The sequence below is a fragment of the Papaver somniferum genome, unplaced genomic scaffold (genome assembly GCF_003573695.1).
Source record: "Papaver somniferum cultivar HN1 unplaced genomic scaffold, ASM357369v1 unplaced-scaffold_107, whole genome shotgun sequence".
In the NCBI taxonomy this organism is placed as follows: Eukaryota; Viridiplantae; Streptophyta; class Magnoliopsida; order Ranunculales; family Papaveraceae; genus Papaver; species Papaver somniferum.
The window spans coordinates 8,077,115-8,149,203 of record NW_020619603.1 but is presented as its reverse complement, the minus strand read 5'-3'; the positions used below and the strand labels follow the sequence as shown (position 1 = coordinate 8,149,203).

The following is a 72,089-nucleotide window of genomic DNA, read 5'->3' as shown; positions in this document are numbered from 1 at the left end:
TTCTCGTTGTAGTCTCCTTTGGTAGTTCTCCATTTTTTGTAACGCCATCTCCCTTGTTTCCTCCAAATCATCGAGCTTGGCCAATATTAGATCTGCCGATATGTTTCGCCTCTAGGCTTCGGTTCTTGTGGTGGGTATCATCGCTTTAGTTGGTAGTATCGCTTCAGTTCCATAGGCCAGTATGAAAGGTGATAGCCCAGTTGCTTCCCTTCGAGTAGTTCGATAGGCCCATAAGACGTTGTAGAGTTCTTCGCACCAATCACCATATTCCCCATCCAATTTTTTCTTCATATTGTCGGCGATGGTTTTGTTTGTGATCTCGGCCTTCCCATTGCTTTGAGGATATATGGGGGTATCTTTGCTTTTTCTGATGTTGTAGGTGTTAAATAGTACATCGATGTTCTCCCCCTGGAGTTATTTTCCATTATCCGAGACGATGGCCGCTGGTACTCCGAAACAACATATGATGTGCTCCCAAATGAACTTGAAGACGTCCTTATCACGGATATGCCTTAATGGTATCGCCTCCACCCATTTATTGAAGTAATCCATTGCTACGATCAAGTATTTTCTATGCCCCGATCCCGCATGTAGTGGTCCCACGATATCGATCTCCCACTTGGCGAAGGGCCAAGGGATTACCACCGAGTTTAGAGTTACTGATGGCGCATGTATCTTCTTACCAAACTGTTGGCATTCTTCACAATCTTGCGCCATTTGTTTTGCATCACCATTCATATACGGCCAGAAGTATCCCTTTGTTTTTGCTCTTGCTGACAGACTTCGTCCCGAGCTGTGATTTCCGGTTGCTCCATAGTGTAGTTCATTCAAGTTTTTCTGGCCTTCCTCCTTGCTTAAGCATCTTAAGAGTGGTCCCAGGTACGATTTCCTGTATAGAATACCACCCCTCAGTTCATAAGCGTCCGATTTGCCTTTGATCTTGTTGATCTCGGGTCGTCCTTTGGGTAACTCTCCTGTCTCTAAGTACGAATGAATCGGCTTTCTCCAATCTCCGTCTGGATACCTATCATCCGTGTTGATATCCACGTTGATGTGTACCTCGGGAGTCTCTGGTACGGATGGGGTGAGGAGTCTCATGACACGAATACCCTCCACACTTGGGTCCGTGAGCTGGGATGCAATGTATGACAATGCGTCCGAGTGTCGATCTTCTTTTCTGCATATGTGGCGAAATTTAATGCTGGGGATCTGGTCGATGTAGAATTGGGCGAGCTCCCAGTACTTTTGCAAAATCGGGTCGTGGATGGCGTATTTTCCCGTAATTTGTCGGATCACCAACTGCGAGTCACTAATCTTACATCTTGTAGGCCCATCTCGACGATTAGCCTCAGGGAGTGAACCGCTGCTTCATACTCGGTGAGGTTGTTTGTTGACTTGAATTCCAATCTGAACAAATGGACTATTTTTCGTCCCTTCGGCGTGGTAAATACTATTCCAAGTCCCGATCCATCTTTGTTCGACGCTCCATTGACGAATACTTCCCAACGTGTTGGTCTACTTGCTTCAAGTAAGTCGACCGGATCTTCCCGATCTTCCTCCATTCCGGGTATATCCTTGACCTCATCTTCTTCGCTTAATGGAAAATCCGCCAAGAAATCTGCCACTACTTGTGACTTCGCTGATGTCCTCATTTTGTAGAAAACATCGAACTGTTTAATTTGCGCCCCCCATTTGGAGATCCTTCCAGATCGTCCTGCATTGTCCAGTACCGCCTCAATATGTGATTTTGTGAGTACGCGGATCCGATGGGCTTGGAAATACGTCCTTAGCTTCAGGTGGCGAAAGCTAGCGCTAGAATCATATGTTACATCCTTGTATAATTTTTCTTGGTCGGACTTAATGTTTTGCTGATGAAGTAAACAGACTTTTCCTCGGTCCCTTCATTTCGAACTAAGACTGCACTGATAGCATATGAAGTTTCTCCAAGGTATAACGTGAGGACCTCCGATGGCTCGGGTCTTTGTAATACTAGAAGACTTGCAAGATGTAGCTTAATATTCTGAAACGCCTCCTCACAAGCGTCCGTCCATTTGAATTTCTCTCCCTTTTTAAGAGTGTTATAGAAATCCTTGTATTTGTCGGACGACCGAGATATGAATCGCCCCAATGCTGCTATACTTCCATTCAGCTTTTGTACGTCTTTTATTGTGGATGGTGAAGGCATCTCAAGGATGGCTCTGAATTTCTCGGGATCTTCTTATATCCCCTTTGGAGTGATGATATATCCCAAAAATTTTCCCGATGTGACCCAAAAATCGCATTTGGTCGGGTTAACTTTCATTTTATATTCTCTCATCGTCCGGAAAATTTCCCGCAGGTCTCGGATGTGATTCTTGGCTATGCGACTTTTTACTAGCATATTGTCGACATAGACCTCGATGGTGTTGTGGATCTGGTCTTCAAACATGTCTCCCACTAACCTTTGATATGTGGCGCCTGTATTCTTCAGCCCAAACGGCATCTTGGTGTAGCAGTATAGGCCCCTTGGTGTGAAGAAGGAGGTGTGTTCTTGATCCTCGGTGGCCAGCGGGATCTGGTTATACCCCGCGTATCCGTCCATCAACGTTAGTGCCTCGTACCCCACTATAGATTCCACCAGTTGATCGATGCTTGGGAGAGGGAAACTGTCCTTCAGACAAGTTTTGTTCAGGTCGCTGAAGTCGATGCAGATTTTGACTCCTCCATTTCTTTTTGGTACCACGACCATGTTAGATATCAACTGTGGGTAGTGTGATTTCCTAATTATTCCCGATTCATGTAACTTCTTTAACTCCTTCTCGAAGGTCGTCTGTAATTCTGGCGTGACTCGCCTCATCTTTTGTTGGACCGGTTTGAAGCTTGGGTCGATCTTTAAATGGTGACAGCATACCTCCGGGTCTATGCCCTCCATATCGTGCACGCTCCATTCGAATGCGTCCATGTTCTCCTTTAGCACCGCCACGAGCTTGTTTATTTGCTCTTTTGATAGTAACGACCCGATCTTCACTATCCTTGGTTCTTCTACAGTTCCCAAATTAATCTCCCGCGTAGGTTCTACGACCGAGATGTTTGGTTTTGGTTCCTTCATCGGTGCCGTCTCCTTTAATTGTTATGAAGGTTCGCTTCCTTGTGTTTCGTATGCCATGACCGCCTGCGAAATAACTTTTTCCAAGTCCTCTGCCACTTTGGCTTCTTTAGCCTTGTTTTTCACTCTCCTTTGTCGTGCTCGCCGCTCCTCATTTATTTGGGCATCGACCTGCATGCACTGTCGGGTTGCCTGTGAATCGCCTACGACCTCGGCTATTCCCTTGTACGTTGGAAATCGCAGCCTTTGATGATAGGCTTAGGCCACTCCTTTGATTCCAGCGATCCACGGTCTCCTGATAATATATTCATAGGGCGAGGCGACATCGACCACACATAATGTAGTCAATGTGTCTAGGTAACCACCTCCGTCCGATACTCGTAGGGTTACTTCTCCCTTTGGGATGGTTACGGTCCCATTAAAGTCGTAGATACGATATGTTGATGGGGCGAGTATATCATCTGATAGCTCCATCCTCTTGAACATATCGTAGAAGAGTACTTCGACTGAGCTCCCACTATCTACCAGTATCCTTATTACTCCCCGTTCCTCAATCAGAAGGGTGATGACCAAGGGATCACTGTGAGCCTGGCCGTTCATTGGGACATCCTGAGACGAGAAAATGATAGGTTGCACCATCCAAGGTTCCATCGTAAAAGTCTTTGCTACACTGAAATTTTCTTACCCGTTATGGTACCTTTTGTGGATTCTAGACATGATCCCATGGTTCAGATTGTACTCTTGAGTGGCTGAATGTGAAATCATATTGACAAACTGAGTGGATCTGTCGATTCAGACCTGATGGACATGTGCATCGGGCGTAGCGGTTTCCTGGGCTGGGTGTCGGACGAATTGTCTCAGGTAACCATGTCGAATAAGGTGTTGCATGATGTCTTTTACTTCTCGGCAATTATTTGTAGAGTGACCTCGATACTGATGATAATGGAAATACTCTGGGTGATCCTTGGTCTCCTCGAACTGTATCCCTCTTGATGCTGGGTATATGATTTCCTTTTTTTGACCTACTTGAAGATTTCTTCTAGTGGAGCATTCAAAGGATTGTGTGTTTTCGCCTCGTGCCTCGGCCTCTTTCCTTTGGCTACCCATTCATTCTTCCCATTTCCTCGTGTAGGTGGGCTCGGTCTCTTCTCGGGTTGTCTTTGAACGTCGTCAGATGTCGACTTGGGTGATGTGCTAGCCTCTTGCACTCCCTTATCCCTTGATTCCTCCTGAATTTCTTCTAGGGCGATGAAATGCTCTTGCATTTTCCTCATTTCTTTCAATGTCTGTGGTTTTTCAGTGAACATATCTATCCAGATGGGGTCCGACCTCCCTAATGCGTTTTCAAACCCAAATATCTGTTGGTCGACTAGTACTTTCCCAATTTTTGTGCACAAATTTCTCCATCGATCGTTCAACGACCTGAGTGGTTCTCTAAACCGTCGGTCCAAGGTGAATAACCTGTTGACCCTGGGCCAAGGTCTGTTGTTGTGCATGTAAGTTTCGAGGAAGGCTTCGACTAGAGTCTCATAACTTTCGACTGTTCCTGGTGGGAGATTGTATAACCACTTCCTTGCCTCGCGCCTCCAGGCTTGCCGGGAAGAATTTACACATTACCACCTCATGGTTCTTCCATTGGATTAGGGACATAGTGTACATCTTCAAATGCTCGACTGCGTCTCCCGTACCGTCGAACCTACATGGAAATGTGGGGAGCGTGCACTTGGGTGGGAAGGCCCTTAGTTCTAGCTCTTGGGTGAAAGGGGTCCTCTCGGCCTCGCTTATGACCTCGGATAGCTTATCTTCTTCGCCGCTTCCTGACAGCTTCCTTATCTTTTCTTCTAACTCCCTTAGCTGGCTTCGGTTGCATTGTCGGCCCTTGTGTATCTCTGTTGATGATTCCTCTCGCGCCCTTTGTCTTCTATTGATGAATCCTCGGGTGGACCGTACCTTCGTATAGGTGGTGTCGAGGGTTGTCCTGATCGGCCGGAATTGCTCGGTCTTGTCGTTGGTGGTACTCGCCCGGCTCGGCTGGAAGACCCTCTCGACCTCGACCTAAAGTTCCGTAACTGATAGTTCTCAAACTCTAAAGCTATGTTCCTCTGCTGAAGATCCCTTAAATCTGCCTCTTGCCTTCTTTGAATTTCTAGAATTTCTAGTAGCGTTGGATCCGTACTCTCATGGCTAGAGTGACCATTTGGATGGCCTAAATGAGCAGGGGGTGGCGCCATCATCATTGGTAGGGGAGGTCGTACTATAGGGGTTATCTGGGTCGATGCCGCTGGATCGACTCCGATAGTTGTTTCTCGTCCTAACTGTACTCGCCTAAGTCGTTCTTTCTCTCGTTTGAGTGCTTCTTGATACTCAACTTGTCGTCTGGTGTTTCATCTCTGGGCATGCAGGATTAGCGCCTGCTCATCATCTTCTGTGTCTGATGCGGTGAGTCCATCTATTTGATCATCCCTCCTCTGAGTTGAGAAGATTCTCTCCAAAGGCGAGGGGTCATCATCTCGTCCCAGATCGATTTCCTCATCCACAGTCGGCATACCCCTTACAGCTGCTCGTGATTCCTCAGGTGGTGGATGCCCCTCACTTCCCTGCCTCGGCCCCGTTACTCCTCCTTGCATGCTACTGCCGGTGATCATGTGGTTCCTCAGAGTTCTTCCCATCCCTGACGTGCTATCCATCAGACACAGTATGTTGTAAGTCCGAGAGTCGTCCCTACCTACGTCAGCAGAAACAGACAACACCTTACTTTGACCTGTTTTTGAAAAGTTTCTCTAGTACGTGCGGTTTTAAAGGAAAAAGGTGACTGACACCAAAACTAAGTTTCAAAAGTACGATTCCCTATATTATATCATGCTGACCTCGCCAGTATGCCCTGTTTTGACTCTAAGTGTTTCTTTTAGACGGGTATCATGCTACGCCGCTTTCAAGGTTGCACGGCGTCGCTTTCAGTACCACGACTCTGCATTAAATAAAATTTGTCCTACATTCCCTAGACTCCAAATCATTAACTCCTACTCCTTTGCGAGTAAAAGATCCAAATTCGTACTTTTTATGAGGTCAGCAGACCACGTCAAAATTTGGATCAAAACTTATGAACTTCCTTGGAACTACACAGGGATGTCTTCCCTGAATTCCTTGGGTTCTTTCGCCGGCGACTGATAATCTCGTCGTGCTATTGTTTTGGCATTTTCACAAGCCAACATGGAACCTCAAGCAACTTCAACCACACATCGAAGATGTTATTTGGGAGTTTTAGAGGTACTCCGTTGTTGAACTCGTATGGCGAAAACTAAGATTGAAATACGGAGATAAGTGCGAAAACTAATACGAAAACGAAGATTGAAACATGAAAAAAGACTCGCCTCCGAGCATGGCTAGTCGATCTGTTATCAGGATCCTTCCCTGGCCTCGACCAAACGCTAACAGCGTTATTTAGGAGCTCTTGAAGGATTCCCTATCAACTCCACTGCTCGGAATTGACCCAACTGAAAATACTTGCTAACGACACGACTTCAACAATGAAAACTCATCCATATCAACAAACTTCAAAACTAAACAAACATAAACAGACCTCACCAAACAGAGTTCATCCCATAACATCAACTAACATACAAGGTGTTCTTAGGAGCTTTTGGATCGTCTCTGTTGACACACGCAGCCAAGGTATCCGGAAAACTTAGACGTTCCCCTTAGTCGGCGCCAGAATGTAGTGGCATAAAACCACACACTACATCCAATGGTGTAGAATATGAATTAAAACTAAGTAAAGATGCACAAACAAACATATACACAAAGATATACGTGGTTCGGTATGATTACCTACGTCCACGGGGTGAAAGGATGAATGTTATTATTTCTTTTCTTTGATTACAAGGTGTTCTCTCCTTCTCAAATGGTGTAACTCTCAAACTCTCAAATGTAGTGTCTTGTTTCTCTCTCTTTCAACCTGCCTCTCTCTCTCGACCAGCCCTTGTATTTATAGGCCAAGGTCGAAATACAACAAAATTACAGTGTTGGTCACATTACATCAGTTTAGTTGTTCCCTAGCGGGCCTGTGGTGGCGCTCGCCCATCTTTCTGGTATGGCCGATAGAGTCTTGGTCTTTGATAGTTCTTCACCCGAGGACGAGTCCTGATCGTCTGGTTGACACGATGTCTCCCTTCTTTCTTATCGTCCCATTGTTTGACCAGCTTCCTTTGTATGACCGAGTGATTTCTGATCGTCCATCCGACTTGTCAGAGGATAAGGGTCACGTCCCATCCGACAACTGTAGGGCCATCCCGTCCGGCCCACGTGATACCTCGATCTTTGCGCTATTTGGTTCTTATCATGTGCTTCGCCGCTCTTTCCTCTTCGGTGTATCATAGCTTAGGATCTTGCCACCTAGCCCTGTGGATTATTTACACCTACACCTATTATAGGGGTTCCTAAGATATGGTTTTAAGGACTCATAAAATGACAAAATAAGATCATTAAATAGAAATCAACAAAACCCCTTATCCTAGTAAATTGCTAATGGCTAGGATGCCCTAATAAAAAAATCATATATTTGGTGTTTGAAAATTATAAAACCAAGAAAGTTCGATGAAGAGAAAAGTTCGATTGATCTTCACTCATTTTTTAACGAAGCATAAACAGAGACGTCAAGTCAAATTTTAAGGAAGTGTTAACTCTTTATGGATTTTATAATCAGCTAATGCTCTTGCGTCTTCAAGTTTTTTTGAGGGAAAACTGATCATTGTTGATACGATGGGATTCTTTCTTCGCCCTGTATCTAACGATTCAACTTCTAGGTTTTTTTTTTCTTTTTCCTTTTTCTTTTTTATAACTGTTACATCACGATGAATCAGATGATGGGAGAGTACACGGGTATAATCTAACTTTAGATCTAGTTAAGAGTTTATGATCGAATCACACTTTGATTTTGGTTTTCAAATCAAAAAGGGTTTGATTTTTTTTTCTCGAAAATTAAACATACGGTGGGGTTTCCTAACCATAAATAGGATATACGGTTGGAAGTTCATATTTTCCCGACCGTAGTTAAAATCAGGATGACTTATGGTTGGGTTTCCTAATCGTAAATATTTTAATCGGTTGGGAGTTTATATTTTTCCAATCGTAATATATTGCTACGTAGGTAATTCAGAAACTAATTTTCAAAACCCCGATTAGATCAAATTTTATCTATTCATTCGATAAAAAACATCAAAAAAGGGTGGGTTTTTCGTTTCTTACTACATTCGAGCCATTATTAGCTGATATTTGACTATTAATCGTCCTTGAAGAAAAAAAGAGGAAGAACAGCCGGTGGAGGAGAAGAAGAAGAGATGAACAAAAGGAAATGGCGAAACACAATTTGTAATTTTGTATTTGGTTTAGTTTTTGACTTTTAATTAGGTTTAAGTTGGTTACTAAAGTGAAATTAGGTTAATCATCAAAGGACATTTCGGTACTTTTATTATAAATTAGGTTCCCCCAATACAAATTTGGGACATTTAAATCCACGGGAGCACTCAAAACCAAATTCATGGAGCCCTTAGAGCCTCTGCAATGGAATGTGTGTGAAGAAAAAAGTCCTAATTCACTTAGGATCCACAACAATATTTATAAAAAAATCATCTCCAACCCATTGATGTGAAGATGATGTGGCAAAAAAAAAGTTAGACATCCTCTAGGTAAACCTCTAGTTTTAGATATTCACTAAGAGGATTTCTTCCCATCTTAGTCGCACTTTTATTAATAGTAGTCAATAAAAAATAAAAATGGAAATGATTTTAATCAATTGTATGCGTACAAATAAGTAAACAAATAATAGAAAACTTTATGGGTCGGGATAAAATTTTACTTTTCCTAATATTTAGGATTTTATGCTTAAATAATGTCTTAGAAGTGATGCCACATATGAAATATTCACATTCACTAGAGAAGCTATTATAATAGGTTTCTAATAGGGAAAATTAGGCGCAGACCCAAAAAAATAATATTCTCATTGTCAGGCCCACAATTAATTTTAGGTACCATGACACCCATAATTATTTCCGTGACACCCATAATTATATGAAATTATTAAAAATTTCTGCATGACGGATTATGCATCCTCATGACGGGTTATGCATCAGGGGTATAATTGGCAACGCAACTTGGATATAACATATCTAAAAATCCGCGCCTTGGAATTTTACAAATTTGATATCGTTGGAAATATTTTTAAGAGAGCTACGCAACGAGTACAAACAACAATATCAAATATATTTTTTTCACGAAAAAATAGGAGGTGATCATCATTTTAGGCAAAATTTCGAAAACTGACTACACAACCATTATGCAACCACCAAAAAAGATGCATAACACATTCTGCAGACGCATAACAAATTATGCAACCATTTTCTCGACTGCATAACAAATTATGCATCTGCATAACAAAGTTATGCATCTATAACAAGTTATGTAACCATTGTTTTGGTTGATTTTTAGTGTGTACATAAAAAATTGATGCATAATGCAGTATGCAACAATATTTTCTGATGCATATCAAGTTATGCATTCATTTCTTTGGATGCATAAAAGATTATGCATCAATTTTTTTTTATTTCAATGTACAAAAAAGTGATTACATAATGCTTTATACATCCATTTCACGAATGCATAACATCTTATGCAGATATTATTGTAGATGCATGACAAGATCTGAAGTTCTTTTTTTTGTTGTTTTCAATACTAACAAGAAAGTTGCTGCATAACGTGTTATGCAACCATTTATTGGACTGCATAACAAGTTATGCAACAACTTTTGTAGATGCATAATATGTTATGCAACCATTTTCGTAGCTGCATAACAAAATTATTCAACCATTATGACCAACACCATTGTGATATTCGTTGTGCAATCCTAATATTGGCATTATACATGTAGAAGCCTTGGATTGGTGCATACATTAGGATTCGCCAAAAGTGATGTAGTGCAAGATATGGCAGAATCTTATTTGAAAGGAAGAGATCAGCGAAAGAATATTCGTTAACCATGCAAGAATATCTGCATGTTTGTTATTTTTGTTAAGAAATAAAAGATATCTTGCATGATATCGTATTTGGGTAGATTTCCTTTTATTTGCATTAATCTTAGAAGATATTATCTTTAAGCCTAATAAGGCCTATTTATGTCCTCGTCTAAAAGAAAAGAAGACGGACTTTGAATAATGATATTCTTCCTTTGAGAAGTTTTATACATTGTGTGATTCCTAGTACTAACGTTCTACACCATTTGGTATTCAGAATCTGGGTATCGATCGTTCCAACATGGTTCGTGGTAGAGGTCAGGGTGGTCCTCGCGAAGCTCTAGTTGATGAGGTGATGGAGAGAACTAGATACGATGAATTATCACGCACGGTTGAGCATCTCGCCGGTCAAGTAGCAACATTGTTACAACGACATGAGCGTCGTCGTCCTCCTACGGATGAATCCAATTCGGATGGAACAGATGACGATACTGATACTGAAAACCCCTTTGTTGGGCGTGAGCGTGCTTCTAGGAGTTGGGAATCGTCATTCCGCATAGAGATTCCTGAGTTTCATGGTAGCGGTTTATCACCGAAAGATTGTATAGACTAGTTCTCTACCGTGGAGGAAGTTCTGGAATTTAAGAGGGTTCTTGATGATCGAGTGGTTCCGCTTGTGGCTACGCGCTTTCGCGGAAGGGCTGCTGTTTGGTGGCGTCAGTTGAAAGCATCTAGAATTCAGAAAGGTAAACCTCCTATTTCTTCCTGGGCAAGGCTTGAAAAGTGTATGCGTTCAGCCTTTTTGCCATTTAACGATACCAGAGAACTGTATATTCGTTTACAAAATCTTCGTCAGGGTTTTCGATCCATTGATGAATATACGAAAGAGTTCTATGATTTGGTCACTCGGTCAGGTATTACAGACACCGATGATCAGCTTGTATCCCGCTATATAGGTTGTCTGCGTGAGACTTTACAGAACACACTAAATATGTTTGATTATTTTTCTGTGTCTGAGGTTCACCAACGAGCTCTGCGTTTGGAAAAGCAATTATACCGTAAGTCAATTAGAGCAGCTGTTGGTCGTACTACTATTGCTCCTTCACAGATTGCTTCCGCTCAACAGAATGTTAGTACGTCTCAGAGGCCTGGTCCTAAATGCTACCTATGTGGTGATCCTGGTCACTTGGCAAACGATTGTCGTAAGGCTGGTCGACCTGGCAAAGCTTTACTCGTAGAGACTACTGTTGTTGATGATGTCTTTGCTGATGCGGAGGAGACATCAACTGAGTTCGATGAAGTATTTCTGCCAGGGGACCAAGGTGACTGCTTGATGATTTCTCGACCATCATTCCTGACGCCGAAGGTCGATGCTGACGAGTCATGGCTCAGAAAGAACATCTTCCAGACAACGTGCACCATAGAAGGCAAAGTCTGTCGAATGATCATTGACTCAGGAAGCTGTGAGAACGTGGTGTCTGAAGAAGCTGTGAGAAAGCTCAAGTTATCAACAGAGAAAAATCCTAGTCCGTACTCTCTTCACTGGCTGAGTAAAGGTTCGGAGGTAACTATTTCCAAACGTTGTCTTGTGAAGTTTTCCATTGGTTCTATATACGAAGATGCTTTGTGGTGTGATGTCGTGGTTATGGATGCTTGTCATCTTCTATTGGGACGACCTTGGCAATACGACAGGGAGGTAATGCACGATGGTAAACTAAACACATATTCATTCTGGTTCAAATCGACTCGCATCACGTTAGTCCCTGCCAAGGAGGCTGTGCACAAACCACTCTCTAACCTGGCTTCCAATTTTCTGTCTTGGCGTACGTTTGAGACCGAGATGATTGATGAGGGTATTGTGTTCATCTTGTGTGGTCTTTCTCCCACATCTGCGACGGCTGTGGAGGTTCCGTCATGTATCCATGGAGTATTATCGGACTTTGCAGACATTTTTCCTGTTGACCTTCCGGAGGGGTTGCCTCCATCTCGTGCTATTCAGCACCGGATAGACTTAGTACCAGGATCGGTTCTTCCTAATCGATCTCATTACCGTATGAGCCCAAGAGAACACGAGGAACTACAGCGTCAGGTAGGGGAGTTATTAGCCAAGGGTCTCATCAGGGAGAGTCTTAGTCCTTGTGCAGTTCCGGCGTTGCTCATTCCTAAGAAGGACGGTTCATGGCGCATGTGTGTGGACAGTCGTGCTATTAATAAGATTACGGTGAAATATCGTTTTCCCATCCCTCGTCTGGATGATATCCTGGACCAGCTTCATGGTGCGACGATTTTTAGCAAATTGGATTTGCGTAGTGGCTACCATCAGATTCGTATACGTCCTGGAGATGAGTGGAAGACCGCTTTTAAAACTAGGGAAGGACTTTATGAATGGTTGGTGATGCCGTTTGGCCTCTCCAATGCTCCAAGTACGTTTATGCGTGTCATGAATGAAGGATTAAAACCATTTTTGGGTAAGTTTGTGGTCGTTTATTTCGATGACATTTTGGTTTATAGTACTAACTTGGATATGCACTTGCGTCATCTTCGTGAGGTCTTAGTAGTCTTACGCCAGCAAAATTTCTTTGCCGCTACAAAGAAGTGTGTCTTCGGTACAGATCGCATTTTGTTTCTTGGATACGTCATATCCAAGGATGGTATTTCCGTGGATGAATCGAAGGTTGATGCTGTGCGTACTTGGCCTTGTCCGCAAACAATCCATGAGGCCAGGAGCTTTCATGGGTTCGCATCCTTTTATAGAAGGTTTATTCCCCACTTTAGCACTATTGCAGCAGCAATCACCGATTGCATGAAGGATGGAAAGTTTGCTTGGACATACGCAGCTACAGCAAGCTTCATCTTGCTGAAGGAGAAGCTTTGTTCTGCCCCTATATTGTCTTTACCAAATTTTTCTTTACCATTTGAGGTTCATACAGACGCCTCTAAGGTGGGTATTGGTGCCGTCTTAAGCCAAACAGGTAAGCCGGTCGCCTTTTTTAGTGAAAAGTTGAATGGAGCCAAACGTAATTATAGCACGTACGAATTGGAATTTTATGCCATCATACAGACTCTCAAGCACTGGCGTCATTATTTGATTCATTCCGACTTTGATTTGTTTACTGACCACGACGCTCTCAAGCACATAGGTAATCAAGACAAGATGAATGCACGCCAGGTTAAGTGGGCTAGCTATCTGCAGGATTTCACGTTCGTCCTCAAACACAAGGCTGGTACTCAAAACCGTGTGGCTGATGGTCTGAGTCGTCGTCGGAGCCTCTTAACATCCCTGCGGACTGAAGTATTGGGGTTTGACTCGTTTGCGACATTATACTAATCAGACCCATATTTTTCTGTCATATTGGAAGTTGTACGTGCTGGCAATAATACACAATTCTCCTTGCTGGACGGATTTATCTTCAAAGGTACTCGACTGTGCATCCCGTCCTGTAGATTGAGGTTGAAGATCATCCAGGAGATACATAACGAAGGTCACTTTGGTCGTGACAAAACATTCCAACTGATCTCTTTCTCCTATTTTTGGCCGCGTCTGTTTAAGGAGGTCCAACGATTTGTCTCCCGTTGTCACGTCTGTCAGATCTCTAAAGGGTCAGCTACGAATGCGGGTCTTTATATGCCGTTACCAATTCCTTCGAAGCCATGGACTGATATTAGTATGGACTTTGTCGTCGGTTTTCCGCGCACTCAACAGGGAATGGATTCTTTTTTTGTTATAGTTGACAGATTTTCCAAGATGTCACATTTTGTAGCATGCAAGAAGACTACGGACGCGGTTAATGTGGCGCTATTATTTTTCAGAAATGTGTACCGTCTGCATGGTCTTCCGGAATCCATCGTTTCTGACCGTGATTCTAAATTTCTTAGTCATTTTTGGAGATGTCTTTGGAAATTGTTACGTACGGAGCTAAAATTCAGCAGCGCTTATCACCCACAAACGGATGGGCAGACAGAGGTAGTGAACCGATCTCTTGGGAATTTACTTCGTAGTTTGGTTGGGTCTCACACTAAGCAATGGGATCAACATCTGTTTCAAGCTGAATTTGCTTTCAATAGAGCAATTCATAGAAGCACAGGGTTTAGTCCTTTTCAAGTGGTCTGTGGGTTTAACCCTCGTTCCTCACTCGACCTAGCACCGGTTCCAGACCTACACCGGGTGCATACCACTGCGGATGCGTTAGTGGAGAATCTTCACCACATTAATGAGATTGATGCTCAAAATTTGGTAGCTTCTTCTACCAAATATAAAACGGCCGCTGATAAGCATCGTCGTCATGTTGAATTTGAGGTAGGTGATTTCGTTTGGGCTGTGCTTATTAAGGAACGTTTTTCTGCGGGTACATACAACAAGTTGGGTCCTCGCAAGATTGGTCCATTTGAAATAATTGAAAAACTCAACCCAAATGCTTACCGTCTGAAGCTTCCCAGTCATATTCATACGGCTGATGTGTTCAATGTGCGTCATCTAATTCCCTACCACGGCGACTCGTCCGATGATGATCTTCCTAACCTGCCTAATTCGAGGGCGAATTTCCACTTTCCCGGGGAGAATGATGTAGTGCAAGATATGGCAGAATCTTATTTGAAAGGAAGAGATCAGCGAAAGAATATTCGTTAACCATGCAAGAATATCTGCATGTTTGTTATTTTTGTTAAGAAATAAAAGATATCTTGCATGATATCGTATTTGGGTAGATTTCCTTTTATTTGCATTAATCTTAGAAGATATTGTCTTTAAGCCTAATAAGGCCTATTTATGTCCTCGTCTAAAAGAAAAGAAGACGGACTTTGAATAATGATATTCTTCCTTTGAGAAGTTTTATACATTGTGTGATTCCTAGTACTAACGTTCTACACCAAAAAGCCATGATGCCTTGTCGTGCATCCTACGAATACCCGCATTCGTAAGCCTTAGATTTTGGTTATTTTTCGATTCCCACCTGAACAATAGTAGTAAGCAAATTAAAGACGTTAGTAGCTTCCAAAATGTTCAATGATGTGTTGTTTTATTTCTACTCTTTAACTAAAGCACTTATCACTTGATATTTCTATTAATTGAAGCATTTTGTCTAAGGGTGTACAGTGAGAGGAAACAAGGCTCTTTGAACAAGAGGGTTTCTCTAGAGCTGTTTAACCAAAACGTGAGAAAAAATCCACAAACTTTTCGACCCTAATTTGCTCAATCATACAGATTAATTGAATTTTCTTTTAAAAGAGGAAGCTAATTAGCAAGAAAATATCGGGGGTTAAAAAATGAAGGATGGCGTCATAGAGACGAACTTACTTAGGAATTGTTTTTTAGGGAGTGAATTAGAGAAGGATGAACGGGAGGAGGAGTTGAAGACCACTGGTTTTCAAATCCAGACTCTTTCCTCCACAGCTCAATCTCATCCACCAGCTGCAGTCTCTTTTTCCCAACCATCTAACCACCAACCACATAGCTCGTCTCACCTTTGGCTGCACAGAATCCATCTCCCTACTCCAGTTACGCCTTCCCCAACACTTCCATAATTCCAACCATACTAGGAACCCTCTTTTCATTCCATTGTCCAACTTCCATCAGGTCCTGGAACTTGATTCTAGCTTCACGCCTGCATAGCATCTCAACCAACTCTTCTTAACTCACTGACTCTCATCCTCCACCAGTACAAACGGCTCAACCTCGTTTCTTACATGGAAATTGTTTCACAGTTGAGAATTACGAGCTGCTAATGAAAGTCAGTTTCAGACCACCCATTCATTATGACAGGCTCATTCCGGCCACACAAACATCACCACTGCAATCAGCTTTGTCGCAGCTGCCACTCATTTCTGAATTGAAGTGCCAAGAGTTTCACATACAACACTTACTGAAATTGGAGACCCACACTACTCGCAGAACAACCAATCATCTTCTGTTGTACATTTCTTCATGGAAAACTCCATCTTCATATTATATTTCAGCACACACAGGCGACTTTGAAACTCATGGAAACATCCCGTCTTCACCTCATATTCACATTGATTTTTCAGATGAACTTCTATTGTTGTTCTTGCCGTAGGACATCGAAAATGCACCACGGTTTTAATTGAATCAGATGAGAACCCTCGAAATGCCTTCTTGACCTTTTAAACAGATCCCAACTCCATTTCCTTATTGATTTCTTCCATGAAAACACTTTACTTATACTTAAATCTCAGACCGTTTGAGACCCCCAAACTGCATTGACGCATAGATGCTAGAGTAAAACACTACTGCTTTCCCTGATTCGACTGCCTGCTGCAATTGCAAATCATAATTTCCAGATTTAAAATGAGTTTTATCAAATTGAAAAAAACAAACATGTCCGCAATCAAATCATCAAACTCTGAAGCTACAAAAGAAAGACTGAATTGAATTTTAGGTCATGTCTTCTAGGGTTTTGATTGATTAGATAGAAAGATATCTAACGAAAGATGTTGTCAATGGTGTTCTCGTCCTTATTTCTCTTGTTTATAGGAGAGATCTCAAAGAAAAAAAACCATAAAATATTAAAAATATGGGTGTGTGCATAATTTTATCACCTGGAATGGGTGCGACTGTAAAGTTTTTTTGCCCTGGGTTTTATAGTGGAGAAATCTGCCAAAATGGGTCTTACAGTAGTTTTCACTTTCTAATATTAAAGTTATACAAAACTTTTAAATCCAGTTAATAGTGTCCTAATAGTACGGACCTAGATACTTCCAAGTAAAATCAGGCGGATGTAAACCGTGGTGTACCCTGCTTAAGCCTAGGTATAAGGCCCAAAATCGCATCTTTTTTACTACCCATTTTTATGGGCCTAGATTTGGGATACTATGTTTTAGGTAGGTGTGAGTATGGGTCGGTATGGACCGGTTTTCACCTCATCCACATCCAATCCAATACATTATGGATTTCAAATTTGGCATCCGCATCCAATCCAATATCCAACAAATTTGTATTTAATGGATGCACAGATGAACAGGTTGGATACTGATAATCCAATGGATTTGTTTTAATTAAATTTTATGATAAAGAAAATAAAAGCTAACACAGATGACTTCTTATAAAACCTACATATTCTATATATGTATACAAATATAAATATTCCACGTACAACACCCCAAGCAAACACCTTAAGAATTCCTAAATGATCTATAATATTTTCTAGAACTCTATAAATGCCCTTAATTTAACGGATATGGATGTCCAACGGATTATCAAGGTTACATCCGGGCCCGATCCGTAATCTGTTGGATTTCAAAAATTCCATTCGCACCCAACCTATTAACGAACGGTCCGGGCATTCATTCACAAAAGAATGGTTGGTCCCGGTCAAATCAGCGGATTACAGGCCAAATACTCACCCCTAGGGGTGAGCAACGGACGGACGGTTGCGGATTAGGGGTCACCCGCAACCAAACCGTCAAAGTTGCGGATTTGGGAATTCAAACTGTGACCGGCCCAATCACCCGCGGATTTGCCCTCTGCGGATCAGCGGATTTTGTGGGCCGGTTTGCGGATTAACCGCGGATTTGATCACAAGAATCATAAAAAAAAACTAAGTATAGAAACTAGAAAGTTACAAACTAGAGTACAGACGTTTTTTTAACACAAAAGAGTTCTAATTCAGTAATTCAAAAGCAACAATAGACATAAGATAGTTAACAGCTAACACAAAAGAGTACTAATTCAAATGCAACAAGTCTGGTGCCAAGCCATATGAATCTCTGATGCCAAAAACTGAAAAAGAGACCTTGGATTCGAGTACTAGTTTATTCAATCCATGATAGATATGTCTGGAATTTCCTGCAAGATTTCTACCGCATCTGTAAAATGAGGAGGAGTTATAGATAATCAGTAACACTAAATTTGGGCATCATTCTGATCATAAGTTCCTAATTTGATCTGATATATCATAAGCCGAAGGAACCAATGTCACAAACAGCAGAAATCTTAAGGGGATCAAAAATAAGCAATTCTCGAGCAAAAATAAGAAATTCAGTTCAATATCTAATCGCTTATTCTCATATCAAAAACATTCAAACAGGATCACTTCAATTCTGCCACGCCAATCAACATTCAGATAGACATAAGACAAACAAGAACTCCACCACAATCAGCAACTAATATACAAAGCAAGCTGTAATTTCAATTTCGAACCACACATTTCTAAGTTCTTTAAATGCCAGATATGACATAAAACGTAAAACACTCAAAGCACATCAGTTCATTTCTGCCATGTAAATGAGCACTCAGATCATAGACAAAACCCAAAACACAACTCCACAGCGAGCCAGTAACTAAATTCAGAACTGTAATCTTAAATTTCTAACCATTGTTATTAGAAGAATACAAACCTTTCTTTGCTACGCTTCCTCGTCTATATCTCTTCGTCTTCAGCCGACTAAAATTATACTTCTTTTCTTCCTGGATGTGAAGGAAAAGCTATCAACATTAATAACCCCTTTTCCAAATATGATTTATTCACAAAAAAATGGTACCCATTGATTGAACCAATGAAAATCAAAAAATGAATTAGAAATTGAAAACGAATACAATTTAACCTTAATTCCCAAAACAAATATACACCAATTAGAATTCCCTGTACCCAATTGAATTCAAAGTTACTTAACCCTATTTCCCAAAACAAAATAAGAACTCAAAAATGAATACAATTAAATGAGAATGAATCCCCTGTTCCCAATTGAATTGATAATTGAAAGTTAACCCTAATTCCTAAAACAAAAATCTGAACTGAAATTAAAATTATCTAAATTTAATTGATAATGGAAACCACTAAATCATACAAATTATCTAACAAATATCAATCTCAAATTCTCAATTTTCAGTTCCATATAATCTTAGATGAAAAATCAAACTTCACACCAAATTAAAGTAAACCTAAAAGTAATTACCTTTTATGAAAGAGTCAAAGAATACTGAATACATGAACAGAAAGTGGTATTTGCTTGAGGTTGCGAGAAAATCAAATCACTATCTCCAACGATAGTGATTAGTGAACAAAGAGCTTGGCTATTAACCTATAAACTTAAAGAAACGAAATAGAAAGAAGAGAAACTTTTACTTTAAACCAATCACAAACATGCAATCGATTTGGGGAAAAAAAATCAAAAAATTTAATTTTTTTGCAATCAAAACTAAAGTTAATCGTTACTTACTTCTCTGCAAATCGATAAAAATGTTACAACCAATGAAGAAGAAATTACTTCTCTGCAATCGAAGATGAGACGATGAACTCGAAGAAAAAAAGATGAGACGATGAGACGATGAACTCGAAGGAAAATAAAAGGCTATTAGGGTTTAGAAATATAAGATCATTATATATAAAACCCCAACTTCCCATATTATCCTTAATACGTTTAATAAATTCCCTAAATGTCCTACGGTGCGGGTAATTCGCGGTTATCAAGTCCCAACCGCAACCGTAACCGCACTGCGTGCGGATTTGAAAATGCACCCGTGTCCGGTCCATAACTCTTGCGGATTGGTTTTTACCCGCAAATTTGCGGACGGATACGGATGAAAACCGCTGTTACGGTTTTTCTGCTCAGCCCTACTCACCCCTAGTTTTAGGGTTTTGGTGTGTATCATGTAGGCATAACATTGGGCCTTTAATATGGGCCGATAAGGTCCAGTTTATGTCTCATTTGCATTTCAGTAGATGACGGATCTCAAAATTGGCATCCGCATCCAATTCAACATCCAACGGATGCACGGATGGATGATTTGGGTGTGAATGATCTAATGAATTTCTTGTATAATTTAAAATTTTAAGCTAAAAAAAGTAAAACTAACAAAAATAAGTTGAATAATGATTGATCAAAGAATAAAAAGAGAAGAATACTAGAACAACGCCGCTACGATGGGGAGGGACAACTGAATAAAAACTAAACACCGCTGATTAGATTATGAAACGAACACATCACGCATCCTTTGCGGTGGCTATGCATTCAATTTTCGAAAATTGTGCCTACAAAGATAAATACTTACAAATTTTTTCATAAAAAAAAAATTAATCTGATATTGTTGTTTGTACTCACTGAGTACACCTCTTTAAAATCTTTTCAAATAAATAAAATTTGTAAAATTTTAAGGCATGGATTTTTAGATATGGTATATTCTAGTTTGCTTGCTAATTATACTCCTGAAAAAATATGATACATAATGAGCAATAACATTTAAACTAAAAGGAAGGGACAATTTTGTCAAATGAAAAAAACTAACGACACGAAAGATTTCCAATCTTTTTATTAAATCACACATTTGCGTAGGCTTTTATTTTACAAAAAAAAGTGGTCATGAAAGGGATTCCCTCTCTCCGGACCCTTTGGGCCCTCCAGTCGATCGGTGCACTGACTTCATTTTGCATCTCAAGCTCAAGACCTAAAAATTTGATGGAAGAAAATGATGAAAAAATAAATCAACCATATGGTGGACTATTGTTAATTCGTAATTAACACCGTATTTTATAAAAACCTTATAATTATTTTAAATTTAACAAATGCGGATGACTAACGGATTTTAAGAATGCATTCGCATACAATCCAAAATCTATCAGATCCAAAAGTTTCATCTGCGTCCAATCCACTGGTGAACGACCCAAAAATTTCATATGCATCCAATCCACTGGTGAACGACGCAAAAGTTTCATCTGCATCCAATCCACTGGTGAACGACCTGCACATCCATCCGTAAAAATACAATTACATCGAAATAAAACAACGAAACTCAGACCAAATGTTCACCCCTAGTGCCAGGTGCATAAAACTAGTCAAGCTAACAAATCCACCGTTTCTAGTTTCGCATCCCGAATCCTCCTCGAATCAGATAGTATAAAAAAAACACAAAAAAATCGTCTCATACGTGACCCTAATTATAAGAAATACTTCCTTCGTACCATATAATAGGCGGAGGGGGACAATTCTCTTAGATTAAGAAAATTGCTTTGGGTTCATAATTTTCCATAACTTTTCTTATTTTACCATTTGCCCTATTCATATTACAATTTTCCATACACAATAAATAAGGGTATTTTGGAGAAAATTCATCTTGAAAATAGGACTCCGCCTATCTAATGGTACGAATAAATCAAAATTCCGTCTATATAATATAGGTACGGCTGTTTGATGTTATTTTCATTTTTGTCAAGTGAAAAAAACTAACCTTGGACACGAAAGATTTCCAATCTTTTTATTAAATCACACATTTGCGTAGGCTTTTATTCTACAAAAAAAAAAGTGGTCATGAAAGGGATTCCCTCTTTCGGACCCTTTGGGCCCTCCAGTCGATCGGCGCACTGACTTCATTTTGCATCTCAAGCTCAAGACCTAAAAATTTGATGGAAGAAAATGATGCAAAAATAAATCAACCATATTGTGGACTATTGTTAATTTGTAATTAACACCGTATTTTATAAAAACCTTATAATTATTTTAAATTTAACAAATGCGGATGACTAACGGATTTTAAGAATGCATTCGCATACAATCCAAAATATATCAGATCCAAAAGTTTCACCTGCATCCAATCCACTGGCGAACGACTCAAAAGTTTCATCTGTATCCAATCCACTGGTGAACGACCTGCACATCCATCCGTAAAAATACAATTACATCGAAATAAAACAACGAAATTCAGACCAAATGCTCACCCCTAGTGCCAGGTGCATAAAACTAGTCAAGCTAACAAATCCACCGTTTCTAGTTTCGCATCCCGAATCCTCCTCGAATCAGATAGTATAAAAAAAAAAAACAAAAAAAAAAAAAATCGTCTCATATGTGACCCTAATTATAAAAAGTACTTCCTCAGTACCATATAATAGGCGGAGGGGACAATTCTCTTAGATTAAGAAAATTGTTTCGGGTTCATAATTTTTTCTTGTTTTACCATTTGCCCTATTCATATTACAATTTCCCATACACAATAAATAAGAGTATTTAGGAGAAAATTCATCTTGAAAATAGGACTCCTCCTATATACAAATAAATCAATATTCCGTCTATATAATATAGGTACGGAGGTGTTAGTTTCATTTTTGAGATCCAAAGAGAGCCGGATTCAAGTGCCTAATCCGTTTTAACAAACGGCAGCGGAGGTGTTAGTTTCATTTTTTTTTTCCACTCTGGTTAGGAGTGTCCTGAAGAAATAAAATAAAAAAATAATTTTTATTTCAAGCCTGTAATTTTGTTTTTTAATTTTTATCTTTTTACCGCTTTACAGCTACGCAGTTTTTCACAGACACACAAATTCCATTAAAACAAACAAATCTCTCTTTCTTTCTCTCTTTTCTCTAAAACAGAGAAGATCCCTTTTCTTCACACCTCCAATAAAAAAAAATAATTCAGATCCTAGTTACAGACCTCCCAATCCATTTCCATCAACAATTTTTTAGCTACCCATTGTTCAAATCTGTGTCAAAACATCGTCAAAGTTCAGAAATTGAGGTCAGATTTATCAAATTTCTAACCCTAGTTTTATTTTGGGTGAATTTTTTGGAATTGAAGATGAAGAGTTCAAATTGAAGGATTTCAACAGAGGCCCTCGTTTCATTTTCATCAATCGAGTACACCCTTTTTCAGAAATCTGTAAATCCTGTGAATTTTATGAGAAATCACTAACCCTAGATTTTGATGTAGATTTTGTGATTTCTTATTAATTTTTTTTCTTTTGTGAAATATGATGATGATGGAGATGAATTTTAGGGATTTTCAGAAACCCTAGTTTCGATTTCTTCTTCTGAGTGTAAATTTTGTGAATTTTACGGAATTTTTTGTGAAGTTTTCTACAATTAATTGATTGATGGAGCCCAGAAAGGTTCTGATTTTAGTGGTGTTAGGTTTATTTGGTAACATTTCGTTTACTGCTTCACAATTATTTCCGCCGCCGATTCAGAGTTTCATTCCTTCAGAATTATCTCCGCCACCAGCTCAGAATTTAGCTCCTCCTCAATTATCACCACCAGCATTTCAGAATCTCGCACCACCGTTGACACCACCTCCGCCTCCTCCAGCACCGTTTCCTCCTCCCCCTCCTTTCGTGCCACCTCCACCTCCTCAAGCTCAATCTCCACCACCGCCACCACCACCACCAGCTCCTCAGCATTCTCCTCCTCCTCCGCCACCGCATTGGAGGAGACCGCCACCACCTTGGGGTAATCCTAATTATGCTGGACGTAGGAATGAGAGGAGGAAACCAGGTGGGGAGATGAATTTTGGGAAGAAAATTGGGTATTTATTTATTTTTGTTGCTGGGGCTCTTCAAATTGGTGTTATTTCGTTTTTGGGATTTAAGAGATGGAAAATTTCAAAGATTAGAGATCGAGGATGAGATGTGAATTTGTGGCTCTTGATTTGTTTGTGTAATGTGTAACTTAATGTTTTACTTCTACTTCTTACGATGATGGTGATGGTGAGATTATTCTTTTGCTTGAATTGGTGAGGGTAGAGTTCCGAATCAGAGGAATGTAGGGTTTGGATTTGATTGGATTGAATCGGAAGCGGATTTTTCAGCAGGCAGCGGTCGGATCATTGCGGTGTGTGTGCCCAGATCAGTAGTTCTCAATTAATGGCTTGTGGCCTTTGCCGTTATTCTCAAAATTGGTAAGGTTCATTTTCCTTTAAATGTGATCATATTATTAGTAACTTATTACGGTTTAAAGAATCATAATGTCGAGTATCTAAACGTGTTCAGTTTGATTGTTCAAAATGTGGATTTGATTTTTGTTTGATGATGAATGAAAGTAAGACGTGAAACATGATAAGTAATGATAGGTTCATTATTGCTTCGATGTTATTATAGATTGCTTGATTAGAAGTGTTATTGTTGTCTTTAATGCTCCAATGAACGATTTGTTGTCAAATTAGTGCACACTTTGGAGTTTTTTTGAATTGCTTGTTTTGTTGCTTGTTCGATTAGTATACCTTTTATTTTTTTGAACTTAACTGATCAGCATAGTTGTTTTGTTGCTTGTTCGATTAGTATACCTTTTATTTTTTTGAACTTAACTGATCAGCATAGTTGTTTTGGTTATTATCTTTGTTTGAATAAGGAATGTCAAATACGTATGAGAGTGTAGACTTAGTATTTGAAATGTATGAGATAGTAGGTGTGCATAAAAGTTTTCCGCTTTTTGCTTTTCTCTGTTTGCACTTGAGTTGTATTTCCTTTTATTCTCATACTTTTGATAAAAGAAGAGGAAAGTATCTTTCTTTAAGCAATAGGATATTGATCAATTGTATGAGGAAAATACTTTAGCAAGGCCTATAAAGAACTAGGTATTCGTAGGGTCCCTAGTTGACAGATATAATTCGGAATTGGATATATAGTCTGTTTCACCGCGTTTTCATAAAGGAACTGGTCCTTCATACTTATGTTAATGAAATTTTTTCTCATATCATTGAAAAGATATAATTTTTAGGCTCCTTAATTGATTATAGTCGGTGCCATATTTATTTGGTAGTTTTCGTTGCTCATTTTTGACTAGCTTGCAACTTGATCATAGATATGTTCTTTGTATTGATTATATGATGCTGACATTTCAGCTTGGATTATGATGAAATTTGTAGTTCTGCCATACCTTTCGTCTATTCATTAATAACTAACTAGTCATGCGTAGATGTATCCTTATCATCTACTTTGAAGAAAATCTGCTACATTATCTTTAATAGTACTTGAATAGCTATTTAGGTACCTTGTCAACCTCATATTTAAGGTTAATCAGAAGTTGTGGATGTGATTGTCTGTGTTGCAATGTTTTAGAAAAGTTGTCTCTGAAATTGTTTCATTTAGCTATTAAAAGACGTATAGATGGGTTTACCCATTTCTTCTGTCACCGAAGAATCCAACAAAAGGAAATAGTGCTCATCATTTAGTTTGTTTGATTTGTTAAGTGGGATGACAAAGCATAAAGGTTCGTGCTAGCTTAGGCTTTAAATTTGAAAAATGATTGAAGAAAAGGAATACAGCCCGCATCAATGCCATGATTGTTTGAATATGAATCAAAACAATAAGATAATGACAGTGGTCAACTGTTCATGTGGAGGCTTAAACATGTCTAAATTCTCGATAATGTGGTAGTATAAACGTATTTTTATAGTTTCGTTACAACTCATACAGTTACTTTCGTGTTTATACATCATTGCAGCTTTGGAAAATAGAAACTGACATTTAATTGTCCTGTACATATCAAGTTTGGCAATTCAGCCGCTCGTAAATCTGCATTATGCAATGATAAAACAGTTTTTCGAATTTATTTTTGATCCGGGTGCAATGTTATTATTGCAGATCCGCTGTTGAAAGCCGCTTCTAAATCTATCCAGCAAGGGTGTGGAACATTAAGTCATGCAGTAGTAACTCGAGGTATGCAAAAGTTCATCATCTGTGAAAGGATTCCCTTTCAAGAGAATTCAACCTTAAAAATAGTTAAAAAGCAAAAGAATGACAAGGAAATGAACGCAGAATATGAGATCAACAGCTTAGGTATGCTCTTGTTAATTTTACGATTCTTGTCATGCGAAAGAGTAAAAATTTGTTTATCCACGGTTATGATATCGATCATCATGTCTATATATCATCTTCTAAGAGTTAGATTTATAGTGGGGGATACCACCCCCTGCATACATTATGTACACCACGTTTGTTCCATTATTTGATTTTTTTTTAATATATTCAAATCTCGAAGTACAGTTGTATTCTTTTTAATTGCGAGTTAGATGAGAAATTAAATATTTCCCCCCTTATTCTTTCTTAAGCTTTATATATCTGTAAAGATACTTTGCCCAATATAGGACTTTAGAATGCAATGTTTTGCCAGGCCAACTACGTTGTAGGTCATACAAGAAGATGGCCCAAAGATGAGGTGTGCAGTTTGCATCAAACCATCTTAGCTGTAAACGTGTTCTGCAGTCAACTCCCTTTATCTTTTTGATTTCATGGCTTGTGATGGTATGTTTTAACAACTTAACATGCATTGATGCACCCCTCATTTACAGTTTGTTAGTATGACAATAGGTAGTATCTGCCTGAGGGCTTGATGATGAATTCTTCTATACATCATCTCCTCGATGAATTTGCACGAGGGAAGGGTGATGAATTCTTCAATACATAATCTCCTTGGGTAGTTGTAATTTTGTTTGCTGCAAGTGTAAGGGATCAGATAGACGAAGATTAGCCAACAGTAGTTTGATGGGGTAAAAGATGTGATCCTGGGTTTACTCTAGGCTCATCTGAGTGTTAACTAAAGCCTTACACCATGTTTGTTTACTCTAGACCCATCTGAGTTGTCAGCCATCTGGATCTGACTCAACTGACTTGAAAATATATGAGTCAGTGGTTTGGTCTTATGAGTCAAGGATTTTGTTACCCGACTCAAAGAGGTCCGAGTCAATGGTTAGGTGATCGACTCAAAATAGAATATGGGTCAAGGATTTTATTACCTGACTCAAAGAGGTCTGAGTCAGTGGTTAGGTCTGTGTCAGAAGTCGAGTCAGATCCGACTCAAAATAGAAAACAAATAAGTTAACAACTGGCTCGACGTGAGTCAGGGGCTGACTCAGACATGGAGTCGGAGTCACCAAAGTATGTTCTTGGTATGTCTTCTTGATTCTATCCACAGCACATTGAGGATGCAGTAGATGTTGAACTGAACTTGGTGTGATACATGCCATGTCCTAAGCTTACTTGGGGTTCAGAGCTTGTTCTCTACATATTGGTGTCCCTGCCATAGCCATGATTCTGTCAACAATCAGTCAATGGTCATTTCAACAAACCAGTGGACTGGGGAGTCTCTGAGATGGGATCCAAACTGCATTTACCTTTTCTCAATAAACAAATACACAGATTCATTGTTTTGTCTACTCTGTCTTGGGCAGAGTTCTCAACTGTTGGAAACTTTTGCAGTCATCAGAAAAATTCAGAGACCATTTTTTTATCTTTTTTTTTTTGCAGAAGATCATGTCTTTAACAATATAACAAAAGATATTTGCTAATTCAGTCATTATTTTTTTAATTAAACACAACAAACAAAACTACATGGTACAGATTATTCAAAATCCAAATCCAAAAACAACACAAAAAGACTGTTCAGAGTTCACAGACTACTACAGAGGACTCTGTTTCCTTACAGTGAGTGATCCATTTCATCCACTTTCTTACAACAAACAAAACAAGTAGATGGTACTTTTTTGGATTCTAATCTAAAAACGCCCCCATGCCTCAAAATCTTCATCATCCTTTTTTTCTGCAAAATGAAATCAAATATGTATTTTAATGGAAAGATTGGTGTAACTGAAGTGTAAGAATAATTTTTTAGATTTACTTACTGTTTGGAAAGAAGGGGATTAGAGAAATGGATGAGGAATTGAGATTGAAAGCTGAGTTGATGTTGTTGATGATGTTGGTTCTCTGTTTCTTGGTGGATATTCATCTATGAAATGCAGAAACTGATGATGATGGTGTTGTTCCTGATCTTGTTCTTGCTGTTTCTCTGGTTTTGCTGGTTTGAAGAAATCAGTACCCAGAACAAAGCAATGCTTCTTCTGCTGCTGCTGCTCTTGTTCTTGTTGATGATGAATGTTGTTGTGATTGATATGATCAAATTGAGAAAACCCATTTTGTAGAGCAGGGGAAACAGAGGATGAATTCATTCTTAATGGTGTATAATTCCATGAATTTGAATTTGAAAGTGATAAATCTGGTTTTTCTGTAAAGAATGATCTTTCATCTCTCCCTCCACCATTCACAGACCTGATCACATAAAAAAGAAACAGAGTACATAAGAAAAACAGAGCCAAAAGCAGAGTAACAAAACACAGTAGAAGTAGTAAAATAGAGAGACCTGCTATAAGATGGTGATTCAGTAGAATCTTTAGCAAAATGGGGTGTTGAGTTTGTAGAAGGATAAGGGAAACCATATCTTGAAGAAGAAGATGATGAAGAAGAAGGAGAATTATAGTAAGGACTGAAATTTGAAGAAATCATAGATTTCGATTGATTTGATGTTGATGTTAAGATCTCTTCCACAGGCTTTCTTGAACGATTTCTTCCTCTATGCATATGCTTCTCACAGTATTTAGAATCATGATAAGCTTCTTTAGCACATCTCCATTTCTTCCCATCTGTTCTTCTACATCTCCCTGGTTCTGGATCAATCTTCCTTCCTAACCCCATATGGTAATATGTCCATGGAATTTGAGGATCAGATGGAAGAAAAAGCTTTGAAGAAAGCAAAGATGATGAAGATGATGTATGGAATTTGAGTGGAAACAAAAGCTCAGCTGGTATTGGTATTCCTGAAACCATATGTTTGAAGATTAATGCTTGTGTTTCTAGTTCCTGCCATTGTAATGGTGTAAATGGTGGTTTGTTTCTTCCCCCATTCATCAACATTTTTGAAAAAAATCTAAAGCCAAGAAGATCAGAGAAAGAAAGCAAAGACAAGAAGAGAGTGTGTTGAATGTTTGATACTTAATGGTTGGAGAATCTCTCCTGAACCCTGAAATCTGTTTCTCTTTACTTTACTATACTACTGTTGCTGCATTAACACTACTCTGTTCTGTTTGACTGGTGTGTTCTGTTCTGAGGGTGTTTGTCTGTCTGACATGGTTACAGAAACCCATAAGAAAGATTGATTCAAAGCAAAGCAGAGATAAAGAAGAGATGGTGAGATGTGAATGAAAAGATTAGAGTTTATGTTGAGTTTGAAAGAGATTTTCTTAAGAAGAGACTGTGAATTGAGTGTGTCATTGGGTCATTGCTACCATTGTTTCAGAGACAAAGTTAATTGGAGAGTCTGACTAAGTACCTGAACTCTGAACAACTATCAGAAAGTCAGAAAAATATCAGTAAGGAAGAAGATTCATTATTGTACTACAATTTAATGACTCTCCTCTGTTTCTTTTTTTTTACTTTCAACTCTGTTTTTGACTTTTTTTTAGTTGTTACTGTTTGAGTTTGGACCCCTTGGAATTGAAGTAGAGAACTTTGGATTTGTTGTTTTAGGTGTTTTGATAGTGAAATTGAGAATAACTCCTTTGACTGTTAATTTACCAAACAAAACTCGGTAATTAGTCAGTTGTTCGCTGTTTGTTTGACTGTGATGTTTTCACAGTGCATAGCTAACTCCTTTGAGTAACAAATTAACAAACAGTAAATTATACTATTTTCGGTGAAAAATACAAAAAAAAAAAAAGCTAAAGAATTATACCATCTTAAAACTTTTAGAATGCATCAAAAATAAAAAAAGTAATGAAATTAGGATTTTTTTTTTCTGATCGGTAAAGAGAATTTAGTGCAAATCATGAGTTTGTATCACCATACTTCGCCACCGTATTGTTGTTCAACAAGTTATTAAGTTGTATTAGATATCAAAGAATTTATTCGATTTTTCCAAAAAAAAACTCGATCCGCAAAGACATTTTCCCTTACATTTGTTTTCTGTTCACCGAATTATATGTCCGTTACAAATAAGAATCAGTAATGCCACAAATTATGGAAGAAAATGTTTCCAATCCCTTTATCAAGAAGCATCTTTCATTTCACTACAAGGACTGGACAGCAAAACAAAAGTAAAAAAAGAAGAAAATTGTCATACCTCTTTGGCTCTTGCATTCACTGCCTTTATTTTCACTACTACTACTACAAGGACTTGTAACAAAATAAGGTTGCATTTTTGGTTCAGTAGTAACAAATGCTACTGAAACTGAATTTTCTCTATACTTTGTTTGGTTGCAATTAAATATCCTTGTTTTGGTTGTTGCTTGCATCTATCACCACCACCTCTGAAATCTCTGACTCGTTTTTTTTTTTCTCTCACTCACTAACTAAACCTAAACCCTAGTTAGCAATTCGGGATTCGGCAAGCGTACGGAACGGTAAACGTACGGGTATTATACGGTTTTGTAAAATTCAAATTCGGTCCAAAATTCGGTCAACGGAATGTGATTCGTCAGTAATTCGGAACGACATACGTACGTGTATAATTCGATATATAAATGTGAGTTCGGTTCTGAAAATTCGGTATCTATATATAATTTTAGTATTTATAAGGTCATAAACTAATTTTTATGCATATGTATGAGTTATTTAAAGAAAAAATAAACTTAATATGATGATATTAATAATATATACAACATTAGTCATCAAAGAGGACGTGGTATAGAGGTTTAGACGCTTGGTTAGCGAGTTTTAGATCTCTCTAACCTTCACCTTCAAATCTCTTTTGTCATTTTTGTTTCATAAAAATTACTACAACGTCTAATATTGGGCCGTGTATGCTTGGGAGGCAGTAAAGCCCCAAAAATAGGCCTTTGAAAACCTAAAAGCTAAAGAGTTTATGGCGAATTAAGCGGACGTATCATTCGGGATACGTAAAGTTCGTGAACGATTCGCGAATAATTCGGGAGTGCCACATAATACGCGTTTTGGGTTCGGAGTTGCAAACGTACGCAAATAAAACGGCAAAATTCGTGATACGGGAAAAATCGCCAATGATTCGGGAACTTACTAACTAGGACCTAAACCCCAGTCGTCCTCTCTACTGCTTTTGGCAGAGCAGAGATGGCAGCAGGTATGTTTTGTCAGCAGAAGTGCAGCACTCTCTCTTTTGGGTACTGTTCACTTTCTCAAACACATGCATGCATGCCCACTTAACCCTATTCTCTCTTTTGTACCATTATCAACCCCTCATTCAAGTCATATACAAATCTCTACCTTTCTTTTTCTTACTTTTTTTTTTATTTCTACCTCTCTTGGGATATTTTTAATTAGCTCAGAGTATACAGTGTTTTTCTTGCTCTGCCTTTAATAAATCTAGTGAAGTTTAAACGGTGAAAAATCCAGTGTTAGCAGATACTCGGTTTCGTTTTTTGATCACTATACTCCATTTCTTCAGTCTATTGTAGATGACATCACTGATATCATCACTCAACGATTAGTTTATCATTGTATTACAGTGACAGTTTCTGTGAACACATAAATCACGATAAATTCACGTGTTCACAAACAATGTTCGCATACACTCTATATCGTAAATTATGCGCTATATGCGTAAGGGGAGGTGATTATATCGATTCAGAGCTTTCGGGCTCGTCATTGTCTAGTCGTATATTATCACTTATAATGCTCATATAATAGAGTAAATAGAGATCGAAGTATAAATGTAAAGTGCATGATGTAAAACGCTGAATGTAAAGTGCTAAGGCCTACATCCACGGGGTTGGTGATTCACTATGTATTGAGTGGTTACAAAGATAGTCGAATGACTTTAAAGTGTACATAAGTCAGCGGAAATAAGGGATTTACTTACTCTTCCTATTTCTCTCTCTCCTATGTTCTCCTCTAATTGATATGGATCGGTCGACCCCTTCTCTCTTAGTGGAGAGGGGTATTTATAGGGTTACAACGTGGGGTCCACTTCTGAAGGCCGTTATAATCTTATCGTCTTGTGCTTTGTGTCAATACCGCAGATATCTTCGTCTTCTACGATGCCCCCAGCGTTCCATGCTTGATGACGAAGAGTTGTCATCGTGTCTTCCATAGGTTGGTCGACACGTGTACTGCTGAGGGCGTTTAAATGCGGGTGGTTGGGTCGTCTGTACGCGTCAGACAGAAGTCCTCGGCTCCTGTGATATCCGTGTCAGTCGGATTAACCCCAGCCGATGATCTTGGATCTTTCTTGAGATGGGATAAAGTAAGTCTTTGGATGTTGTTCAGTGCTTTGCAATGGCATTATATTTCGGTACTCCTCGACTTCGCCATTGGATCTGTTGGATGAGGGCCTTGCTCTGAGGAGACACGTCTCTTGACTGTACGCGCGTGGCATCACACCTTGATGTCCCGGATCGTATGTCTTTCACGTGTTTCTCCATAGACACGTGGCGGATGATGAAATATGTACACACAGTTTCAGAAACTTAAAACCATTTTCTTTGGTTTTGATTCGGTTTTGTCCAAAACCGTACCATGCGCAGCTCTAACAACATGGCAGAATACAAATAGATAGGTAAGTAGTGTTTTTGTGTTGTTACATCAATGGATGTTTTGAGACGTATAATTCAAAACTTATGTTTTGTGCAAAAGCTAAAAAATGAGCACTTGTGCTAGCATATCGAAAATTATCTAGGTGGCAGTGGGTGCAGCTCGCGCCTATCACAGTCAGATTCTCCGATTGCCGGAAAGGGCATATGAATACATTTAGAGGCTTAGCATGTAAATATATTGAACTTGAGGTAAAGATGCTAATGCGAAAATGAAATCAAAATTTGTTTCAACACTTACTGCTAAAAATGAAGTCCATAAACCTTTTTTTTTTTTTTTGGAAAGAAAAAGCTAAAAAAAATTCATTAAGGCACAAGGTAAAGAGCAGTTAAGCATTGTAAAGCATAAACCACTCCGTAAAATTACCATCTATTTTTAACCACTACTAGCCTAAAAATGTTAAGCTTACGGTTTTTCATACACCTTAAAGAATTGATTGCAGATCAAAATCTCCACTAACTAGTGAATATAAAGAGATGTAATTTTAAACACGCAAGTAATAAATTGATCAGGTTGGCACCCACATAGTTAATACCATGACTCACGAGTCTTTGTTTCTTTCAATTTTATTGTCTAAAAATAAGATGATGATGATGATCTTGGTCCATAAAATGGCCTACTTTCAAAAGAATATGCTGATAACCCATGTGACAGAGTCGCAGCACCAGAGAAAGCCTTACCCAATATGCAAATGTTAGATGCTTCTTTTAATTTTGGAAAACTTGTTTGCATTTTACATACAACTTTTGCTTCAACTTCAATCACAATTTCATGGTATTGTGACAAGAATATGACTATGACTGAGACCCACATCAACAAGCTATTTTTATGAACCTGTGATCCTACCCCTACTGTGGATTCATTTAAGGCTTCATATGAACTCTGAAGAATCTTAGTTCAACAACTCTAGTCAACTTCAGTCAGATTGGTAAAAACACCCAAATTAATTAAGGGAGTTATTCTAGAAGGAGCAAAATCTCATTGTTCGGAATTTAACAACTCCTAAGCTGCTACTGCTGATCGGGAATCTGATTTTGCCTCAATCAATCGCCTCATCAGCCTGCTTCTTATCTTCATCTTCCGCAGCGATGCAAGAATCTTCCGATACTCTTCACAAGCTTCTCCTCTCAGCATTCGCTGATAATGACTCATGAATGCCTCCCAAAAAATTTCTCCACCAGATGCAACAAACTCCCCATAAGCCACGGTCATATCAACGGATTCTGCTAAATCTTGAATCATTTCTCTGAATATCTCCAGGTGATGCGGATAATCATAAAAATCCCCAGCTTTTTCATTATAATTAATACCCAATTTTTCCATTAAGGCATTGAATTTGACCGCCAGATTATTGACAGCCTCAAGAGGAGGTAGACACTCACGTTTCATGATCCACAGAGTGTATGTCTGTTGCCAAATTTCGTTTTTCAGATAAACATCATCTTGAAGGTCACATTCTGATGCTTCTCCACTGAATTTCCTGACATGGTGGTTTCCAGGGATTTGTGAAAGAGGATGAGGATAATTAACAGTGTGGTGGTGGAATTCTGAGATAAATGGTGTTATTAGGTTTGAAGAAGAACTTGGATTATTATTAGAGATTAACTTAGAAAAAGATATGGGGTTTGATGATGATGACTATCTTGTAAATAGGTTTTTTCTAAAGAGTGATCTAGATGATGATCCGCATACTGAAGAAAATCTTGAAGAGATTTGATTCATTTATATTTTACTCAGACGAAGGAGAAAGGAAAACCTAATAGGCTATGTTGTGAAAGGCGAGCGCTGGACCAGCGCCTAGGCAAAAAAGGCGTCCTAGGCGCCAATTTATGCTTGTTCCAGTTGTTTTGTAATTTTCGGGCGCTCGACTGGGGCGCTAGGCTTGGCGCATCGCCTTGCCCAGCGCCTTTTACAACATAGATAATAGGGGGAGGAGGAGTTGTTCTGTCAGGATTCGTACTACCGTAAAACCCGAATCTTTGGATTTGCCCCGGATAAAACCCTAATCTTTGGATTTCTATCAATCGTTCTATAGATATGGGTATACACCGGATCACACCCCGGTTTTTTACACCCATCAATCCTAATCTTCTTTGGATTTGGCCACACTTTTTGACTTGTAAGATGCATCTAGATATTAGTGAAACTGCAAAAAAAAAAGTTCAACCATGACATCAGTTTACACATTTCGAATAACGATACATCTAGATATTCGTAAGATGCATCTAGATATTCGTCATTCCAGATTCTTCCTTTGAAGCATTCACACTTGTTTGCCTCCTATAAAGAAGACTCTGGATTAAAACGGATACTGGATTGGATGCGGCGGATGAGGCAAAACCAGCCAATCCGGACCATTATCACCCCTAAGTTTAGGCCACGAGATAGATTTCAAATCACTGCGCCCTAAATGAGTAATGGGACTCTCACTTGCATAATGGATGGGCTAAAAATAAAGATTATATCAATCTGTAAGATATTGATTTCGAGCTAGCCGGGATAATCAGATGAACAATGCACCATTTACCTCGACCAAAATGAGCTCTGCACTATTATCATTTTTACCAGACATCACTTCGATGGGCTTTCCGTGACAGCAATAAACAAGAAATGAAACGGGATGGGTTGGGATTCAGTTTGCACTGCATCAAATTCGGGACGTACCACGCATCGAAGTCTTCATATTTTCAAGCAGCTACCTTCACCTTTCAGATATTTATAAAGAATCGAGAATGATAGGAGGCACTATAATAAAGTACAGACAACTAGAGAAGACGAGGAAACATAAATCTACTCATATTCATTATATTCGAAAATTGAAGGTCATTTAGCTATTCCCTATATCGTGGGAAGATATTAGACTTCTCTGTCTAAAAAAATGTATTACAAGGCATCTCTGAAGCAGATCGCGGTTGACAGAGTAACCCTGGATCAGTGTAGTAGGTACAACATGAAACTTCTGAGTGGCAGTAATTCATCGACTCTTCTGTTGAGACCAAAACCTATCTCCAGAAGACCGAGGTATTTGTTGTTTTTGCTCTTATAATAGACATCATATCTACAACACTTCACAATGTACCAAGTTGCCATATAACCTCAACCAGAGTTTTGTTCTATCAGGAAAAGACCCGTTCAAATAAATTAGGTTGATGTTAGTTACCTCCTGTAAGCGCGAATTCTGAGCTGCGCTTCTTTAACCGTTCTTGTTCACCTTAGAGCTTGGAGAAAGTGAGGCACTGTTGAAGGCTTGAAGCAAATTGAATATCATGTTGTAATTTATCATTTACTTGTAGTGTGGTGTATTGTTTCACATATACATCCTGGAAATGGGTTGGCATAGAAACTCTCTTCCAGCTTCGGAAACTCTCCTGGTTCTCTCAGATATGGAGCTCCAATTCGATTTCTGTGAAGCTTTTTGACTTTAGAACTGAATTTCTCCCAAGAGATAGTTCCTTCATCAAGTTCATCAACAAGTTTCACAATATTCATCCTGTTTAAAGAAACAACAAAACAAGAACCCGTACCTCAGCAACAGAAAATGAGAAGCAAACAATACGTTCTGGTAAATGATTTAGAGTTTTAGTTTTTACCTATCAGGGCTAATTGTTTTTTTGAACCCCTCGAACCGTCTATGGCCTTGAACAGCCTTGGCCATATTTCCATCGTATGTGTAAACAAATACATCACTCTGGAGGGCAACAACATAATCCAACCCTGCAAGCATGTTTTGGTGATTCTTGAAAGGGCTCAGCTCTTCTTCTGTAGCAAGTGTGGAATGTGTGTAGATATTAGGGAATTCGTCTGTAAGATATTGCATGCTTCCATTTCCATAAGCTTCACCAGCTACCAAGTAGATCCTGGTGCTAGAAGGGAAACCTAATCCTTTAAGCAAAAGTGCAGTCTCTCTTGGAGTCATGGGACATCCCCCAAGTGTCCTCCGCTCGACTCCATCTATCTCCTTTTCCTTCCAATGGCTGACCTCATATCGCATCTTGCGCAACTCATCATCTTCCTCAGCAGTTAAATTATAACCACAGCCCGTAAACGCCAGCATATCCTTTTCGTATCTAGAAAGAGAAAAATGAAAGGTTCGAAATGAGATTCAAGTTGGCGGTAGTCATGGTCTACTTTTCATTTATGCCATAGTGCCATGTCCTTCAAATAATCTACAAAATATTGGAGATGCATATATCGGCTTTTGGGCACCCAACCCACAAGCTGGTTTTAGCTTAAAGTTATAAACTAGGGTACGCCATAAATTGTGAACGTATTTAGTCTATCTTCAGTTTCAGCATTCGGATGTATTTTTTAGACAAAATATAAGGTTTTTATGCTTAGAAGTTACTATGAAAACTAATTACTCGAAGACACGGTAAAGAAGTCTAATTGAACTTACCTCAAATGAAGAGCAATATAAGGGCTTCCATTCTGCTGCATCCTTGAAACCAAGGTGTTCCCAAGTTCTTCAATAGGAACTGAATATTTCAATGCTCTGTAGTTCACACGGCACCTCAACTTTTGTATAGAACTTGGTATCTCATTGTTGGCAAGTCTGGAATCAGTATGGGTGAAGTATACCACTTTGTGGTGCTTAAAAAGTGGGAGGACCTCAGACTTGTAATAACTGACCTGAATAAAGGAAAAAGTTTGTTCAAATGCTACCGATTTTAGAAAAATTCCGACTGTCAAATAAGTGGAGTATGTGTTGTTGGGCACTGTTGGTATCAATCATCGACTCTCAATATACCAGTGGTAAATCTAATCATAGGTGTTCAAAGTATTCGATAACATTCACGGCTTTAAGGAGATTGGGTGGTCATAAAAACAGATCCGAGTACTAAGCATGCCCCTAGTTTACCCCTCTTGTTTACAAGAATGGTTTCTACTCAACACGGGGACAGAGCCATATTTTATATTCAAGGTTGAAAGCAAGTGAAGGAAAGTAGTGTTACCTTGGACCAAGATATTGGGGTCTTCGCGAAAGGCTCAATTCCAGCAAACTCAGGTGGGAGACTCTCGACAATATGAATTTCGTCTTTTAGAGTCTCTATAAAATGCTTCCAATCAAAGAGATCCTTAAAGCCACTGCAAACGAAGTTATACATTTCAGTCAGGTAAGCTGCGTATGACTAACAGTAACCAAATGCGCATTAAGTTTAGAAATTACCTTTGATCAGCCCAGTAAGAGGTATGATCAAGCGAAGGGAGAACTAGTGTTGCCTTCGTAACCTTAGCAACAGAGACCATATCGCATATCTGCATCGTAAAACTTGAAGTCATCAGCATAGTGCTAGTCATAAATCATGAAAAAAGTTATTTAGATTACAGAAAGCATAATAACCGCACCCCAAATCTCATCTGGTTCAAGCCGCCGTTTGCATTTATGAGAATATAGCCATTCGTCTTTTTTTCCAACTCTGCATGACACAAATAGGAAACATGAGAAGCCTAGAATCTTTTAGGTGTTCTCTAATAAACTAGTTTGAATCTATAGATTGATTACTTTTCTGAGTCTTTGGTTGATTGATGCACTGTTTAACATGTTCACTATCAGGCCTGGCCCAGATACCTGAATGCTGAAAAGATAAACAAGAAAAAAGCTCGATGATAGTGGTACTATCTGCAAAATTTCGAACTAGAAAAAGAGAAGAAAATGTTTTTATTGGCAGAAATGTGAACTCACCATAACCACACTGTTCTCATGACCATGACCTTGTATTCCAGACTCTACAGTCATTAGAGTTCTTTCAACATCAATACCACTTTGCTCCTTTCCATGTTCATCAATACTTGAAATTCTTCGATCAGTCGCAAAAGTACCAGAAAGACCCTACTCACCAGAAGCACAGTGGTTCAGTTTGAAAGAAAACAGCGCGCAAGAATTCCGCAGTACATGACAAGATAATAAATCAACCATGTGCGTTGACAATAAACCAGTTAGAGATTAAGCATACATCCAGTCCGTAATATACCTATAAATATATGAATGGTGAGCGCATTTTTAATAAGGCCAACGGTCTATCACATCATCTTGACTACTGAACCACTTACAAAATACTAACCACTCCAATATACAAATGAAAACACTTCACTTCACCTACCGACTCACCAACCTTGAAAGCAACCTATTACAAAAAAAAAAACATATCACCATGCAATTTTTAAAACAATGGATTTTCAAAACCGAAAATGACTATGACCAACAATGAACAGCAGAACCTTTTCAATCTGCACACATTGATGCCCGTGTATTGCCCATAAAAAACCAACAACCAATTCAGAAACAGAGATTTGAAATGCTTCCAAACACAACATCAACAGAACCTCAGTCCATAACTATATGTCCCGATGATAAACCACTTAGGCATACTCTAAAATCATAACTCCGAAAGTTAAAATGCAAAACTAGTACACAGGGTGTGCAATATACTGGAGATTCCTAATCCATTGTTTTCGAGGATTACAAAATCGTCACTGAACAAATGAAGAGAGCACTCTAAGAAATCCCAATAGCATACAACACCGACTTTCCTACCACATTCAATAACAAAATCTAATCACTAAACCATACAATACAAAAGCAATTCCTTCCCGCCAACCCTCAAAACCATTTCATCGCGCTATCGTCCTAACACCATGTGTCACTAAATCAAACTAAAATTCCTCTAATTTGAACAAAATTCCCTTTAAATTAGGGTCTCAAACTAATCTCCTCAGTCAACCCATTTTCAAGAACTCAAACAGCAATCACATAGTCCAATCCATAGCCCGAATTTCACATTAATAATCAAAAATTTCAATGTCTCTAACTTCAAAATCTTGCTCACATCACTAAAATCAGAAAAATTCACAACTACAAAAACATGCCCACATAACTAAAATCAAAAAAATTGCAACTTCAAAACTAACCTGATGATAAGAAGATGAAGTATCCACAGTAGATCCAAAAAACCCAGCAGCAAAAATGATCTTCAAAACACCCAAAAACAAACAAACACCACAGAAAACCAAAAACATCAAATGCCCCAGTTGTTTCTTCCTTTCTCTGCTAACATTTCTACTCCCAATCCCAAACAACCCACCACCACCACCACTCCCACCACCACCACCACTTCTATGATTGAGCTGTGTGTTGTTAAGTTGTGATGATAACACCCCATCATTCAAAAGAGTGGTATTAGTGGAATCAGATCTTGGTGAGTTGATTGGAAGATCAATTTCATGATGGGTTCTTTTAAATGAAGCTCCTCTTCTAGTCATTGGCCCTGAAAATCTTGGACTATTGATTCTGTTTTGATGAGAAACACTTCCTCCACTTCCACCCCCACCACCATCACTGCTGCTGCTGTTTTTGTTGTTGTTGTTGTTGTTACTAAATGAGAAACCCATATTAGAGGTTGTATTGATTGGTGGAGGAGATTGAGATCGCCATTAAAGGAAAATACTGGTTGTGTCTGTTTGATACATTTATACAGAGAGAGGGATTGAGATAGGGATAGAAAAAGATTATTATTACATTAATCTAGACTGTTTAGTAGAGGGATTTTAATTGGTGGGATTTAATCAACATTTAGGAAGTCGGTGTACTGCTTTTAGGCTTGGTTTTGTTGTTAATATCGAAAATGCCATCATCATAAATTGCAAGAAGAAAGATGCTTTTCTCTTTGAAATAATTTTCTTTTATTACTGTATTTTGGTAATGATTTAAAATTTATTAAGATATTAAAATTAAATTCTCTTTGAAATAATTTTCTTTTACTATTGTATTTTGGTAATCATTTAAAATTTATTAAGATACTAAAATTAAAAGGATATGAAACTTTCTTAATAAATTTCCTGTTTCGATTTTATTTTGATGTTTTAAGATATCCGTCAGAAATTATTATTCACCTACAACTAAAAAATAAATAAGTATCAGCAATAACATAAATGGTGGAATTTTTTATTTATTGTAATGACTTGAAAGTCGTGATACGAAATTATTGTTGATAATTTCGATAATTTACAAGGAAATTAAATAAACAGATAGTATCACCGTATGGTAGTAAAATCATGTCTTATGGCGGAAGAATTGTATCTTTCGTCTTCCATGCCATCTGATCATTAGGAATTGTTCATGAAAGCTCAAGTCTTATGATGGAATCATAGAAACCCTAACTTAAACAGCGCTTAACGCTAAAGAGAACAGCATTTTGACTTGGTCAATGGTATATGACTAAAATATTTGCATGGTTAATGTTATTTTAAATGACGTTTTTGGTCATTTAACACGCTATTTAGAATTTTGTTTAACGCTAATCAGATTATCGTATATTAGGATTTCATACATCATTCCACACCATGAAACATGGAAGGAAATATTTTCATAAAATACAACTACAGGGAAGGAAATCAAGCAGCGGACGGATTGGCAAACCATGCAGCGGATGGAAACCAGGCAGGAAATTTTTCAACCAAAATTTGGGACCAGGCAATCCCATCCTTTATCAGTCACATTTTATTTCAAGACTCTGTGGATACCACATTCCCACGACAAATTGTAAACTAAATTTATTATAATAAATTGTATGCTTAAAAAAAAAATGAAACATGATTTGGGAAAAGTATATACGACACCAACTTGAAATCCATTGCACTTGACATCGCACATTTTTTCCAAGTTTAAATTCCATCATAAAACTTGCTCTAAATGATACTCCCTCCGTCCCGCTATTAAGTGACCTAGTTGAAGTTTGCACAAATTTTAAGGCAAGCAAGGAAAAAAAGATTTTTAAGCATTTTTTACAATTATATCCTTATGGATAATAATTAATGAAATTTTGAAATGATTTATCTCTCAAACTACACTACGGATGTTCGCAAACTTTATACCATTGGAAAGCATTTTAAAACACCTACGTAACGAATATAAACATGCCTATCATATTATGCATATTTCTTATATTTCTTATAATCAATTAAAATGCTAATTTTAAAAATATCTTCTTGTTTAGTGATATAGGTCACTTAATGATGGGACAAAATTAAAAACCAAATAGGTCACTTAACGGTGGGACGGAGGGAGTATATTTAGATAGCTTCTGTCATTTTATATCGAGAGATTTCACTTTTTTTTAAGGCTATAATGACAAGACTAAGCAAAAAAAAATCTACAAATGTTTAGTACAGAAATTATGAGATTAAAACTAAGAAAGAACATAAAGAAATTTTTTTAACAGGAGGAGGGCAATTATGTAAAGGAAAACAGCAATATTTGACTAAGGAAGAAGTGGAATTTAGTCACATTTTCTTGACAAAGAAAAATAAGTGGTTTGTTTTTTTATTAGTATTTTCAATGACTTTTCTTCATTTCCTTTCCCTAAGTAATCATAGATTCCACCACCACCAACCTACAAATTTAAGTGTTTACTGATTCTTAGACCCTCTAATTTGATCCTAAATCCTCAAAACAACCCTATGATAGTAAGCCAATTAAAAATCACATCCTTAAACCTAGGTCAAATATCATTGACTCAAGTAGTAAAAATTAGATTTAATAATCTTGATAGTCCTAATTTAGAATTGTTTTAGTTTGCCATAAATGTATCCATGTGATAACCCCATATAAACAGATCTGTGTGATTTGAAAAAACATACAAAACAGGAGGAAGAATCATTCCTTCATTGGTCTTAGATTCTTGTTTTCCCAAAACAAAAATCCTAATTTATATATTTTGTCCCACAATTCAAGTGCCACGATCTCATGATTAAGGTTCTGTAATGCAAAGAATAAGGTTTAGACTTTAGAGCCTACTAGAATTATTTTAAATGTTAGAATCTGACTTTCATATTTGATGTCAGTAGTTTGGATGACACGCCCAAACCGTCTCCCGTGATGTGCACTGAGTGCATGGTGTGAGAGAAAAAAAAACAGTGATGGACCCCACCTCTTGCAATTCTCCAGCAGGGCTAGCCCTTGGATTTCTCCGCGGTGCAGATCACGGGAGATCCTTTCGGTGTGTGTATCGTAACTCTTTTTTCTATCCCTCAAAAACAATCATGCCTTATTATGGCTTAGGCGGTCATCCAACTTTAAGTTTTCGGTCGCAACCATTTTTTGGCGAAATCTGATCCATCAAATTGGAGAGATTCATTGAGATCGGACGACTCTACTATTTTCGCCAAATAATTGGCACGAAATATCATGCCAACTCAGAGTAAAATGTGCAGTTTGAATAGGTTCTTGGGACATTTGATTTCTACATAAATGTTTAGGTAAGGGTCCATACTGGTTAACTGTTTGAACCCAAAATTTCAAAGACAAGTTTGTTAGTCCCGTGTGGGGACTGTTTTCATCAATGACTTCGTCCGTCTTTATTAGGCATGGCTGGTTTGCATCCTTTTACGCGTATTTAAAGCTGTTTCAGATGATATGTTTGCAAGTCCCAACCTCATATTCATCCAACCAAATGTTAGTTATACAACATAGTTTGTCAATTTTGCGGCAAAGTCTAAAATTTTGTGCCAACATAATACAAATTCAAAAAAAAAGAAATATCTTAGAAAAATGATTTCGCCCATCTAGGAGGACAAATAAAATCTAAAAACTCCGTCAATATAATAGGTACCGAGAGAGCAATAATCATGTCGCAGACCAATAGGCATGTGTGTTAATTCTCTTATAATGTATTGTTAGTTGATCACTGAATCACGATTTTTCCACCTAGGTATTTCCGAATAGGGGTGTAATTGCGCCAGGCCGAGCAGCCCGGCTCTTTTTCTGCTACAGGCCAGGCCAGACAAGCCTCATAATTTAGAAATTAACTTTCGTAATTGGAAGTTTTTTATTGTCCTGCTTGTTCACTATTGTAGTCAACAAGACAAAATGGCTCCATATGTAAACCCAAAACCTCAATAGATTTTTGATTTCATCTTCTTTCTATATTTAACTACTAGTAATATTAGATTTCACTTCACTCAGATGTTCAACATTCCAACAACGGCAAATCCTCCTAAAATATTTGGGAGTGGATTTTAAGAGTGGACGAAACTCGTCACCAATTTTTGCTCAACTACTTCAAAGATTGGAAAGGAAAGCGAAAGGGTGGATGGCAAAATGTCTCAACCAGGCGGGAAGATGGTTACTCATAAACCCAAGCCTAATTCCTACAGCCAATCACATTATGCAAACGTAGTTGCTTCCGGTCCATGTGCACCACAAAATAGACAAGATTGCGAGGAAATTTATTTGGGGTCATGATAAGGCGACAAAGAAGTTGCATATGGTAGGAAAAGAGAAGCTTCACCTACCAATAAAACAAGGAGGTTTGGGAATCAGAAACGCCAGGAAACACAATTTTGCACTTTTGGGAAAGCAAGTGTGGTAAATTCATGAAAAACCAAACACAATCTGCAACACTCTCTATCGGAGCAAATACTTGGGCATGGAATCGATCTTGAGAAGACTGCAACTTCCAAAGGCAAATGCCAGCCCGGCATGGAAAAATATTACAAAAATATCCCATTTTGTGCAGGAAAATTGTGCGGTCCAGATTGGGGATGGAAATTCTACTACTATTAAAGAAAAGTGGATACCACTGCATGAAAGTATACCAAACTTGGGACATATGGGAGACAACCTAGTAAGTTCTCTGATGGTACCACACTCTTTCAATTGGAATACTGAATTGTTGGATAATATTTTCCCCACTAGCATCAGTAGTGCAATACGAGCCATTCATATCCCAAATCCACCTACTCCGGATAAACCAATTTGGCCTCATGCCAAAAAGGGGCAGTACACGGTTAAAAGCGGTTATGCGTTGCTTCTCAAAAATACAACCGCAACAACCAACCAACCTCCACAGATGAGTGCAACCAACATGGAGAAAAAGTACAACACTCTTTGGAAATCAGACTGCCCCCAAAAAATCAGACTTTTCCTCTGGAAAGTCAGCCACAATGGTCTACCAACGTTTGATGCTCTGCACTATAGACACGTAACTACCTCCAACATGTGTCCTATCTGCAAGCAGCATCCAGAAACAGTGCAACACTTCCTTTTTGACTGCCCACGAGCGAGGGAGACTTGGGAAATGATGTGTAGGCATGTAAACAGCTTGGCCAGCCAATACAATGTCTACAACAGCATTGCACTACCACCTCACCCGTGGCCAACAAGCATTGCCCAGCAACAACATTGCGCTAGAAGCCAATCTGGGAACCAAGGGTTAGGTGGAAGAACAACAACACCAGCTCTGATACAAAAACCTGTCAACTTTGAGTCTTTTCTGGAACTGCACACAAGGAAGGAGGATTTCACGCTGGCTTGTTATTCAATGTGGAATATTTGGTTAGCAAGAAATGCTAAGGTCTACAACAGCATAATGCAAACACCGAAACAAATATTTCATATAGACTTACGCCTCAGCCAGGAATACAAATGGGCAGTCCAACACAATATCTGCAACCAACACGCTACACAACAGCAACAGCGGGATAGGTCGACAACGATTTGGGTTCAATGGAAGGCCCCCAGAACTAATGGCTCAAAATCAACACTGATGGAGCGTCCAAAATGAACAATCAAGGCGAACCGGAGATCGCTGGAGCGGGTTGGATCTGCAGAAATGAACATGGTACAGTGAATATGGCTATGGCAACACCACTTGGCAAAACAACGACAATTGTGGCAGAGACATGGGCATTACTACTAGCTGTGAGGATGGCGGCCCTCAAACAATGGAACACCATCCATTTCGAAACAGACTCAACGGCGCTGTTAATACTTGTCTCGAAGGACCCCTCTGAGGCACCTTGGATCATACGAACTTTGTTACAAGAAATACAACAACATCTTCGTTTACTACAGGCTTATGTGATAACACACACATATAGGGAAGCGAATCAAGCGGCGGATGGACTTGCAGACTTTGCAGCAAAAAAGAAATTACAACAGGGGATTGGAATCAGTAACAGAACATCAACCCACGTATGGGAGCACACTCATCCTGATTTTCTTAATGTAATTGTTATGAATGACTCGTGGGGACTCGTTACCCAAACAAAGTTCCTGTGTATTAATAATGAAACTTCTTCTTTTAAAAAAAAAAACAAAAAGAAATTTCATTTCACTTATATATATATATGTAGATGGTCCCAAGACTCCCAAGTCCCAACTTTGGGTGATAGACACCGTCACTTTGGATCATATATATATATATATTTAACTACTAGTAATAGTAGATTTCATTTCACTCATATATATATATATATATTAGATTTCTTTACATACGGAAAGGAAGATTTGGGAGTTAAAATAAATGTTCCCACTTCAGTTGAAAAAGATGGAAAAGGATCTGTTTGACATTTCTCTCTGAATAACTTTCGTAATTGGAAGTTTGTTATTGTCCTGCTTATTGACTATTGACGTCAACAAAGACAAAATGGCTCCATATGTAAACCCAGAAGCTTAATAGATTTTGATCCTGATTTCATCATCTTTCCATATTCAACTAGTAACATTAGATTTTCGTTTCATATATATATATAGATGGTCCCCAAGACTCCCAACTTTGGCTGATAGACACTGTCATGACTCTAGCTTGAATCACAGATTCACAATTTGGTCTTCGTTTATAAACAAACTTATATTAATCGAAAAGTCTGTAAACAAACTTATATATGAGTTGTTTTAGCTTTCTCCATCTCCTTTACTTACTGGACCCAATCTTTCTGTAGCCACAACATCCAGCTTTCTATTGCTGTAACTCTAAAGTCTAAAGGCTTACCCTCACAAACACGGATGCAACATAAAGACAGGACCGGTGGACATGCCAGGGGACTGAGTAGGACATGCCTGTTAGTACCAAACTTTCAATTTTACACTCCATATACACGAGATGGATACCCGAGCACATGTATGTTGGGCTAAGTTAAGTGTTGAGAGCTTTCATGGTTTATATATTCCATGTACTGAAAATCTTGAAGAGTGATTAATTAATTATAACCTGGATAAGTTGTGCCGCTTGTGCATGCAACTCTACAGTTGAGGGTTATTATAAGAAGCGCAGCCCTCTTGGATGTAAAATTTTCTTGATACATTTGCATGTTTTTTCAATGGTGTATGATATTGTATATTACAGAATATGCATGGGAATCACAGATAGAAAAGATTTCAATTGAAAAAGATATAATCATAACTGGTTAACTTAAGAAGAGGAAACAAATGAAAAGAAAATAAGAAAATGTCTCTTGGTTACAAAAATTATTATGATAGCAGAATGTCTCCCAGTGTAATCATTTCAAAAGGCTTTGCTAAACCTTCTCTGCTCTGTGCTGACAATGATAGCTCCACTGATACTTCTTGCATAGTTGGCCGAGTGGATGGATCACCCCGTAAACATGAAAATGCAACCTTCATGATATACATTATTTCTTTCTTCACGACATCAGCTGGGGTTCCAATGCATGGGTCCAAGATGTCTCTCAACCTTATGTTTTGCTCCAATTTACTCGATGATGGAGATGAAAGAAGAATTTCCGAGAGTAATGTGATGATTTCAGATGGATGGCTCCCCATAAGTACTTCTAATATGATCACCCCAAAACTGTAAACATCACATTTCTCTGTCACTTTCATTATATAGGCAAGCTCTGCAAACATCATCATTAACCAATAAATGGAAGTGAGTTACTTGCTGATTTCAGAAAAATGGTACCTTGATAACAATAAATCACAAAAGCATTAGTTAGAAGGCTGTACCTGGGGCAACGTATCCGTAGGTTCCAGCAAGTGAAGTCCAATTTGATGAATCTGGCTTCAAAATCCTGGCCGTACCAAAATCAGAAACTCGAGCTTCGTATTCAGAGTCCAACAAGATATTATTGCTAGATATGTCTCTGTGAACTATTGCTGGAATGCTGTCATGGTGCATGTAAGCAAGTGCATCAGCTGTTCCCTTGATAAACCTTGCCCTCTTTATCCAATCAAACTCCACAGCTTGTTCCCCATCGCATAAAACATTTTTCAAGCTTCCTCTTTCCACGAACTCATAGACCAAAAATGAGATCCTCCTTTCAAGATTAGAACAGAAACCGAAAAGTTTCACAATGTTCCGATGTCGGATTTCTGTTAATGCCTGAACTTCATTTTCAAATGACTTAAGATCAGATATCTCAGAATCATCATCGGACGGGTGAAGCTTCTTCACAGCAACAACTTGACCTGTTGACAGCTCTGCTTTGTAAACGCTTCCATATCCTCCGGTTCCAATGCAATATTTAGTATCAAAATCCTCGGTTGCTTCAATTATATCTTCGAACACTATTTTCCCGTCGTAATGCCAAATGGAAAATAGATTTCTTCCGGTATTAGTAGTACTAGGTTGATTTCCAGGTGCCACATTTCTCAACGATCTTTTTCGAAGGCCGAATAAAATGGCGAAGAGTATGAATAAAAGAAACAAGGAACCGAACAAAGGAAGTAGGATTACTAGCACAAGTTTATTATGCTTGGCCTCTTTTCTTCCAATAAAAACCGAGGAATTACATGGTTTTAAACCTCTAGAGTTATTACCACATAACCATGTGTTGTTCCTCAAAGTATCCATAGAAGCATCCTCAAAGGCCTTGATATTTGGAATAGGACCAATCAACTCATTGTAGGAAACATCGACACTGGTCAAGCTAAGCATTTGATCAAATGAAGATGGAATTGAGCCGAAGAGCTTATTGTGGGAAACATTTAGTGTTTCTAGTTTTCTTAGTTTTCCAAGAGCTGATGGCATCTCTCCACTCAACTCATTGTAACTAAGATCTAAAAAATTTTGTAATGAATCCAAGTTTCCGATCTGGGACGGGATGCTTTTATTGAAATTGTTTCTACTCAAATTTAAAGAGAGTAAGTTTGAACATTCCCCTAGCTGTTTGGGTATTGATCCGGTGAATTTATTTGCTGATAGATCGAGATATTGGAGGTTTGATAACATCCCAATTGTAGAAGACAACGTACCGGAAAGCTGATTATTACTCAAATCTAACTTGATCAGAGAGGACAGTTTTAACAACTCCACAGGAATTTCCCCTACTAAGTAATTTGATTCAAGATAAAATTCATTTAAAATCTTCAACTTGCCCATTTCTGATGGTATACTACCGGTAATATTGTTCCCTGAGAAATCTAAAAATGTAAGATTTTGACAATCACCCCAGTCTCTTGACAGTTCACCATACAACATGTTGTATTGCACAGTAAACCTATCTAGATATGGATACACGTGAAATGCCTCTGTTACATTATCTACCAGTTCATTATTTTCAAACCCGAGAAATACAAGACTGGTGCAATTTCTAAGACTTCTTGGTATAGGACCCGTGAAAAAGTTATTACCTGCTACAAATTCTTCAAGTGTTCCAGTTTGACATAGGTTCGGTGGTAAATAACCAGAAAACATGTTCTCACTCAAATACAATACTGTCAGCTCCGTTAGATTGTTGAATCCTATTGGTAATGAACCAGTAAAATCATTTCCAGAAAGAGCTAAAAAGGTTAACTGACTCAAATTACCTATCGACGCAGGGATTGAACCGGTGAGTTTGTTCAATTCCATAGATAAGGCACCTAAAGACCTTAAATTTCCAATATCTTGAGGGATAGCACCAGTAAGTTGATTTCTCCCAACATTTAAAAATGTAAGGTTGACCAAGTTGCATATAGAAGTAGGGATTGGACCAGTGAAATTGTTTTGGGACAAATCAATGCTTGTTAGAGAGTGTAGCCTTCCTATATCTCTAGGAATGATGCCAGAAAGTTGGTTGCGATATAGGTAAAGAGTGTCCAGGCTAGTCAGATTGGTTAAAGAAGTAGGGACTGAACTAATGAGATTATTATTATGCATAGATAACATGGTAAGAGACCTCAACTTTCCTATATTCAGAGGTATGGTGCCGGAAAGGTTATTTTCAAAAATTGATAAAGAGTTCAAGTTGTTTAAATCACATAATGAAGGAGGGATTGAACCAGTGATACTGTTTTTGGACAAAGCTAAGAACATAAGAGACCTTAGCCTACCAATTTCTCGAGGTATGATGCCAGAAAGTTGGTTTTCAAATAGGTAAAGAGTGTGCAGGCTAGTCAGATTGGTTATAGAAGTGGGGATTGAACCAGTGATATTGTTTGTTGACAAATCTAAGAGAGTAAGAGAACTTAGCCTTCCGATGTCTCGAGGAATGACACCAGAGATTTGATTTTCATAAATCGACAAACTGGTCAAGTTAGACAGATTGCATATAGAGGTGGGAATGGAACCCGTGAAATTGTTTGTGAACAACCCTAAGTCAGTAAGAAAATGTAAATTGCTAATTTCTTTAGGAATTGATCCACTAATTTGATTTTGAGAAAGGTTTAGATAATGCAAAATTGTGAGAGAACCTATTTGTGGTGGAATATGTCCAGAAAGTTTATTAATTGAAAAATCAAGGTAGGTGAGTTTTGGAAGATCACTGATTTGGGAAGGAATGGTTCCAAAGAGTTCATTGTTGCTCAAGTCAAGACTAACCAAGTTAGAGAAAGATGAGAAGTTGAAACTATGGAATGTACCTTGTAAACCCAAGCCTGATATATTCAATTCCTCGACGCTTCCCTCATTGTTACAAGTGATTCCAAGCCACTTGCATGGAGTACTTGTTGTACTCGCAGTAGAACTCAGCTTCCAAGAAGAGAGGAGAGAATGATTTTGGTTAACAAGGCTTGATTTCCATTTCAAAAGAGCATATACTTCTTGTTCTACTCCTACAACTTGTAAATGTTGTTTTGTATTAGTGGAAGAAAAAGAAGAACCATATGCAAAAAGAACAACACCATAAGATGAAAGTAACAGCAATGCCAACAGTACTAGTAAAGCATCAGTGGAAACTTTTACTCGCTGCGACATTTTAAAAGAAGAATAGTTTTGGATCTTGGCTGACGATTCACTAGTTAAGTAGAAGTGTACTTATAACAAAATCTTGTTTCGTTTGAATTGGAAGACTTTTAGTTAATTTCCAGTCAGCAAAATCTGCAACCTAGCTCCACCAGCAAGAGGTCTTGGATGGGGATATATGCTTCATTTTAGTCTACAGATACAGATGTCAAAGGCTTTGGGAGGTTGATTGTAACTAGCTACAACTTTCTGTGATTTGAGTGCAATTTAGTGTGAACAACAAGACTTTGATCAGTACCTTACTTTCACCTATTCTAGCTACAACTATTATTTTCCAGAGGCAATGGACCTCAATATTTGTTAAAAGACAAGTTACTTTCGTTACAGTTTGACCAAGGGCACACATCAAAGAGATGTTCGTTTTGTGAGTTATCTTAGATTCCCATATTTATAGTGCAACGAAGAGTTAAGGGGAATATTACTTTGTTTATTACAAGCCATTGTGTTTGTACAGCAGTTGAGTGACAATAGTCAACTTCTTATGGTTGGGTATAAATTGGATCTTATGACAGGAGACAAAAGTTTCATCACAACTTGCAAATTTTCAATTTGTTGACCATTTGCTGAGATAAGATTTAAGAGGCCAACACACACTAAAAAAATATGGCAACTAAGATTCTAGTTGTACTTATAAGATGGATTACTCATGTCGGCCAATAACTAAGACAGATACCATTGAATTTCGATTCGCAATATATTTTATTTTAACAAGGTTCAAAGTTACTTTCTAAGTGATTAATGTAATTTTAGCCAATATTCATGTCCGAACTAAGTTAAAATCTGCAGAAGCCAGAAAGAAAATGACCTTCTTTTAGAGGTGGTTTTATGTTCATTTTGGTACTTAACAGTTAGCTACTCCCCACTTCTCTATTGTAGATAACTATCAATGAGTAGTTAATAAATGAACTATTAGGACTTTGAGTAATTACCGTGATAATAGAAAACAGTAACAGTTCATGCACCAATGCTAAGCGTTTACCTTATTTCAAGTGACCAGCTAGGTTGATAATGAACGGTGGAGCGCCGCTCAAAACAGATAGCCTCTGGTATGCTGTGATACATGGTCATTGGTTAGCATTAAGCCACACATGAGTAGGGAAACAAAAGTTGAGCATACAGGTTATTAGGTGAAACAAAAGGGAATTACTGCTGATTCTTACCAAAGCTGGAAGGTCTTAAGGTATTTAGGCATTTTTAACTTTAAGACCCTTCTCTTCTCTGCTTAGAAATTTTCCCCAAAACACAAACACATGATCATTGCATCATATGAAACTTCTGAATCTCCAATACCAGAACAATTATAACCGAAAATCGCTAGTGACATTTGTGATTTCCAGAAATTACAGCTCCCCAAGAAACGAAATTTCATTGAGACATTACATCCAACAATCCGTGTGCGTTTTCAGCTACATATTGAGCAAATAGTCCGACTGAATTACATCAGGTTTACAATGATTTCCGTTGAATCACCCTTTATCCGATCGTTTTCTTCATTTCTTTTTCCATATTTCAGCCCAAATTTGTATTGTTAGTTTTTTCACATTCTGAATAGGTATGGCCGTATGAATCACCCTTTTCATTTTTTCATCATATATCATCATCTTCCTCGTTCAATTTGCTGGGTGTTGTAGTATTAAAATTTCTCATATTAACTTCAATTTTTCCTTCTTAACTAATTTTTTAATTCAAAACAGTTTGTAATTTCTTCACTTCGATCAAGTATTGAAACAGATCTGTCAATGGTGTAGAAAGTGTTCCTCTTATGCAATTGAATTGATGTTAATTTACCTTAACGCCCACCATTTATTTGTGTTATGTCATAAAGAAAAAAATCAAACTAAGGGTAAATATGGAATGTCAAAATTTGCAGCTTCAACTACTGTTGTGTGGGTAAAATACCCGACGGCCACGTGTCAACATCCCAAGGGATGAATATATGATGAGATGATGAGGTTGGAGCACCGAATCATTCATTGAGAGAAGGATTTGTCTCAGTCGAGGCAACTGCACAAGCGCCACATGAATGACGCGTGTGTATAAAGATCTAATCTGCTCAGACGGTCAAGTCTAAAAAGCAAGACCACATTAATGAAGGATAAAAACAGGACTTGGGCAGTTGGGCATCGTGATTAGGGCTGCACATGGGCGGGTATAAGCTAAAACCAACCTCGCACCCACATACTGCGGGTTTTTTTTTTCATAACCAACCCCGCACCCATAAACAGCGGGCGGGTTTTATTACCCGCCCGCTACGGGTTGGGCGGGTATGGGTTTAAACGGGTTTAAACCCGCTTTATATTCAAGTATTTAGAGTAACTTCTATTCTCCTTGATAAAGTGAGAAAAAAAAACCAAAACCCCCAAAATATTCATATCTAGGAAGTTCACAGATGAAGATTAAGTGTTGAATCTGTTGATTTTTCGATTGTTGTCGATTTCTGGTGAAGATTCAAAGTTGTTGTTGTCGATTTCTGGTGAAGATTTCTGGTAATTGTCGTTCGTAGGTGAAGAAGAAGAACTGAGGAGGAAGAAGAGGAGAGGCCGAACAGAAAGAAGAGTGTAGAAAGTGAATGAGGGTTATCAGTTATCCTATCTACTAGTATTAGGGTTTCATAATGGACGACTAGGATTAGTTTTATCTAATGGTATATAATCTGCGGGTTTTTTGGGCGGGTATGGGCGGGTATTAGCTTAAACCAACCTCGCACCCACAGACAACGTTTTTTTTTTTTCATAACCAACCCCGCACCCACAACGGGCGGGTATGGATTAAAAACCCACGGACTTACTGGGTACGGGTGGGTTTGGGTATCGTGGGCGGGTCTTGTGCAGCCCTAATCGTGATAGAAGACTCAGACGTTTATACTACGATCCAAATGCGATGGAGCACGAGGTTCTCCACAGAAGGGCAGCACGATCCAAGGGAGAGCGAGGGAGAACCAAGTATGCCATCGCAAGGGACGGTATAGAACGAGTCCGAGGGATCTAGGACGGTGGATGACAGCTCACCCAACTCGGACGATCAAGCGACCACGAGTTTATTCTGTCTATAAATACCAGGAGATGGACAACTTATATAATCTTAGATGGTTTTTCTACAGAGATTTCCTGAGAAAGATTTAGATAGAGCGAAAGTGAGAAATCTAGAAGAGATCTGTAACACTTTCAAGGGTAAGACCTTATAATCAATAAGACAACATCTTCTTCTCCGTGGACGTAGGTCTTCATGGCCGAACCACGTTATATGCTTGTGTCAATCTTTACATTTCATGCTATTTACATCTTGTTCATGTTTAATCTTGTATGTTTAAGTAGTTTTTAGTCTTTAATCTTGCTTGGATGTAGTAGTCAGAAAATATGCAGCTACATTTTGGCGCTAGAAATAGGGATGTATGAAGATTTAATCTACCTCCCTAACAATAACTCTATATTGTTTTCATAATCTCTGTAAGAGAAGTGTTTTCACACTACAAAGTCTAGGAGAACCTCAACATCAACAAATCTACGTTTTTTCACTAATTTTATTTAAGATTTCTTGTTATTTTCAAGATTTTCAAAGTCTTCCTCAAGTAGCTCAGGAGAGTTGTAGATCGGAGTAAATATGAAGTTTTAAACGCTTTGGTGCTCAAACGATCTCCTCCATGAAAGAGCTGGGAAGAGATGATAGTCATTAGGCTACATAAGGAAGCAAACACCTTATGAGAGTTGAAAAAGACGAACTTTTCATGATGTTCATCATCAAACTCACCGTAATCTTGGAATCTCCTTCTTAAGAATTTAAATTTAAGTCAAGGGGAGGAATTAATGAGTATATAATCAATCATCAAAGTCAAAGTTTGTTTAAAATCATAAGTTAAAAGATGATGAGATATATTTCCTAGAATAGGAAAACGTACCCCATCGTCATAATTAGATTCTTTCCCTATAGGGGTATGGCGTGTTGAAGGAGATATTTCCTCGAAAAGAGGGGACTGGAAAAACACATTTTCTTCATCATCAACACCTCATGCAAAGAGGGATATTTTGATATTTTCACATGTCTCCAAAATCTACTGCAAATTCTTCCTGTACTAAACTGTCCAGCCTGAACTATGACTTAGTAATTGCATGTGACCTGTAAATTTAGGGTCCTAGTTTTCTAAAAGAAAAGACAAATTAAGTATTATTGCATATGTTGCAGGGAAGGTAATGGTGAAGCGACGATCTACTCGTGCGAGCCAAGGAGAAAATGGTGGATCCCAAACAGAAGAACTCGACGATATGGATCTAGGAGAGGCTCTGATCTCAGGCGAGGGATAACCCGATGACCAATATCGGGAAGGACTAACTGATAGTTCTAGCTCCGAAGGAGAGGGAAACCCCCTCGATAAGCATGATGATATTCATCTTACTCATCCAGGAGGGTTGAGCCGCTTGCCGAGACAAGCAGCAAAAAGTGAGGCCAAAAAGGATCACCCTTCAGACCTCGCTGATGCTAATGCTGCCATCGCAGCCATCCAGAAAACCCAAGAGGCACAGGATAAGAGGATTATGAATTTAGAAAGGCGCAATAGAAAGATAGAACTGAGAAACCGCAGGCTAAATCGCAAAGTAACAAAGAAGGTACCACTCACCACCATTAAAGAAGTCCCGGAGGAGGAAAACCCTTTCGAGCATCTGCAAGACGACGAACGAATTAACATCTCTGACACCTCGAATGAGGAAACATCGGATCGATTTTCTAAGGGAAGTAGAGGCGTGCCCGGCTTCGAGGATATCCCATCCGAAGGGTCATCATATGTTGATCCCAAACACAGACGAAACAAGAACCAAATCGACGAAGTAAATATTGACTACCAGACCGAGAATCTCGCATCCACAAACCCAAAGCGAGGGGAGAACTCGAGGTAAACTCACTCTAAGATTGTGTCATACGTTGAACAATCGGACGATGACTCAGGGCGATCAAGGCATGAAAATAAAAAATAAAACCGAGTTAATCTCAGGAGGGTTTACAAGAGGTGTACCCACAAAACCATGACTTCTACTTGGTCACAAGTATCCAAAGATCTATGAGGACATACATATTCTCAACCTATCTCCAAGTAACTAGAATGCTAGAGAAATTAAAGGTGCCAGCTCTAAAGCTGACTAAAGAAAAGGGGAGACACATCCGCAACACAGCTAGATAAACATTGTAAGATTCGTCCGCTGATTTACAGCTGGATAAGATTAGGAGAGAGATAAAGATGAGAGGGACATCTGCTACACAGCTGGACTAATTACGTGTGATGAGTTAAACCAGTGCTAGAAAGATCTTGTGCCAGATTGAAAGTGGACTAACAAAGCAACCAATTGTATCTTTCTTTAACTCTCTCATAGTGCTCAGTACAAACAACCTCTTCTTCGGTCTTCAACTGTTGATGATAAACTATCGAACCTCATAGAACCTTGACAATTAACTCTTCTCTTCGATTTTTTTGCTTGACTTAAAAATTTCTACTTCCCTATGGCCTTATTGAACAAAAAACAAAAAACTAATTATATAACAAAAAGAACGTAATGATGATTTTCTTTTCTTTTCTCTTTTTTTTTTTATTTTTTTTTTATTTTTTTCGGTAACAAAACAATTACAAGACAAAAAAATTTAAATGACCATGATAGAAGGACTTTAGAACTTGGATCTTCGCAACTTGTGATGTCTTCGTATCATGAACTTCAACAACTTATATCATTTGCTCTTATAACTTTTTGTAACTAAGTCTTCAACTTTGATTTTTGAATTATTCTTTTCTATTGTTGCTTCTAAACCTTAAACGTCTTCAACTTTCTTCATAGATTTTGATGTCGCTCCGCTTGTTGATGATGATAAGTTTCTACTGAGAGAGAGTCGTAATCCAGTAACTAAGACTACATTGTGAGGTTGCTTTGTCTTTCTGGTTGATAGGCACATTTTTGTGTCTTATATAATCTCAATTGTATATATTATTAGTGCTCGATTTTATATTTATTATGTCTTTTTATGTCCCTGTAGGTATTTTTGGAGAAATAAGCTTTTGCGGCGAAATTGGCTAAAAAAGTGGTTTTTGTGCTCGTGGGAGAAAATTACTATACGGACTCTCACTTTGGATAAGGGGTAACCTAATTACTAAGGGGTGACCCATTTCCAGGCATCTGCTAAAGGGAGACCGGGACTGGCTAGGGGGCATCCTTCTTCACATTTCAAATTAACGTTTTGGCGGGAAAAAAAATGTTTCACGAACAGTTTTTAGGATTCGATTGTTGGACGATTTCTAAAGAGACTCAATCGCCAAACTCGACTGGGATGGACTCTAATAGACTAAACAGGCCTGTTACAAGTGATTTAACCCAACCAATTGGGTTGTATAAGTCGGAGGAAGCGATCAAAGTCCGAACAGGACACGTACTCTCTGTGTAACTTTCAAAGCTATTTTTAAGAGATTCTGGGAGAGTTTTACGCTGAAGTAAACTATACTTGGTCTTGTTCAAGACTTGATAAGAGTTTGGTGGCAATTTTATATCTAAAAAACGCGTACAGGGAGTGACAGGAGAGATTTTCTCAACTACACGCAGAGAAGAAGAAAAAAAGAATAGTCGCCGATAGAAGAGATTTTCTCGGGATTTTTGGAGCTGATTGGGTATATAAAAAGGCTGGTGCGAAGTGAGAGAAGATTATCAAGAGTTTGGGGAAGGTTTGGGACGCAGAGGAGCGAAGAAGAAGGATTAGCAGCAATTCCCACCTGCTGCTGCTGCTGCTGCCATTAGAGGACCTTGAAGAACACGAAGAACAGACTGCACAGAGCAGTCTTATTTTCCGCAGCATCAACAGCAGCAGAGGAGTGTCGTTATTTTACTGCAGTTCTCTGGTATCGTTCTTTTCTGGACGCTTATAGAGGGTCGTAGTTTCACTGTTTTATATTTTTCACTCTTTTAATCATATTTTGAGCATCAAGTATGTATTTTGAGAACATGATTAATATGAGTAGCTAAACCCAACCCAATACTGGGATGATGGAGGAAGCTGTTTTTCAGCCATATGGTTATTTAAATAATTCTTAATTCACTTTTTGCACCGATTTTAATTGATTTATGATTTCAATTAATTACTTGTGATTTTGTTTGATGGAACATGCTTAGTTCTAGGGATGCTTGATGTGGCATGCTTATAATATACAAGTAATATTTTATGGAATCTAATTTGGCAAAGATAGAGTTAATATTTGTTTTATTTTGAGCTATAATCGCCTAGGATTATTTTCTGGGCCACTTGAATATGAAACACATTGGAATCCAGAGTCCTGGTTCCTCTTGATCTTGTGACATATTTTCTGTATATATCTTTATTTTTAAATCTTTACAAGTCCGAGCAACGAACTCTTATTTACCGCATTGAAATTACTACAACATCATTTGAAAATCCATCAAATTTCTGGCGCCGCCGACGCGGACTTGTATATAGATTTGTTTTTAAGTTTAATTTTTTTTATTTATTATTATTTGTTCCTTTTTACGTTTCTTTTTGTGTCTTTGATTTACAGGTTCGAAGTGGAATACTAAGGACTTGGGAACAAAAAGCTTAAAGCTAAAAGTTAAAATCTAAAAGAGAAGAAGAAAAAAAAAATACATAATTTTTTTTTAGGATTTAATTTTTATTATTTTTTTTGTATATAGCTTTTATTTATTTATTTATAAAATTTGTAAATAAGCTTTATTTTTCATAATTTTTGTAATTTTTGGACTTTTTATTGGACTTTATTCTGGACTTTTGGACATTTTTTTTTTATTTTTATTTTTTAACCCTACAGAAGGGTCTTATTATTAATTAAAAAAATAAATAAATTGTTTGCCGGGAAGGACGACGATTACGATATCGTCTCGGCCCCTCGGGTTCGTACATGACATAGGAGTCGTTCCCCGAGTCGACTTCAACGGTTCATCCCCCGTCTGGGACGGGAGGTAAGTCCATCGAAACACTCGCGAATCTCCTGTTAGCGGGTTTACTGTATTCCTTAAGGTGATTCATTGATTGAGGATGAATTTGGACTGTTTTTAAATTCCTAGTAAAGGGCAAGGCCTGGCCAATACAAGATAAGGGTTTGGATTTCATCACCCCTCCCTTCTTGCCCGCCTTAGGAAAACGAAACCTAACGCGAACCCAAGCTTAAAATTTAGAATAGAACGAGATCGATAGGGTAACGAGCTTAATAGGAAACTCGTTCGAAAAATATTGGTTGCTCTTTAAGCACACTCCAAAGTTCATGATGGTTTCTGTGAGTTGAATGCGTGATTGCGCCGCCTTATGATAGCGGTGAGGCCTTGGGTATCAAAGCTCCACTGAGCTTCCCTCGCCTCAATTCAACTTACTTTGACTCGGATTGATTCCAGAGGGGTTTGATTAAATTGTAACGAATTCCCTTTCGAAAGATAGAAGCTGGTCTAGAAACAATCTAAGTGGAGCCATCATGCTTTTTGTTTGCTAGATTTTATAGGTTTGATTTGGTCGAGTCAGCCTTGTTTGTGATTGTGTAGAATTCCCTTGCAATTAAGAATGTCGAGCTGGTATGATAGAAGCCAATACAATGAATATCGACCTGAACTTGAATATGGACATCATCAGTTTTATTACCATGGTGGGAATAGTGGTTGGGAACGCCAAACTTTTCAAGGTTATGGTTCATACCATGGTGAGCCCAATCACTATCCTCACAACCATCAGTCATACGAGAAAAATTCTGCTAATTCCTCTTTACTTGAGTCGAAACGTAAGTTAGCTGAGACAACACGTAAGTTCGCTGAAATGAATAACTTAGTTATGGACGAAAATAATGCAATGAGTGAACTTTCTTTACCTGATTTCCTAGATTACGTCAGGAATTCATGTGAGTCGGCCCAAAAGCTTTTGTTAGAGACCCAGAATAGAACTTCTCTAAAAGATCTAAATTTCCAAAATAGTGTTTCCAATTTTACCCTTCATGTAAATAGTGAATATTTTCCTAATCTAGAGGACGAGGTTAGAATAAAAGACACTACTTATTTAGATAAGGTTCAATCATCTTCGTACTATGATGATGAGGATAGCAGTAATGAAGAATCTGAAATATGTAGGCATAGTGATCAGGAGTCTAGTAATCCAATTGAGTTGTATAGTGAATATATTATTTCTAGTTCAAATCCAAATAATTTTTATGATTATTCACCTATTCAAAAGGACAAGGATTTGATTAAAGATACCACCGTTTTAGACGATGTAGTTTTTTCTTTTGATTACGAAGCCGATAGTGGTTTAGAGGAACGGGTTCATTTCGAAAATACTGTTTTAGAGTCTAGCGACTTAGAAACAATAGTCTTGGAAGAAGAAGATAGACCCGTAGAGATGAGTAAAGATGCACTACTTGATAATAACTTAGAAAATCTCTTGAATATTTTAAGGACTCTGAAGATACGGAAATTCAAGAAATAATTAGAGGTCTATCTAGAGACACTGAAAACTCTAAGTTTGGGGGTGATTATCACTTTCCTAGTGCCTTACCTTTAACTCTCAGAAAGTCCACACACTTAGGACTTGATATCTCTGCCTCGACCATTTTTCAAGATTACCTTCATACTCGTTTTCCCGAACCTAATGATGTCCTGAAAAAAGTTCAGTCGTTAAAAACCCATCCTCTGGTTGATGTGGTTTGCCCAGAATATGATACCCAGATTGACTTTGTTTTCCCACCAAGTAGTTTTCTTCCAATTGTGGGAACGTATAGATTTCAAATGTGTCACTTATTAAGTTCTGATACTAAGCCTAAGTACTTTAGGAAATTAGAATCGATACATTTGTTTCAGAATGACCACTACTCTGACTGTGGTCAACTATGTAAGTCATACCTAATTGACTTAGAGGATCCTAAATTATTTAGGTCATTTTGTGATTCCAGGTTCTTATCTGAGTTTTTCCAGACTCTAGGACCTAATAATTTGGATCCTACCTATGAGGAAATGCATCCGAGGAAAATAGTCTATTTAGACCCCTTCATAGAACCTGAACCTGAACCGCAATTAGCGATAGTTATCCAGAAACTAGGTAAGGGCATGATAGTCTTGTACATTTTCTTGGTTCACTGCAGTTTCCTTTTGTCAGCTCTTTTTGGTTTTAAAGACCCACAGTTATTCCGGCTACTGTTATACGGTTCGAGTTGACTAAACGTTTTCTATGTCTGGCAGAAGACTTTAAACTTAGCACTTCTTGGGAGGTAACCCAATCTCATGCAACACGGTAATATCTTTCCTTATCTCTTTTGCTTCAAATGGTAACAGTTTCTCCTTGTTCATGCTTTTAATTTCATCTTTAGAACATTGAGGACAATGTTAGATTTAAGTTTGGGGGTATGGGAGAAACTTTTTAGTTGCAGTATGAATAAATAAACTCCAGAGCCTAGAAATTTATGCGTATTTAGGATGTCACTAACCAATCTAAGTGGATGGAAGCATTTTGGTTGTAGGAGTTGAGGAACCAATCTGAATAGATGGAAACATCTAAAGAGTCTATTCATAAAAGCACAGAGCTCAGGTGTTAGAAATAACATGATAGTTTCACCATATCTCGTTGAGTCCTTTTCACTTCTATTTTTATTTTATTTTGTTGTTAAACCATGTTTCTCTAAGTGATAGGTGGGGCCCACGATTCAAGTTGTTACCAATGCTAGGATGAATTAGAGTGATTGAGTTATAAAAAAAAAAAAAAACAGTTGAAAAAAATAACAGGGTAAAAAAAAAACAGTTGAAAAAAAAAGTTGAGAAAAAAAAAAGAGAAAAATTTTTGAGACCAGACCATTCGACCAAAAGGAAAATTCAATAAAGTCGACCACTGGTACCATTGTATATGCCAGTTGTGTTGACCTAGAGTTAGGTTATCGACCACTGGTTCCCTTGTATATGCCAGTGTGTTGATATTAGTCAGACTAGTATCTCAATCCATTAGGATAGGTTCATTTTGGCGGAGGCCTTCAGACAGATATGGGAAACGCCGTTCACTTAGTAAACATCAAAACCATCTATGTTTTTCTATATCCATCTCTTAATCTTTCCATGTGATTAGTTTGACTCCGATATGATGTCCATAGTGCAACTATCTGAGTAGAGCTCTGTCACTTATATATGAATTTTAGTATGCTTGAGTGCAAAATCGTTTACATCAATTGGAATTTCGCATCAGGGTACTTCCTCTTGTAGTCAATAAGTATGCCAACCAAGGAGATTCTTTAGTGCCTTCCAAGGTTTGTTGTAGATAGCTAGGGTCTGGAGTATTAAGGTTTTGTGGGTATATCTCTTGTAAGCCCCCCCGAGACTATAACTCGGCCACTAGGGCCACCTAGGGGTTTAAATGCTTGTTGCATACGCTAAATGCAATCGACGATGCCTGCGACAGTGAGTTAGGATTTTATTTTCTATTTGATTTGCTCGAGGACTAGCAAATAATAAGTTTGGGGGTATTTGATAGGCACATTTTTGTGTCTTATATAATCTCAATTGTATATATTAGTGCTCGATTTTATATTTATTATGGCTTTTTATGTCCCTGTAGGTATTTTTGGAGAAATAAGCTTTTGCGACGAAATTGGCTAAAAAAGTGGTTTTTGCGCTCGCGGGAGAAAATTACTATACGGACTCTCACTTTGGATAAGGGGTAACCTAATTACTAAGGGGTGACCCATTTCCAGGCATCTGCTAAAGGGAGACCGGGACTGGCTAGGGGGCATCCTTCTTCACATTTCAAATTAACGTTTTGGCGGGAAAAAAAATGTTTCAAGAACAGTTTTTAGGATTCGATTGTTGGACGATTTCTAAAGAGACTCAATCGCCAAACTCAACTGGGATGGACTCTAATAGACTAAACATGCCTGTTACAAGTGATTTAACCCAACCAATTGGGCTGTATAAGTCGGAGGAAGCGATCAAACTCCAAACAGGAAACGTACTCTCTGTTTAACTTTCAAAGCTATTTTTAAGAGATTCTGGGAGAGTTTTAAGATGAAGTAAACTATACTTGGTCCTGTTCAAGTCTTGATAAGAGTTTGGTGGCAATTTTATATCTAAAAAACGCGTACAGGGAGTGACAGGAGAGATTTTCTCAACTGCGCGCAGAGAAGAAGAAAAAAAGAATAGTCGCCGATAGAAGAGATTTTCTCCGGATTTTTGGAGCTGATTGGGTATATAAAAAGGCTGGTGCGAAGTGAGAGAAGATTATCAAGAGTTTGGGGAAGGTTTGGGACGCAGAGGAGCGAAGAAGAAGGATTAGCAGCAATTCCCACCTGCTGCTGCTGCTGCCATTAGAGAACCTTGAAGAACACGAAGAACAGACTGCACAGAGCATTTTTATTTTCCGTAGCATCAACAGCAGCAGAGAAGTGTCGTTATTTTACTGCAGTTCTCTGGTATCGTTCTTTTCTGGACGCCTATAGAGGGTCGTAGTTTCACTGTTTTATATTTTTCACTCTTTTAATCATATTTTGAGCATCAAGTATGTATTTTGAGAACATGATTATTATGAGTATCTAAACCCCAACACTGGGATGATTGAGGAAGCTGTTTTTCAGCCATGTGGTTATTTAAATAATTCTTAATTGACTTTTTGCACCGATTTTAATTGATTTATGATTTCATTACATGTGATTTTGTTTGATGGAACATGCTTAGTCCTAGGGATGCTTGATGTTCCATCCTTATAATATACAAGTAATATTTTATGGAATCTAATTTGGCAAAGATAGAGTTAATATTTGTTTTATTTTGAGCTATAATCGCCTAGGATTATTTTCTGAGCCACTTGAATATGAAACACATTGGAATCCAGAGTCCTGGTTCCTCTTGATCTTGTGACATATTTTTTGTATATATCTTTATTTTTAAATCTTTACAAGTCCGAGCAACGAACTCTTATTTACCGCATTGAAATTACTACAACATCATTTGAAAATCCATTAGGCATTTCCTTCTGACCTACTTGTCTTTCCATCATGGATGGTTAGGTCCATCACAGTTACCCTCTAAAAGGAACAAGTTCTCTCCTGAATTTCAAGGATCTCAATGTCTTTTTATCTAATGTCTCAATAGGTTGTTATCTCTAGCATTCCAATTTCTATCTTTTGGGTGAGAAACAATATGTAAACTTAGCTAACCGGGTACTATGTGACGCTAGAAGTTTCAAAAATGCGACTAAAATGTTTCTCCCATACCCCCAAATTTAAATCTAACATTGTCCTCAATGTTCTAAAGATAAAATTAAAAGCATGAACAAGGAGAAACTGTTACCACTTGAAGCAAAAGGGATAAGTAAAGATATTACCGTGTCGAGAATATTGGGTTACCTCCAAAGAAGTGCCAAGTTTAAGGTCTTCAGCCAGATATTGGAAGAATTAGTCACCTCATAGAATCATATAGAAGTAGTCGGAATAACTGTGGGTCATCTGGATCAAAAAGTATTACCCACAATAAGAGGAAAATGCAACAGACCAAAAAGATACCGAACATACCCTTGTTTAAGAAAACTACATCTAGTTGTGGCTCAGGTTCAGGTTCTATAACCGGTCTAGATAACAGGTTTTCATCGGTTGGATTTCCTCAAAGGTAAGATCCGGTTCAAGTATTAGAGTCTGGAAAAACTCAACTAAGAACTTAGAAGCACATAACAACAACCTGAATAATTGGGGATCCTCTAAGTCAATTAGATTTGACTCACACAGCTGACCACAATGAAAGAGGTGGTCTTCCTTAAGAAAATGTGTCGACCCTAATATCCTAAAGTGATTAGGTTTAGTCTCAAAACTTAATAACCGACACATCTTAAAATCAAAAGTTCCTACAATTGGAAGAAAAGTTTTTGGTGGGAAAACAAAGTCAATCTTGGTATCATAGCCTGGGTTAACCACATCAACCAGAAGATGGGTTTCTAACAACTGAACTTCTTTCTGGACATCATTAGGTTCGGGAAAACGTGTATGAAGATAATCTTGTAAGATGGTTGAGGCACAAATGTCAAGTCCTACAGGAGGGTACTTTCTAAGAGTTAAAGCACACGGAGAATGATAATCACCCCCAAACTTAGAGTTTTCTGTGTCTCTAGAAAGACTAGTCACAACTTCCCTAATTTCTAGGTCATCAGATTCTTGAAAATGGTCAATTGCTTCTTCTAAGTCTGGTTCATCCTCACTCATCTCTACGAGTTTATCATCTTCTACGACTAGTGTTTCTAAATCACTAGATTCTAAAACAGTATTCTCAGGGTAAACTCTTTCCTCTAAACCATCATCACAATCATATAAAGGATTATCAGAGAAAGTTTCATATAAAGGCTCATCAACTAAGGTTTTAATCATAGTTACCTCCTCCGATTAACTGATAGGCACATCAAATAATGGATTATCCAACATACTACAGGCTAAAGGATCATGAACTACATCGTCTAAAACGGTGGTATCTCTAGTCAAATCCACATCCTTTTGAATAGGTTAATAATTATTAAAATTATTTGGATTTGTACTAGAAATAACACGATCATTATAAAGCTCAACCGGAGTAACAAATTCCTGATCACTATGCCTACATATTTCATGTTCTTCATTAATACTATCCTCATCATAATCATCACTATAATAACATGAAAATGATCGAACCTTATCAAAACAAGTAGTGTTACCAATTCTAACCTCGTCATCTTGATTGTGTGAATAAAAACTATCCTTATTTTCGAGGGTGGTATTGGGAAAACTACACTGGAAATTAAGACTATCCTGAGCAAGTTTTTCCACAATCCTATTTGTATTCTCAGTAAATTGCTTGAGGGTCTCTTCTAGAGATATCTTAGTTGACCGCTCTACGGACTCTTCTGGGAGAAGAATATTATAAGTATCTTTCATAAATAACTTCCGTGCTGACTCATTGAAACTCTTGAGAGACTCTTCTAGAGAAATAGAATGATTGTTTTGCTTGTATGACCTGTGGGTATGTGGATAGTAATTGGGCTCAAAATGGTATGGACCATAACCTTCAAAAGTTTCGCGTTCCCAATCACTATTCACACTATGGTGATAAAAAGGATAATGTCTAAGCTGCTCGGATACTCATTGTATTGGCTATTATAATACCAGTTCGACATCCTAACTGCAATGGAATTCTAAACAAACACAAAGAAGGCTGACTCGACCACAACAAGCCTATTTTATCTAGCAAACAAAAAGCATGATGGCTCCACTTAGATTGTTTCTAGACCATCTTCTAATCCTTCGAAAGGGAATTCGTTACAATTTGAGCAAACCCCTATGGAATCAATCCGAGTCAAAGTAAGTTGAATAGAGGCGAGGGAAGCTGCGTAGAGCTTTGATACCCAAGGCCTCACCGCATTACAAGGCGGCGCAGTCACGTATTCAACTCACAGAAACCATCATGGACTTTGAAGTATGCTTAAAAGAGTAACCAATATTTTTCAAATGACTTTCCTATTAAGCTCGTTACCCTATCGGTCTCGTTCTAGTCCAAATTTTAAGGTTTAGGTTCGTGTAGGTTACGTGTTCCTAAGGCGGGCAAGAAGGAAACGATGATGAAATCCGAGTCCTTATCTTGATTTGGCCAGGCCTTGCCCTTTACTAGAAATTAAATCCGATTTCAGGTCCTCAACATATAAGCATACAAAATCATCCAGTAAACCCGCTGACAGGGGATTCACGGGTGTTTATAATTCTTACCTCCCGTTCCAGACGAGGGATGAACCGTTGAACTCGACTCGGGCCACGACTCCTATGTCATGTACGAACCCGAGGGGCCAAGGCGATATTGTAATCGCCGTCCTTCTCTGCCAACAGTTTATTTAAAAGTACCCTTCCGTAGGGTTTTAAAAAAAATAATAAATAAAAATGTCCAATGTCCAAAAATAAAAATGTCCAAAAAAAAAACTTTACAAAAAAAAAAAAAACTTAATTACAGTTTCTAAAAAAATAAAATAAATAAAATAGAATATCTATATACAAAAAATTTCTTCTTCGCTCCTTTTGGATTCCTCCTTCTTTTTTTCTTTGGCTTCGCTTTTGTTTTCAGCACTTTCTCCCCTTTTCTTTAGCTCAGTTCCAAATGTGAAAGCAAACAAGAAATAACAAAAGGCGTAAAAAGGAACAAATAAAAAAAGAAAACTAAAAACAAATTTATAAACAAATCCGCGTCGGCGGCGCCAAAAATTGATGGTATTTTTAAATGATGTTGTAGTAAGATGATTCGTTCACTCGGACTTGTTGAAATTGTTTTAAGGATTAATAAAAGAAAAACACTAAAAATATACAAATTATGTCACAAGATGAAGAGACGGTGAGACGCGGGATTTCACTACTTTTCATATTGTTGTGGTTCAGTCATTACTTCTAGACAATAAAGCTCAAACAAAAGAAGTTGTGACTCTAGTTTTTTGCCAAAAATAGATTTCGTAAAATATTATTCGTAAGTTAAAAGCATGACGCATCTAAAGTATTTAGAACTAAACATGCGGCATCTAACAAAATAACAAATAATTAATAGAAATCTTAAAGCAATTAAATCTATGCAAAAAGTCAATAAAAGAATTAATTCATTTACCACAATCATGAAAAGTTGCTTCCTTCGTTGTCCCAGTGATGGGGTCTAGCTCCGCATGGTGAAAACACACTCAAAGGAATTTTTCATTGCTCAAAAAGGTGCTTACAAGGAGAAAATGGAGAAATAATTCAAAATAGGGTTTGTAACAATTATATTTGTTACAAACCAGAGAACTACGACCCACAGTATGTGTCACTGATACTGTTGCTCTAAGACCCACATTAAGCGTCGTTGTCACCGTTGGAAAACAACTGTCTTTGGCAGTCTGTTCTTCGTGTTCTACAGCAGCAGAAAAATATTCTCCGCAACTCGTCCAATCTCCTCTCTGTAGCTCTCTATTCTCTTCCCCAACTCTCCATCCCCTCTTTATGAGTCTAAGCCTCCAATTTATACTCAACAGGTACAAGAATATCGCCTCATTACTTCCAGAAATATTTCCATCATTCAGCAGTAAATAAGAATAAACTCGGGATATATTCTTTCCTCTCTTGCCTTCTTACGCTGTCAATCAGTGTCTACGCGCTCCAAACATGCTCCCAGATCATCAAGGAATGGGTCAATACGTTCAAAACACATGCAATCTTTCCATATCAGCATCAGTATAATCCCGAGTATCTTCCTCCTCTATTTTGCAAAGTCCACGTACACAGTCCCTTTTTTTACGTTTCTAAGCCTCATACAAATCCTGTTTTGACTAAACAAGATTATTCCAACCAATTCCTCCTAAAAATTCTCAAAAGAACTCGTCAAAAATCGACACAGTGAATAACGAGTTAACTGCATTTTCAAAACCATATTTCTCGCCAAAATCTGTATAACCGTGAAGAACAAGGGGTGCCCCTTATCCGGCTGTGGAGTGTAAATAACAACTGTCCAGTTAGGGTGCCCCTTATAAATTGAGGTGCCCCTTAACCAACGGTGAGAGTCTGAATAACACGTGTCCTCCAAGGGTGCCCCGGGCAACTTTTCGAGCCGAATTTTCCAAAAATGTTTATTTTCCAAAAATGCCTACAAACACACAAAACACCATAATAAGTACGAAATCGAGTACTAACAATACGAAACATTGAGGACAAATTAGACACGTAAATGCGTCTATCACCCCCATGAACCATGTTTCTCGCCCGAGAGAGCTCTGGAAAGAAGAAAGAAGGCCGAAACCGGGCGAGAGGAGGACGAACTCCAATCCCGAGTCAACCGACTCGAGGCAATGTATAGAGAAGCTACAGGGAAGCAGGAGAACAAGAAGTTGGAAGTGGTCATGCAAGAAGAAGGACAATCTCCCTTATCCGAAAATCTATTAAGATTGCCATTCCGAAGGAAACGCTCCCTTCCGGTGTTCACACTCCCGTTCACAGGAACATGAGATGCAATTGAATACCTTAGGACTTATCAGATGACACTGACCCAATGGGACCACTACGATGTGGTGTTGTGTAAATTTTTCCCGGCTAGTCTAAGAGATGAAGCCCTATTATAGTATAACAATCTACCCAAAGGCTCAGTTAAGTCGTTTGCTCACCTATCCGAGCTGTTTTTAGAAACATATATTCATAACAGTCGAATTCGACCAGAAGTTGATGCGTTGTTTCAAATATCTAGAGGACCGAACGAGTCGCTTCGTTCCTTGGTGACACGATGGAGACAACTCTATGCTGAGATCGGAAAGGTCCCTGAAGACTATGCGATCTTAGGTTTCAAGAATAGTCTTAGAAAGACAGACCCTCTTTTTGTCCACATGTATGAGGCCATGCCAAAAAGCTTGGGAAAATTAAGAGAAATCCAAGAGGACCGCATAGCCTTGGAGGAACTCCAGGATGGAACTTACGACAATATGGCAAAAGGAACTAGTAGAGGAGCAAATGTGGTAGAACCACAGAATCCTCCAGTGCCAGCCCAAGGAGCAGGGAGATCCAACAATGGGTCAACCCAATTCGACAAACATCGGACTGGAGGATGGAAAGGAAGAGACCAGGCCCAACAGAAGAAGGGCAAGTTCATTGACCCAGTCTATACAAAATTGAGTACCCCCATATCGAGATCCTCAAGAAGATCGACGGAAAACATAAAATCACTTACCCATGGAATAGAGGTCAGCAAACAGAACGAACTAAGAATAGGACTGACTTCTGTGAATTCCACCAATTTCACAGCTACACGACAGACTCGTGTAGGGACTTAAAGAAGGTGCTACAAGACATGATTAACGAGGGAAAGCTCCAAAAATACATTGCACAACCGACAACCCCACCCATCACTGGGGAACCCATTCATCGTGTGGAGATCCCCCGCGAGGCACGATACTTAGGCTGTAATACCATATCACACTCGGCGATAACCACCCCCGTACGAGAAGGAAATATTACTCGAAGAATTCACAAACGAAACTTCAAAGGCGACGAAATTTTCAGTGTGACCAGAGAACCCACAATCGAAGAATGGATGAAACTACCCATCAGCTTTTCAGCTTCTGAGGCACTAAAAGGAGGACAAAGCCATAACGACCCACTAGTGGTCACGATGGCCATCACACTCCCCGAGCATGAGGGGCAGGAATCAAAGAATAAATCACTACCCTGGGAAATGCCCAAAATCTTGATCGATGGTGGTAGTTCTGTTGAGATCTTATTATATGAAACATTCAAACAAATAGGCCTCAAAGACGAGTGCCTCATACCCTCGACTTACAACATATTTGGCTTCAACGGGTCATCAACCCGTCCAAGAGGAGAAATAACATTAGAAATCCGGGTTGGAAGAATCCTCACCTTAACCTCTTTCTGTGTGGTAGATGTATTGTCACCCTACACAGCCATTGTCGGACGATCCTTGGTCCACAGAATCAAAGGAGTGGCCTCGACTTACCATCAAAGGCTAAGATTTCCTACACCTGATGGAGTGGCAGAAATTATTGGAGACTCTGGTGAAGTAAACTATTGCTACAAGATGGACGTCCAAAACGGCGAGAACAAAGTGAATTCTTCAAAAACACAGGCGAGGAGGGCTAGAGGTATTGGTAACTCGATTGAAGCCCATGACTACATTGCAATATAAGCGATGCACCAACACGCTTGTCTGACGCCTCAGCCTCATGTAACACCATAACCTCGGGTGCGACCATACGACCCCTATAGCAATCACAGAACCTCCCCGATCAGGGAGAAATCGAACCTCGTCCTCATAACAAGGTCCGAGACACACCTAACAAAAGTCATGGAGAGTATCACACAAGAATCAACCTGGAACATAGAATGTTGTCACACAACCAACGAGCAACTTTTAAGGAGCTAACTCAGCCTAGATCACGACATATCATGCTACAGCCACCACCATCTGGCAACAATAAGCCATCAACAGGACCCATGGGAAACTCTTCCCAAAAATTGGCTACCAATTGGATTAGACGCTGCGTCCACATGCGCTTTACTATCCTTATCAGACAGTTACTCGGGTTATATCCCTTTCCTCAAACAAATATGTCCACCTCAGTCAGGCACAACATACGCACGACGAGAGCACACCTTCTCCAAAGTCCTCGGCGATACATTAAGTCCTTGGCCATCCATCAAGAAGGCACAAAATGTTACCAAACCCAATTAGGCTACTAAGCAAGCTTACCTCACAAAGTAGGCCGGAAGCAAAGCCCAAAATGTTGCTTCAAACTAATGAGAAGCATTAACGCAATTATAGCTTATCTCTCACTCAGTACAATATACAGCCCATGATGGTTGATATCTAGAAGTCAAGGCTTCGAGCCCCTACTTGTAAGTAGATCATGCGACCCCCTTGAAATGTACTAAGGGATCACACCCTCTTTTGAAATTAATAAAACTACTCCTTTTGTGTATTGCTTGTTTACATCACGTATATTTAAATTATTATCATCGTATATGTTTACTTTTCCTTTCTGATTTATATATGCATGTAGGTTAGTTGCATCATACTTGCACTTACAACAAACACACAAATACACTCCATAAGTACGGCATGGTGTTGGTCACACCCCCCATTTTACAACAAAACAAAGCGGGTAACATAACCCCAAGTTACCTTGCACGGGCAACAGACCTAAGGTAACGTCGTCCCGATCAGGATATCGTACGATGTCCTGATATGACAGGAGATACCCAGATTTGACAACCCTATCTTACGCATTAAGAGTTGATCAACCAAGGTATCACCCTTGACGATATGCTTCGACAACAAACTTAAGGAACAAGTGCTCCTACAATTGGCACTAAACAAAACATACAAAGCTAAAGAAAGTTGCTACAATCCTAGTCTAACACCATAAGAGATAGCATGTCCAATTAAGGAATTGATCACTCCTTGGATATGTTACCCGAGGTTGGACCAACAATGTATAATCGAAACTCTTTCACAGCCAAATCATGATAAAAATATCATACAATTAAAACGAAGGAAGTCTCCAAACGGCACTGTCAAAAGCAATTAGTAACAATGTTAAAAGTGCCTCCCACATACGAGGACTTACCGCAAAATAAAAAAAAATTCATGCCTCCCACAACTGAGGACTTTCCAATAAAGACGAAAATAATTCCACAAAGGTGCATATAAACCTACAGACTTATGTTCAATATGAACAACTAAGAGACAGAGGCTAAAACAAGTAGACATCGCTTGCACAAAACGATGATAAAGCTCAAGTCTGTGCACCATCAGGAGCCCCTCGATCGTCGTCCCCTTCATCCTCGACATCAGTAAAATTCTGCACAGGCTCGGACTCGACAACCGGGAGAGGGACCACGATGTTCGCAGAAGCAGCGACGACGACTCGTTGACGCTCTCGAAGGATGACAACTTTAAAATCTTTTGTTATCAAAACCTTATACTCCGCATGAAGGTTATTAAACTTCTCATCCTTCTCCTCATGAGCAGCAGCTAATTCTTCCTCATGACTGCTCACCAACTCGTTAATCTCCTTATCAAGGCCCCGCCTAACCACCCTCTCTTCCTCCAATTGACGCTCCAACTCAGCCTTTTGCTTACGAGCCTCTGCAAGAGCAAAGAAAAAAGATTAACTCATGTGAAGTATCATGGAAAAACAATACACAAACTAATGCATAAGTGACCTTCGTTTTCAAACAAAACGGCGGATAAATTCTGTTCTAATCGAATCTTTTCGGCATATACAGCACTAAGTCGGCTTCCACAGGAGTTACGGCCATATCACCATGCGGACAAGATCGCATATGCCTATCCCGCTCCTTCTCTAGGGAAACATAATCCCGCTTAAGCCTTCTCAGTGCTTCCCTATCACCTTCAGCTTGTGCTATGATGGGCATATGATCGCATTTCTGCGCTCGAAGCACACCTTGATCTCATCTGAATGCTCCACAGCTGTTCCCTTCGCTTTCTCAAGCAAGTCCCGTA

At 38.6% G+C, this 72,089-nt stretch overlaps 4 protein-coding genes across 4 annotated transcripts; 1 reads left to right on the top strand and 3 right to left on the bottom strand.

Annotated features, from left to right (window-relative positions):
- Window positions 1-22,309: 22,309 nt before the first annotated feature.
- LOC113328433 (leucine-rich repeat extensin-like protein 3) lies at window positions 22,310-25,827 on the top strand. Its single transcript, XM_026575546.1, has 2 exons — window positions 22,310-23,700; window positions 25,385-25,827. The coding sequence occupies exon 1, from the start codon at window positions 22,901-22,903 to the stop codon at window positions 23,426-23,428; it is 528 nt and encodes a 175-aa protein (XP_026431331.1). The 5' UTR covers window positions 22,310-22,900; the 3' UTR covers window positions 23,429-23,700; window positions 25,385-25,827.
- Window positions 25,828-27,420: 1,593 nt separating this feature from the next.
- Window positions 27,421-28,925, bottom strand: LOC113328371 (growth-regulating factor 1-like). Its single transcript, XM_026575482.1, has 2 exons — window positions 27,936-28,925; window positions 27,421-27,844 (listed from the first exon to the last, which is right to left on the bottom strand). Exons 1-2 carry the CDS (start codon window positions 28,484-28,486, stop codon window positions 27,439-27,441), a joined length of 957 nt encoding a protein of 318 aa, XP_026431267.1. The 5' UTR covers window positions 28,487-28,925; the 3' UTR covers window positions 27,421-27,438.
- Window positions 28,926-34,911: 5,986 nt separating this feature from the next.
- On the bottom strand, window positions 34,912-39,651 carry LOC113328173 (O-fucosyltransferase 35-like). The gene is made up of 9 exons (XM_026575261.1): window positions 39,044-39,651; window positions 37,818-37,964; window positions 37,638-37,710; window positions 37,481-37,551; window positions 37,302-37,390; window positions 37,087-37,219; window positions 36,531-36,763; window positions 35,725-36,201; window positions 34,912-35,624 (listed from the first exon to the last, which is right to left on the bottom strand). Exons 1-9 carry the CDS (start codon window positions 39,521-39,523, stop codon window positions 35,414-35,416), a joined length of 1,914 nt encoding a protein of 637 aa, XP_026431046.1. The 5' UTR covers window positions 39,524-39,651; the 3' UTR covers window positions 34,912-35,413.
- A 6,593-nt stretch (window positions 39,652-46,244) lies between these two features.
- On the bottom strand, window positions 46,245-50,046 carry LOC113327983 (probable leucine-rich repeat receptor-like protein kinase At1g35710). Its single transcript, XM_026575086.1, has 2 exons — window positions 46,878-50,046; window positions 46,245-46,768 (listed from the first exon to the last, which is right to left on the bottom strand). The coding sequence occupies exons 1-2, from the start codon at window positions 50,044-50,046 to the stop codon at window positions 46,383-46,385; spliced, it is 3,555 nt and encodes a 1,184-aa protein (XP_026430871.1). The 3' UTR covers window positions 46,245-46,382.
- Window positions 50,047-72,089: the final 22,043 nt, after the last annotated feature.

What these genes read in the sequence shown, in the direction of transcription:
- LOC113328371 (XM_026575482.1), bottom strand. Translation starts at nt 28,486, where the DNA reads ATGTTGATGAATGGGGGAAGAAACAAACCACCATTTACACCATTACAA. An exon ending in GAATCACCATCTTATAGCAG is followed by an intron (nt 27,845 to 27,935) that starts GTCTCTCTATTT and finishes TTATGTGATCAG; the next exon opens with GTCTGTGAATGGTGGAGGGA.
- LOC113327983 (XM_026575086.1), bottom strand. Translation starts at nt 50,046, where the DNA reads ATGTCGCAGCGAGTAAAAGTTTCCACTGATGCTTTACTAGTACTGTTG. An exon ending in CTACGGATACGTTGCCCCAG is followed by an intron (nt 46,769 to 46,877) that starts GTACAGCCTTCT and finishes TGATGTTTGCAG; the next exon opens with AGCTTGCCTATATAATGAAA.
- LOC113328173 (XM_026575261.1), bottom strand. Translation starts at nt 39,523, where the DNA reads ATGGGTTTCTCATTTAGTAACAACAACAACAACAACAAAAACAGCAGC. An exon ending in ATGAGAACAGTGTGGTTATG is followed by an intron (nt 37,711 to 37,817) that starts GTGAGTTCACAT and finishes TTATCTTTTCAG; the next exon opens with CATTCAGGTATCTGGGCCAG. An exon ending in TCTTACTGGGCTGATCAAAG is followed by an intron (nt 37,220 to 37,301) that starts GTAATTTCTAAA and finishes CTTCGTTTGCAG; the next exon opens with TGGCTTTAAGGATCTCTTTG.
- LOC113328433 (XM_026575546.1), top strand. Translation starts at nt 22,901, where the DNA reads ATGGAGCCCAGAAAGGTTCTGATTTTAGTGGTGTTAGGTTTATTTGGT.